Raw genomic sequence first — 72,089 nt, forward strand, 5'->3', positions numbered from 1 at the left:
CGGATTGTAATCTTTTTTGTAGCTGGACCACGGCAGGGGCAGGCAGTGGGGTCACTTGTTATAGCTGGTATCCCAGCATTCCCAGCAAACGCGTAGTTATTTGAATTAAACATAACATTTGAAAAGCTAAAAAGAAACGAAGTTTTTTTTTGATGGCGCATAAAACAAGGACTTGGATTCAGAATGCAAAAAGAAGCATGCTGATAAAAAACATCAAACAGAATACTTACCTTATGGCATCAAGTTCGTCTTAATGTGCCTACTCAAAACACAGAGCCCGATACTCGGCCATTTACTTCCGACCATGACTTATACTTCATCAATTTTATGGCTCATCAGAAAAAATCAATAAGCATATAGGAACAAACGAACACGGTCGCTGGGCCTGAAATACCTTGGAGTGGAGACCCGCAATGACACCTGCGGCAGATGAAGAACACCTAAAAGATGGACAGATGACATCCAGCAACAAGCTGGAATAAACTGGATGCGAGTGGCTGAACAGAAGTCGTTGGAAGGTTGAAGAAGAAGCCTATGTTCGAAGAGAATAGATAAAAGTTGTTGAAGCTAAAACAACTTGGATAAAGATAAGTTTGAATCTATATCTGAATTGTAATTGTGACTTCTTTATAAAGCTTCATTGTGGCTGAATAGGAACAGATGGAAGAGAAGCAAAAAATAGTCCCACAGAAAGAGACGATATAATTTCGTCTCACTAGCAACACTCGTGGGGCTTCCCGGGAAATTAGTTACATTTTATAAGATTCTGTTTGAAAATGCTATCGTGAGTATGAACACAACTGGTTTTGGAACTTTTAGTATTTATTTATTACTGTTTTAATTATTTTGTCTCCTATTGCAAAGTAGATTTCAATTCAAATCAAAACAAACCATAAACCTGGAATGTAGGTAAATAGGCATACAGAATTTAGGTAGGTAGTGTGAAGGGTTAGGGTTTCTTTGCTGACAAGCGTGGCTCCAAAGGTCCAAATAAGAATGCGTGTTGTTCCAGTAGGTAATTGATATTATAGTGTCCAAACTTGGAAACTGAAATTTGATTAATATGGATCATAACATAATTCGCGAAAGTAATTTAAAAAATCGCCGCATAATAATTTACTTCTATTGAATACAATAAAAATATTGAATAAAATAATAATTTTTCGACCTGTATTTACCATGTGGCCATGTGACAAGCAAATGAATTACCTAATTAAAAAATATATTTTCTTAGTATCCAATACGTAGTAGGTACGTAGCTACTCTAATAACGTGATTAAAATATACATTGATAATTTATTCCTTTTGTAGAATAAACGATTATGCCGGTAAATGTTACTCATTCGCGATTTAATACTTCATTTTCACTCACCGTTGCCACCATTCACACCGTACAAAGTGATTTTAATATATTATAGGCACAACTGATATTGATGCAGTAAAACCAACCCAAAACATGTATATTAGGAAAATATAAACTCTCTTTCTCTTCTATACTTATAATAAATCTGTAGAGAAGTCAATTCTGTACATGAAATATATTTTCAAAATAACTATCAGGGGGTGATTAGTGATCGATACTGATGCCAAAAATGCAATCAGTAAATCTATACTTATAATAAATCTGTAGAGAAGTCAATTCTGTACATGAAATATATTTTCAAAATAACTATCAGGGGGTGATTAGTGATCGATACTGATGCCAAAAATGCAATCAGTAAAAATTTTGTCTGTCTGTCTGTCTGTCTGTCTGTCTGTATGTTCCTTATAGAAACAAAAACTACTTGACGGATTTTAACGAAACTTGGTACAATTATTCTTCATACTCCTGGGCAGGTTATAGGATACTTAGGAATTCCAACGGGAACGGGCATTAGCGGGAAAATCCTTTTGTATGAAAAATCTAAACCGCTTAAGTTAGACGCTTGAAATTTGGCCAGCAGGTACCTTAGTAAACTTAAAGCTTAGTTATAACAGGATATTGCAAAATTCCTACGGGAACGGGAATTAGCGAGAAAAAACATTTGTATGAAAAAATCTAAGCCACGTAAGATAGACGCTTGAAATTTGGCATGCAGGTACCTTAGTAAATTTAAAGCTTAGTTACAACAGGATATTGCAAAATTCTCACGGGAACGGTGGTTAGCGGGAAAAAACATTTGTATGAGAAAATCTAAACCGCGTAAGTTAGACGCTTAAAATTTGGCATGCAGGTACCTTAGTAAACTTAAAGCTTAGTTACAACAGGATATTTCAAAATTCCCACGGGAACTGGAATTAGCGGGAAATTCCTTTTGTATGACTGACTCACTGACATACCCACGCACAGCCTAAACGGCTAAACGTAGGCACTTGAAATTTATAAGGGACGTATCTTAGGTACCGTAGAGGTGCACTAAGAAAGGAATTCCCGAAATTCCCACAGGAACAGGAATTACTGGGAAAATCCTTTTGTATGAAAAATCTAAACCGCTTAAGTTAGACGCTTGAAATTTGGCATGCAGGTCCCTTAGTAAACTTAAAGCTTAGTTACAACAGGATATTGCGAAATTCGAACGGGAACGGGAGTTAGCGGGAAAAAACATTTGTATGAAAAAATCTAAACCGCGTAAGATAGATGAAGGGGGTAAAACGGGATCCACGCGTACGAAGTCGCGGGCGGCCGCTAGTACACAATAAAGGATACTGGATCCTTGGACGAGTGTGAAAAATAGAGAAATTGATAGAAATAGACACATTTATTTGTGTTTTAATAGGGTGTACAGAAGATCGAAAATAACAAAATATAGGTAGCGATCAACAATAACACGCAAATATTATCAAAAGAAATCGTAATACTATACTTACAATAAGTTATAGAGTAATGTATATTTTAAGGTACCTAATGGGCAGGACACATAATCATCGATCGATCATCTGACGTTGTCAGAATAGATAGAGACAACAAGAACTGTGTAAAACCACAATTTTCATGGTGTACTGATATCCTGTTAGCCCTTTTAAGTATATGAAGTTATTGCAGCAATGTTTGTGCATGACGCTTCATCGTAAAAATTCAAAAGAAAACAATGTTTAATTAAGTACTATGAATCCTTCGCATACTTACGAACGAAGCGATCAAGCGGCCATCAAATATATTTTCGTATGGATTTAAACGACGAGTGAATATCTCAAGCACGTCAAGAGTACCTACTACATTTCGACTCTATTAAAACGAGTTCGTGCCCAAACAAAATTGCTGTAAATTCAAGCAATACAAAACATAATTAAATAACGGCATCAGACTACAAATTTACATAAGGCTTCTTAGAGATTTATTGGAAGGAGCCCAAGTAATGGAAATCATGTTAAGTACACCAGGCGGGTGGATCGATGAATTTGTGTTTCCCAAACTTTAAACATTTAAACTTTTCAGACATAAAGCACACAAATTCTGATATACCCGTCTTCGGAACCGCATCTTTCTTTCGCGGGAGCTTCCCGAGCTTTAGTTCCGAACTTAAATGAATTATCTTCGGGAGCTAACTTTGCGATTAATTTTCTTCACCCTTTATCATGACTTTATTAAGTAGATGGGAAAAGTAATTTGATTTATGTGTGAACACGTAAGATCAGCACTTTGAGAAAGGAATCTCACAAAGAGCAGTAAATGCAATGAGCATGAATATTTAATCATACCGACCCTAAATGATAAATTTTACTATTAGACTAGTAGCCATAGTGTGTTTGTGTAAACTAAACATGCCTTACATGTTTTAATGTTTGTGGTAGATTGGCTTGGAAAGTTTTGATCCATTTAACAAGCAGCATTCAATATTTTTGATAAGGGCCACAAAATAGTTTTAACAGTCTAGCGGTTTAAAACTAATAAAAAAATGACGACATGGATAGTTACTGAAGGTAAAATGCGAGTATGACTGTCAACGCTGGAAGTCCCATTGTTAATATTATGTCAGTTCATCTGTTTCTGTTTAAAATAAAATACATTTCGGATGATATTACACCAAATACTTCGGTCTGGATGCCAACTACTCTGTACATTGCTGTGCAGCTGTCTCTATATGTATTCCAGCTATTGTGTCGATTATTACTTCCCACTCGTTCCCAAACCAAAAACTAACATCCACGGAAAACATGTAAACAGCATGAGGTTCATTTTTGCTTGCCGTTCCAGTGTGAGGTCGGAAATTTCAATTCACGTTGAGCGTAGCAAAGACTCCGAGATATGCAAATGCGGGCGTAAAAACTTCGGCAGGCAAGTGCGGCAGTCGAAATTTGACAAAAACAAACTTATTGTGGTTCTGCTGATGTGACACCTTTGTTGCTGAGTTCAAACTTTTTACGATCTTTTGCTAGAAATGTGCAGAATACTAATAAAATTGTTATTGGGAATTATACGTAAATAACGTAAAAAGCCACAGTAAGTGTTTTTTTTTTTTCAATAATGGAGCTAGAACGGTTAAAGAACAGTATGATAGCTCTCTTATTAATTACCTCGAACTGACAAACATCTACAAGATAATTATTTCGTAAAAAATGTTCTCATTACTACAAATTTTTGTTTAAATTTGTTTAGAAGAGTTTACCGTACCAAACTCTTTACAAAGATTAATTGGCGTTCAGCAAATGTTATCTTAATGTCTGTACAGCCTAATAACTGAAAATAACTTTACATTTCGCGGGACAAACTGCGATAAAGCGTCATAAACCGCCGGGATAATTACTCCATTATTAATGGTATTCCAGAATCCAGATGATTCCCAAAGTATTTATTTTATTGCCTTCATAATTACTCCTTCCCTGCCTAATCTACAACCAGCAACATTTTGTTTTTTACTTATTATTATTTACAATCAGGTAAGACTGCATGATTAGAAAATAATATGTTATTCACGAGAGCACCGATAAAAATAAGATAAGCATTTTGTACAATCGCTGCTGCGTAGTTTTCATTGAGATTTTTATTTGTTAATAATATTCTTTGCTCTTGCAAGCAAATTGAATATTACGAGTAACTTTTATGCTGTGTATTTGTTGTAAATTGAAAAGTGTTTCGTATATCGATTAGATGTATCAGACCATTGATAAACTACTTACTATACTGTTGCAGATCTTGATGGTGTAAATGACGTGAGAAATGTACTACTGAAACCTGTTTTCAGAAAAAATACCTTTTCCAGTATACTGAGATGAAAACTATGGTCAATCTTATTCAAATAACACCAAACACTGCCAATATTTTTGCTGTTATGTAGTTCGTGAAAAAGAAAAGTAACGTAAAAAGTTTTCCTTTAAAAAAAATGTGACACTTCCTAAATACGATATCAAATATTCCATTAAGATTAGAAGGCCGCCCCTTTAGAGTTACGCGGTTATTTGCGCACGAAATATATCCCGACACGTGTTCCTATTCTGGCTCCGTTCCGTACGTCGCACGCCTTTTAGCGAGTGTATTATTGAATCGTGATCCGAATCTACAATTCACGCGTGTGATACTCGGATGTTTCTATTTACGCGTGATGTTGGAATTGAACCGAAAGTAAGTGAATTCTGCAAGTCAATTGTCGTATAACGTCGTCTTACTTACCTACTTACTTCTACATAGGGTCAATTGTTTGTAATTTTTGTCATTAATTGAAGTCTAGAACTACTATGCCTGCCTTTTTTCTAAGTCGGTACCTACCTATTAATTTAACTATTTGCACTAACCTATGAATAAACAATACATATTTATTTTGTCTATTCTCATATTAAACGGGTAAAGATTTAAAGCATTCCCAAAAGAGCAGCATCAGCTGTGTGCAAACAAAAAGGTCACTTCCGCGACCCTTCGCCGGACTGCGGACTGTCTCAGTATGCCTCCGTAATAACGAGGACTCCGTTAAAATCTAAACTTTGCGTACACTATTGGAGAAACGCTCGCAAATCTAAAGCTAGGTAGTTACTATTTTAGAGAACATTTATTCTAGAAAAGCTGTACTCTACATAATATAGAAAATAAACGAATTTCTACGAATTCATTTTATTAGTCCGCAAAGAAAGTCAAGGAAAAGTTAGAGGAAAAAATAAGGCGACCTAGAACACATATTTTATTGGTTGCCAGAGTTTGGGAGAGACAGCGACATGTCTTGATGGCGAGCGTGTTTGTGTCAAACATCTACATTTACCTCTATACAAGTAAATAGTGTCTTCTCGGTAAGGTTATAAATAGAAAATACACTGATAGGTACCTTAAAGAGGTTGGCAGATTATAGTAGTGATAGAGCGAGATGACGAATATGTAGTCTAGTAGGGCGTAGGAAAATTCGTAACTACAAGTATCATCAGATACTTCAGTTATCGTGACTATGATTGCGCTGCCAATGCTCTTGCTCCTTCGCAATATCAATTTGCAGTTATGAAATTCCAAATCGGCAAAAACAAAAGATCACGCTTCACAAGCGCTAAATAAAAGAATGATTTCGAACGATTCAATAATACTCCAACATTTTGGCGCTAGTCGATGTTCCATGCAAATGAGCTTAACATCGGGCATTTTAATAATATTTTTATTCAGCATCCAACTGAATGAGAATAAGTTAATTGAATTAATCAGGCCCCGGAAATTTGGAACCTCTAAACGCTTACAGAATGGAAGAAAATAATCAAAGTCACGAAGTTTCTTTTTCGATTCCATTTTGTTATGATATTCAACGCAATATTACTGATTGGTTCAGAATTCATAAAAGCGTATCGTTCAGATGTTTACTGAAATGAAGTTGATTACAATAAAAAAATATTTACCTGTTATTTATAAACAATCTTAATCTAATCCTTTCTTAGCCTCCTCTTGGTATACAAGAGGTTTTTTTCTCTAATTGGTGCTGTGTGTATTTTGTTTTGTTTATTTTACTTAACATATTTCATAAATACTTACAACCAAACAATAAATTTGTAGTTAATTAAAGTTCTGTACGTAACCTTAACTCGAATCTAGCACAATGACGACCTTTGTCTCAAACAACCGGCATAATTTAACATTTCTGTTACTTCCAACTGAAAATAAAATCATTGACCTGTAATAATAATTCGTATAACTGAAACAAAACGCTTTCATAAATGTAACTTGAAATCCTACACCGATAACAACACAAGCACCTAGAGCATTTCAATAAATTCCTATTGTCAAAATAAATAAACCTGTTGAGCTTATAATGTTTCCAATCAACAAAAAATATTCACGAATCACGGCTGAGCTTCTGAAAGCAGGCGGAACGCCGGTACTAAAGGCTCTTCAGAGGCTGTTCGATTCCGTCATACTTGAGGGAAAAACGCCTACGGCATGGCACAGAAGTGTGGTGATACTTTTTTTCAAAAAAGGCGACAAAACCTTGTTGAAAAATTATAGACCCATCTCACTTCTGAGCCATGTCTACAAGCTGTTTTCGAGAGTCATTACGAATCGTCTCGCTCGCAGGCTCGACGACTTCCAGCCTCCCGAACAAGCCGGTTTCCGAAAAGGCTTTAGTACCATAGACCACATACATACGCTACGGCAGATTATACAGAAGACCGAGGAGTATAATCAGCCACTTTGTCTGGCGTTTGTGGACTATGAAAAAGCCTTCGACTCGATCGAGACCTGGGCAGTGCTACAGTCTCTCCAACGGTGCCAAATTGACTATAGATACATCGAAGCGCTGAAGGGCTTGTACGAAAACGCCACAATGTCGGTCCGCCTCCAGGATCAGAACTCGAAACCTATCCAGTTGCAGCGAGGGGTGAGACAGGGAGATGTCATATCTCCGAAACTGTTCACCACCGCCCTGGAAGATGTTTTCAAGCTTCTGGACTGGAGCGGATTCGGCATAAATATCAACGGCGAGTATATCACCCACCTTCGTTTCGCGGACGATATCGTAGTCATGGCTGAGACCGTGGAGGACCTAAACACAATGCTCGATGGCCTCAGTAGAGCCTCTCAACAAGTGGGTCTTAAAATGAACATGGACAAGACAAAAATTATGTCAAATGCCCGTGTTGTACCCACTCCTCTGAAGGTTGGAGACACTACACTCAAAGTTGTTGACAATTATGTATACCTGGGACAAACAGTCCAGTTAGGTAGGTCCAACTTCGAGAAAGAGGTTAATCGTCGAATCCAACTCGGCTGGGCAGCGTTCGGGAAGCTTCGCGAAATTCTCACGTCCGAAATACCGCAGTGTCTCAAGTCAAAAGTATTTGACCAGTGTGTGTTGCCAGTGATGGTGTATGGCTCTGAGACGTGGTCGCTTACTATGGGCCTCATAAGAAGGCTCAAGGTCACCCAAAGAGCGATGGAGCGTGCTATGCTCGGAGTTTCCCTGCGTGATCGAATCAGAAATGAGGAGATCCGTAGGAGAACCAGAGTGACTGACATAGCCCGCAGAATCGCTAAAATCAAGTGGCAGTGGGCGGGGCACATAGCTCGAAGAGCTGATGGCCGCTGGGGCAGAAAAGTTCTTGAGTGGCGACCACGAGCTGGAAGACGTAGCGTGGGCAGGCCTCCCACTAGGTGGACCGACGATCTGGTGAAGGTCGCGGGAAGTACCTGGATGCAAGCGGCGCAGGACCGGTCTTTGTGGAAATCCTTGGGGGAGGCCTTTGTCCAGCAGTGGACGTCTTTCGGCTGAAACGACGAAAAAATATTCCACAATAGCGAATGAATCCAATCCGATTGGTCGAGTGATGTCCAATGTATAATTATTGCAACAATCGATGTTTTCAACTTTGTTCACAGGAATGACTTTAAAATATGAAAGTGAAATACAAAGAAAGGGAAAAAATTAAATAGGGATCAAGATTATTATAGTTAGGTGGATTGGGAAGGACTATGGATTCAGCAGTGAACAGAGGTTAAGTTTACTATTGTTTTTAGTGTTAGTGAATTTCTAGATAAATGTGTCAGTGACACAGTGTCACTTGTAACATTATTAAATTAGAATATTAATTATACTTATATTCGATTCAGCGTGACCATGATGTTCAGCAGTGGACGTCCTATGGCTGAGATGATGATGATGACAGACAAAAACTTAAAAACTTAGAACTTGCATCTCAGACAGGATCAAAAGAGTTTTAGCCATCCCTTCTGAAGACATTGTCAAATGTGTAGGTACAGTTATTTTATGGTGCCTTACTCATGAAATATTTATTTCTAAGCAAGAACGATTTTGATTTTTGTTACACCCTATATCGACACCACCCCATCACTATCACTTCACTTTATTCACAAGACTGATGGCAGTTGGTCGTGAAATTGCATTTTAATTATAAATACGTTTCAGCTACGAAGCAGTGTAAATATTAGATCTATCTGATACTGAGATATTTCGAACCTTATAACAATATTGAGTTTCAAATACGTATCAATCAATTTGGGTTGTGAAGTTACTTAATAAGTTTATCTTTTCATAAATTCTTGTGATTTTTGACAGATGAGATAATAATGAGAGATGAACTCTAGAAAATAATATGTTAAATGGAGTAAAATAAAATAAACGTCTCCTTTGTTTTTTGTCTTGATTTTATAAAACAACTATGTTAAGTCGTTTATGGATTCACGTGTTGCTGTTTAGTAAGTGTCTTTTGATTTACTTAAGAGTAGGCGCACACCGTTGATTTTTCGTCGGCCGATAGTTTAGTCGGGCAGTTGATCAGTATGGGCATGTATGGGAGTGCGCACACTACGCCGATTCGATTTGGCCGATTCTTCATACAATTTAAAATCGGGCACAACTATCGGCCAACTAAAAATCAACGGTGTGCGCCTACTCTTAAACGAATATTAGGGTCAAATTTATTTGCTTTTTTACGTCTACCTCAGCATACTTTATGTGCGTCATTTTCGGTTGCAGTGGAAGACGTAATATTCGCAAACGTGTCTCAGATCAAAGTCTCTGAGACGACGAAGGCAAGCCCAATCCACGACAACTGCGCGATGTACATCGGCAAGACGTGCCTGCATCTGAGGCGATACATCTATAATTACAACCGCAATTACAACTACAATTACAACCGCAATTACAACTACAATGACAAACACAATTACAATCGACAGTACATTAATAAGCAACATTGGCGACGACCCCATAGACCGATTGGCAGACAGGCGTAATGTTAACATATCTACATACATAATAATACTTACATAGTCTTTAAATAAGCGAGAAATGCTTACTTAGCAGAATTTAGTTCAAAATTATTAGCAAATTGAACTTACTCCTCCTAAGGCTGATTTGCACCACCTAGCTTTAACCGTGACTGTAACGATAACCGGTGTTTTTTGTATGGAGTTTGAAAGAATTTTAAAGTTTTATTAGTTTAAGTATGATGGTATAACCCAGCAGTTAAGTGTTGTAACACTACATTAAGAAGTAATTTACCCTCGAGACATTTAAACAGGATAATCTTTTTCTTTGTTTTACCAAACTATGATAAAGTAGAGGCATTCGTGATGAGGAAACTGCGCGAAAACCGTTACGTTCGATACCTAAGTAGTTGACAGTTGACTCCAACTATTCAGACTGATTAATTGCTCGACAACCGCTATTTGTCTTTTCTCAAAGTCTGCTATTCCTTTCATCCTGTAGACAACCCGCCACTAAGTGTCAGGCTGCAGTGCTAATTGTGATGTTTCTGCATCATCATCATCCATAGGACGTCCACTGCTGAACATATAATATAGGCCTCCCCCAATGATTTCCAAAATGGCCGGTTGGTGGCGGCCTACATCCAGCGCCTTCCCGCTATCTTTATGAGGTCGTCGGTCCACCTTGTGGGTGGACGTCTTACGCTGCACTTTCCGGTACGTGGCCTCCACTCCAGAACCTTGCTGCCCCATCGGCCGTCAGTTCAGCGTACTATGTGCCCTGCCCATTGCCACTTCAGCTTGCTAATCCGTTCCTATGTCAGCGACTTTAGTTTAGTGATGTTTCCAGGCCAATAAATCTGTCTGAGTACTTGACCACGCAGGCGACGTTCAACCAGGAGGGCCCGGCCCGGCACGAGTTCTACGACCCTAGCTACGGCTTCGAGCCCTACTGGGCTGACGGCGACTGGGTGTTCGTCTCGCCCACCAAGAACCCCAACGTCACCGAGACGGGCCTGATGTGTGGCGACTACTGCAACCCTGTGTACATACGGTGCGTTGGCTTATCTACTTTGTCCACTCATCCATACTAACTAGCTTTTGTAGCCCGTATATCTATAAAAACGAAAGGTCACTGACTGACTGACTCACTCATTCATCACAAAATCTCAGAAACTACAAGTGCTACGAGTCTCAAATTTTGCAAGGGGGTTCCTTTTAGAACGTAAGTGCTCTCTAAGGGGGAAAACGGGATCCACGCGTGCGAAGTCGCGAGCCGCCGCTATGTATTTCATACACCTAAGGCCGGAGTGAACAAGTAACTTCTGGGTAAGCTTGCTCCATCATAACAGATTCGGGCGACAATTGGAATTGAAACAGTTTAAAATATCGTTTTAATGTAATTTTGTTTGAACAATATCAATATTTGACGAAAAATTACAGAGATAGTCAAAACATGTATATTATTTTTTAGAATTCAATCATGTATGCATTGAGAATCGATTTATTTCTCCAAAAAAACTTAGAAAATTCATTTAAATGCTTGAGAAACAAAAACAAACTTTTCAGCCGCAATCGGAATCGATGTAAATTATCGGATTAATGTTTTTCTTTAGATACGGGAGGATATGCGGCAGGAACAGGAAAATGGAAGTGAAAGAATTCGCCAATTACTGCGTGATGAGGGACTCCGACTGTCATGACAGAGAGCGTAATAGTTCACTGTATTCTTTCATAAATAAAATTATAAACTTGGCAGATGAACTCAGATTTGCGTTTTTGGTGATATCGTGTCCGTGAGCACTGAGCATTGTCTATCTGTGCGTTGCCCGAGCACAATTTGTATGTAGTCATAGTCATAAATATTTACTGCATCATGTTGATACTATCGTCCACAGGGTTAACTATCCATTTCCGTTTTTGGTCTTGCTCTCATCAAGTGGTGATGCGATAGAACGAGACGACATAAGGCTGGTTTTAGTGTCACGCGGACTGTCAGTGCGGATCGCTCCGCACAGCCGATTTGTATGAACTGCTAGGGAGCGGAGCGGTTCCTCCGGACCGCATTACTCTAAAACGTTCCTTACAAGTTCATACAGATTGGCCGTGCGGATCGGGTCCGCACCGGACGGTCCGCGTGACACTAAAACCAGCCTAACGGGCAACGGGCAGTTAACACTGTTGCCGATAGTAAAATTGTACATGTAGATTGTCTTGTGCTCCTATGTTGCGACTTCAGTAAGCTTCATTGTTTCAGTTTGGCACATCGCGTACCGAGGCAAATGCCGCAAAGACTTACCGATCTACCGGACCCAACCCACATCCACGATTCAGCCGAACGTAATGGAAGCCTTGCAAATCATCGAAGAGTTCAAATTAAGACATACGAACATATATCCGCCGAATACAACAACGAGAACAACAAAAAAGGCTGGCTAAAATTAATAAATACCTACCTTATTACAGTGTTTATATTGTATTGGGTCACAAAATCAGAATTCGTTAAATTAAACCCTTTTAAGATACTTAATTGTCCCCCCTGGCTAAAGGAGACAACATGCCTGGATTTTTCATCACTGATTTAAGGACTGTTGTCCCCCCTGGCAAGCATTATTTAAAAGCCATATTTTATATTTTTATAAGTAACATATTATTAGAAATACTGGTAACTGATTGAATGCCAAATTGCCCAACTGAAAATAATAATTAGGATTTTAATACCGAAAAAAATGAAATATAAATATATTACAGTAAATAGTAATAGTATAGATAAAGTTCTATTTTGTTGCGCCATCGTCTAACTTGGAGTTAACCAAATGTATCAGCACAGGATACAGCCAGCTAGGTACGACAGTTATTGGTGAGTAGATTTCATAATGATGATTGAAACTAATGAATGATTACCCAAAAAGGAGGGTAATGTTTTGGTGCATCTAATAAACTACGGATAGTCCGCTGTATCGTATTGTCATATCAATGTCAACAAGTGGTATAATTCACGTATTTGACAGTCAAAATCTCGCTGACGTTCAGAAGTCGTCCCATTGAAAAACAGTTCTAAATCCGTATTCGCAAGGGTCAATTCGCTAGAACGATTACTCGATAGGATCGCAACTCAGCAATTTGTCATTTTGACGTTTAATCACTTGAACCAAACTTCAAAATAGGTTAATAGGTGAATACCGCGGAGGCAACGATTGAACACGCATAAAAACGAAATCGAAACAAAATCGGGCGATTAACACGTGAATACTGTAGCGATTAAATCGCTAGCATGTCGTTGAAGTTTTGTTACGTAAATACGATTACAGGGCGTTACGAAGTACGCCGGACGCAATAGTGTTAAATAATGATTAAACAGCATAATACTTTTAAACTAGATTTAAAACTTTTCATTCATATTATGGTCATTTATGTGATTGTAATCCTTACGAGTATAATCATTCACATGGAAAAATTCTATTAGTTTTAATGTCCAATAAACCTAATCAACTTTCTGGCTTGATGACGGAGGAAAAACAATTTATTTTACGTGTGTGGTAGGTATTTCTCTATTATTTGGACATTGCAGTATTGTAACACTTTTTTAGTACTTTGGTTTCACAGAAAATCATGACCGTTTTCATGTTTACTATATTATTTTGCAGTATGATAACGTTATTATGAGAACATTCATATTTTTGCTGTGTTCAATGTTGTACTATACGGGAACAATTGCTCCTCAAGCGGCTCTTGGACCTGAAGGAGCTGGAGGCCCAATGGAGACTCCTCCAAGGGGGCAAGTTACAATTTACCTACGTTCTATGATTATTGTTTCAAATGTTTTTAATTGTTAACACTTTAACGGACCAGTTGCAGAAGTATCTCTTGCAATTACTGTCACCACTCTTTATATTTTTGTAACACATTAGTAGCATAGTAGCTCTATGCCACACTGTTTCGTGTGGTAAACTGTGGAACAACTGCGCGGCCTCATGCTGGATGCAAGCCGCTACCAAGTGGCTAATATGGAAATCATTCAGGGAGACCTATGTTCTGTAGCATGGTTGTAATGATGATGAGATGACGGATGATGGAATTAGTTTCGTTCGTTCGTTCGTTCGTTTCAGCCAAATGACGTCCACTGATGGACAAAGGCCTCCTCCAAGTTTCGTACTTGTAGTTTTTTCCATAATAACGTCCAGCTTTGTTTCAGGCCTAGACATAGACTGACAAGTCTGATGCCCACATCTGATCCCCTGATACATCCCTACTTCTACTGGCCTAACTATGGCTACGAGAAATATTGGGCAGACGGTGACTGGATAATAAGGGACCATAAATATGACCTAGGGCCGAACGAGACCACGACCAAGATACCCTTGGTGTGCGGGGAAGAATGCAATTACATGAACCGCAAGTAACAATAATAAAATTGCAGTAATAATTGTAGGACGTCAGTGCACTCTGGCAATCACTTAACAGGAAAGCCCTCTCTAGATATGTACCTACACTCAAGAAGACAAGCCGGTGATTGGTAAACTTCAACCAATTACAGGTCGCAGATGATGCGAACTCCACATGATACAAAAATTTGTGAATTACCTAAAAAATAATGAATAGGTTTAAAAGTTTCTGGAATGGAACCCGCGTACCAGCAAACGCAACGCGGGATCCACAAGGTGGACATAATACTATAACCTTATAAATGTTGCGTTGCATGAAAAAATGGCGCCGGATGCAGGCCGCTTCCAACCGGCCCACTTGGAAATCATTGGGGGAGGCACATTTTCATCAGAGGACTTCCTGTGGCCAAAATAATGAAGTGCAAAATACTTAGTCGGGTCATAAGTTCTATCACATGTTTATTGTGAAATAATTGATATATACTTATTTTTACGGTAATCATTTATACACCATTAGAAAGGCACTAAAACCACAGAATAATAATAAGTACTCTAAAACATAGATATTACCTATGCTATTTAAATTATCCCCGCAATTATAGAATACAAGGGTACAAACTGCGCGGTTAGTGGTCTCTAGCAGCACGATCGAGTTTCGAATCAATATCGGCGGCTAGTTTATATCGTTTGATGAAACGAAAAAAGAAAATTTATATTAATTAATTTTTTTCACCACACCGAAAATATATTTGTTACGTAACCACAGCAATGCAGCGTTACAACTGCAATTCGGTCTTCCATCTGGCGCAGTCGGATAAAAACAAATAAAATTTAAAATACTTAGTGCACTTTTTACTTTAATTAAATATACTAAATTCAAATTCAATTAATATTTTTGAGACCTTCATTCAAAATTAAAAAGTTATGATCATGCGACAGAACTTATGCCCAGACTAGGTATATATCTCATCATCATTGTTGTTAATCACTTCAGGATCGGAGAAGTATGCGGCCAGAGAGCCTCCTGGTATAGATTTCCCAGCTGTTATGATGACTCGTGCTACGGGATGATTTTTAAGGAAATACTTATTTATAACTACAGAACCTTCGAAACGTACTGTAAATTTCTGGACCAGCAGTGCCGCGACACTGACTACTACAGTAAGACCAATTTTCAATAACTCACTAATAAAACACGTATGCTTTTTAAAATTATTGTAAACAACTACAATTTGTTCACGCCTTATAAGAAACATATTAACGTTTGTATTGAATTTGAAATGTGAGACAAAAATGCGATCCGTGCACTCGAACACGGCTTAATAGTCCAGTCAATGAATGCAATAAACACGGCATAGATGGAAATATTATACTTGTGTTACGAGTGGGTTTACCACGTAATCCAGCGGCGGTGACGGGTTTCGAAACCGCGGCCCTCGAGTCGGCCAGACCGACACCGCACCTTCACTGTTCGACAATTGTCACTTAATTGTTTTTGTTTTAGGATGGACTCTGATACACCGCGGTGCGTGCATCAAGCGGCAGGAAAGAATATTAAAGCCTCTCATGAAACAACCGGTACTCGTCTCGAGAGCCTGGGCCTACCTCTCCACCTGGAACAAAACCTACGAAGCGCTGTTTAGCGAGTCAACCGCCTCCACGCCAAGAGTTATTATAACTGGTCGTACTACAAAATCAACGACAACAATGACACCGGCTAAATGGCCTTGAATTCCGTCAGAGTTATTAAAATTTTATGTTCGAAAGAAATTCACAGTAGTTTGACTTTCTCCACTCCTTAGTTATGTAAAGCGCAATAGAATAAAAGGTTTTGCAAATGCAATCAACGTAAATTGAACTCTAATAAACTCAGAAACGAAGAGTCCATTTTTCAAAGCTGCATGTTAGGCTAAATCTTAAACTAAAATAAATGTATCCAAAAAATGTCAGACCTGATGAAAAATCTAAAAATCCACAAGGTTCCCTAAGGTTGACTGGAGAAGAAGCCGAATGGCAAGTACGTTCGCCTTATGTACCGTGGTTTATGTGCATAAAAGTTTTAAATAAATAAAGGGATTCGCAGGTAAATAAATGTGCGCATTACATCCGTGGTTGACTGGCGTGTGGCGACTCGTTATGCTTTGGCTCGAAGTTTTTTATTGTGTACCGTCACATTATTTTTATTTTTGGTTAATGTTGATAGTTACCTTGATTTTGTTTGTAATTAGTTGTACACTCATTATGTTTAAATAATTTAAATTGAAATGTTTCTCAGGAAGTGAATTATTATTGTTAATTCTTATGAGAAATAAAGTTCTTAAACCGTAATAAATACCGCCACTCAGCAAGTGTCGTGTGACCTTTCCTTGGACCAAATTACGTTCAACAATAATGGTGAAGCGATTAAAATCATCTAGTCTTACATCTACTTCTTTACCGAGTCAATGAACTCAAAGATTCTATGTCTATACTGTACCTTCAAAGAAAAGCGCTACATATTTTAATGATATAGATTTTTATGCTTCTCGCAGAGAGAACAATAAGTGCATATCTGGCACACCCTCTATCGACTAGGCCGTTCAATTTATTGGATTTAATCCATTTGCGCTACACATAAATACATTAGGAAATTAATTTGGCACCGACTCCAGGGCAGTTGCACTTTAAAAGATTTATTCACACTGAATATGTGGAACTGAAATGTAATAAAAACTTACAAGTGATAATAAGATTTTAATATAATTTCAGGAGATTTAAAAAGAGAGAGAATTATAGTAGCTGTCGTGCAGAAAATATCAGGCAGCTATGCAGTGCCTACCTAACAAACAGTGTTCTGATGATGCGTCAGTATTTTTTTAATTTTCAGTTTAATATACTATTGTCTATCTTTAAATAAAACTTATTCTCACCACGAGCCGCACTGTGGACATTGTGGTAGTTAGGCTCGTCTTTTAAAATATTCAAAAAATTCTCCTTTCAGGTTGTATCTTTTGTAAGTTGTTGATGTTCCCGGGGGAATGATATTAGCGCGCTTCCTCCTAGCTCATTAGACGCGCCTCTCATCATAACCGGGTTAGAAATATGCCATCAACGAGATAACTCAAAGGTCTCTTCAGGGTGGAAACACTGAACAAAGTGTAATTGAGTTGCACGATTCGTTATTCTGTAACATCCAAGACTGTGAGTAACGTACAGAGTACACTGTGTGCTATACACTATTTGCTCATAGCCATCGGCTGTATATAGGAGCTGCACATATCGTACACGATTTATGCTATTTAGCATATTAAACATACGAGTGTGGATCTAGCAGCAAAGGCTATCTCAAATCAACAAGATAGTGGATGTCAAAAAATGACTAATGTCATTATGCCTTTTTCTATTGACATCATCACCTACCTGGCTATTGTATAATAAAATTAGGTCGTGTACAAATAATACCTACCTACCACTGAAAAAAATCTAGTATAGGGGGGAATTTTACCCTCAACCTCAAGCTAATTATTTATTTATATTTATTATAATACCATTACTTTAACTAATTGCCTGAACTAGAACTTAAGCTATCTTTGCTATCATCATGAATCAAGAAGACGCCTTGTAACATTTGAAAGGAAAAGAAAATCCTCAGCAGTCTCTTTTTAAGTGCTGTGGCCTTAAAAGAAAATATTCTGTAAGATTTACATATATACTCGTTGGATTCAGCGAAAAGTGGGTTTTTCGGCTCGTTATATGGGCCGTGCTCCGAGTGATTCATTCTTCCATTAACTTACTGTTAACAATAACTTTATTGCCCGCCTCCATATCTCCGTAGATAATGCCGAGAATGTCTTCGGAATAATGCACTGACACAGAATTGAAATTTATTATGCATATACTTGCGTCCCCATTCTTTAAGATTAATATATCATTTTGGGACTTTATTTTATGTGGGGCTAGAGAAGACGTTGCGGAATATACTGGAGACAAACGATAGAGATATACGCAAATGATATAGACTGCGTACTAAAGAACGTCTGCGACTTCGTACGACTTTCCATTTGTATTCTTAAGTTGATTTCTAGAAAATGCTTTCTCAAAGCACTTTTAGGATTCCGTAGTTCACTTCACTGAGTCTGTCCGCCTGAACTATCTTTCTCGACTTAGCATAAGAAATAATACTAAAAAGTAGAGATTCAAGTAGCGGCACATTAATCAAGATACGTACGCAAATAAACATTTTAATTTCAATTTGAAAATGCCTGATAGTTTAAACTTTGCGTCGACTACTCGTACCTAGGCATTACAGCGCAGTATCCATTTTTGTTAGAGCCACATCATGTCTGATATCCTATTGTTCAAATAAAAATAAAATTCTACAAAAAAGGTCTGTTCACTGACCTTGCCCTGAAAACCTATTGCAGGAACATTTCGGGGACGGCACCTTGTGACTTTGAATGAGATATAGTTAGTGTACGCTGTACGTTGTATTTTGTCCGCTCTCTACTGAATATGTATGCGGAACCCTTCAACCCTCCGGCGCTGCACGATACTTCAGCTATTTTGCTTTTTGCCTGCTTCTTACGGACACTCTGCATATTTAACTATTTAACGGTTAGTAAAACGGTATGGACAAATAAAGTTTGAATTTAAATGCCAATAAACCAGCTTTTTAAGAGCACGACATCCGCATGTTAATCGATCTAGATGGAAGTAACTTATTACGAATTTCCTGTTTTGATTTTTGTGTAAACGCCTGAATTTATTTTGTATATTATTTAAGTTAATCTATGCTCATAATATATTATAAATGCGAAAGTAACTCTGTCTGTCTGTCTGTCTGTCTGTCTTGAGTCCCGGGAAAGGACATAGGATCGTTTTTATCCCGGTTTTTGAAACAGGGAAACGCGCGATAAAGTTTTTCTGTGACAGACAAAATTCCACGCGGGCGAAGTCGCGGGCGGAAAGCTAGTATACTAATAAATTAAATGCCTCTCTTCGTCGCATTGTTCGATATGCCTAACCCAGTGGGGCCAGTGGTTACCGAGCAAATGCTGATGGATGACAGAGATTATACAAAATATACACATTTTTGTCTCACTCTCAAATATTTTGTAAGTATACTGTTTACAAGAGCCCAACATTGAAGATGTGAGAACAGTATTTTACATAAATAGACCTGAGGTTCCTTTTATTATCCACATGTCATTGCAGTTGAAATAATTCCCGTAGGGGGCAGTAACAGTCCATCCATCGGGGCTATCTGCCCGCAGTCGGCTGTTGACCGCCTCCCAACTACCCGCCATTCAGAGCTCTTTATGTGAGTGCCAATACCCTGGGGACAAGCCATTGTGTTTCTGGAAGGTTCGAAACGGATTTTTTTTTTTATGTGATAGGAGGCAAACGAGCAGACGGATCACCTGATTTTCATATCACTCCACTTTTGTGCAGATTACGTCGTCTTTATTACCGTTACTAGTGCGACACAATCGCCACTCCAATAACTAATCTGTTAGAGCATGTTATTCGTAAGAAAGTGGTTACGTTTAACAACCTGAATATATTCAGAGTTGTCCGTGATATGACATAAAATAATGTCAGTATTTAATATTAAATAATAACTGGTTATTAATCTGACTTCTTCTTCTGTGTGTTTTGAACTATTACATGTAGCTGCGCCCTTTTAACTCAAGTACTTGTTATTATTGAGCACGGCTTTCACCAAACCATAATACCACAGTCAAATCAACGGTTTAAACTTTAAAATCATATTTATCTTTAGCCGCAATGTAATCATTTAAGTCCAAGCTACTTTGTTTGTGTTAAACTGTATCAAAGATTTCAAATATAAATTATACAATTTGGTTATCTAGAGGCGGTCAGCCCCGGACCCCTCTAAACTATCCGTCGTTTAGACCTCTATAACAGTATTATGAAACCAAACCCTTAAACAAACATACGCAATACGCAATTCACTCTAAATACTTTGTAAAATTTTTGCGAATATGTATTTTTCAAAAAAAAATCCAGATGAATGGCTTATGTTTGTATTTCCCGTGAATTTCAAAGGTCGCAAGTAGTTCGTGACACCCAAAGTAGACAAAGAGTTGACAACACAATCTTCAATCAATTGTGACAAAGACGTGTTACGAAGGTTTTGACTACTTTGGATGTAACGGACATTGACGCTGACTGTACCTACCTTAAAATGCTTAATTAAAAATGAAATATTCCCTGTAAATGAACCCAATTCGAGTTAACTTTAATCAACATTGCCTGCGGGAGCTTTGCATCTGAAATATCATGAATTTCCCCCTCAAACCGAATTCAAATAATATTGGTTATGGTTTAATTTACACTATAGAATCAATATTGAAATTCAATTAAACGAGTAGGTACATGAGTGAGTATGAATCGAGTTTTACATCATTTCATAATACGAACCTATGAGAGTTCTCTGGAAATCAGCCATTGTGGATTTAAATGATAGCTTATGAAAGTTAAGATGCCTATATAGTGCTCACAAAGTTCTTCCTTTCCATTTCCTTCTTGAAAGTAAATTGTATCCAATGTTGTATTGTATGTGTATGAGGTCATGCCTGCACTTTTAAAATCCTTTGTGCAATTTCCACGACAGATTTCGAGCGGTAATAACTTGTCAACGTTTTCCACCGCAATAAACTTTACAAACGATCGCTATTATCTGATTCCCTTTACGAATGACATGTAACATTACAATCACATTCTGAGAAACCCTCACAAGGTGGAATTCCGAGAAATATGACGTCAGCGCGAATGGACGCTTGGTGTGGTTGACAAGCCTGTTAGCAAGTGGTTTAGCAGAAAAATTGCGTTAGCAAAAATACAACAATTACTGACGACACGTATGCGAAAATTACTCTGTCTGTAGGTTACGTTTTCACAATGTTGATGATTTACAGAATAACTTTTGGAAACTACACTTGCAAACAAAAACCAATCGCTTTTGAATTTTTTGATGCATTTATTTCCTTTGCTGTTAAAAAGCCATGCAGGCAAAGTGCGTTCCATGGACTTTTCATTTATTTTCCATTCAGATTGTAGTCATCAATATACATTTTTCCATTTGTCTGTGATTGTCAGAAGCATTCCGAATATTTCACCGTGAGCACTTGCACCGCCCTGCTTTTATTTACGCGAATGGGAATATTTCCTCGAAAAATAAATAATATTATACGTATGTAGGTCTTAAGTCTAAAAGAGCTTAATTAAAATTTAAAATGTTCTCTGAAATACGACCCGAATTTGATTTAAGTTTAAACAATATCGCCTTAGGAAATTTGAGGAAATTCACAATGTTGTGAATTTCCTCAAATAAAGTTTAAAATATTATAATTAAATAATTGATAAGTTTTAAAAACTATTTCTTTCTTTTATTTCTAAAATTCTCAATATTTGGTCACCAGTCGTCTTCATCACTTGGTATTGACGATACCGGTCGTTTTCAGCCAAATGACGTCCACTGCTGGACAAAGGTAAAATACACAAAGCTTTTGAATGAAAACTTTTCATTTCTCTTTGTGAGTTCAAATAATTTTTAACTTCATTCCTCATGCAAGTTAATCCCCATCTGCAGACATATAGCGTAGTCCATATAAATCAGCCACCACATAAAAATTAAAAGATATTACCTAAGCTATAGCAAGGGCATCAAATAATGTAATTTAAACGTACCTTCTTTAATACAATGAATAGCGAAAAATAAATATTTTATTTATTTAATGATTTACTGAAGTTGGATGGAATGATGTATTTTGTAGCGATTCTTGGGGGAGCTCCCGTGTCTATTATAGCATGCATGGCAGTCCATGGCATAAGATGAATGATTTATTTATCATCAAATATCTTATCTATCTATATCTTTCTTAAAACTCTTCTTGCACCTACTTCTGATTGCTACTTACGAAAATATTTTTTAAGACTAGTAGATCAGTTGAGCCACGTACCAGACAATGAACCATTGTAAGTTCATTCACCCATTTTTTCAAGCTGGCCGTTCTGATACGAACTGTGCATAAAACCCGCAGAGGAGTTTCTTTGTTTAAAATATTTTTAGTGTCGTAAATTAAAACGGGCATGGCGGCGAGTGCAGTACTTATGCGTTATTTTTCACCGGCGACGAAATAATTGCTTTGTTATCTTTTAAAAATTATGAGCACACTCATAACTTCGCATAAAAGCATCCCGTGAATACATTACTTAATTAAAATTTAAAATATTGTTAGTGCTTGTTTAAGTAGGTAAGACCAGTATGAGACCGCATAAAGAAACTGGAGACGCTTACATTAAAACAGAGATGGTCAAAGAATTTCAAGAGAATTTTCTCCATGCGAAAACTAAAAACAATTATTTATTTTTTATTTATGTGGTTTAGTCAGACAGAATCACATCTTACATAACCTCTGCTCATGAGATATAACGCCATTTATTACAAAAATTTTCAAGGTTTGATTTAATCATTCTGAAATCTGTTTGATTTAACCAACATCACCGAAGTTCATGATATTTATTGTGTTCGAAATGAGGCATTGAATTCGCATCACGGATTCATTTATAAGTGAATATTAAAATGGATAAACGAGATCTCTTTATTGATACAAAGAATCATAAATTATTGAAAATCGTCAATTTTCCGGTAAAGATCCTATGAAATCCATTGAACACGATATTATTTTCAATATCATTATTCAGGGTGCTGTTGGGACTGCCCCGCTTCTGCAGTGCGTCAGGGATGTTTGCAGAGGCACGGGTCAACTGCTTTTTTACCACAATGCGCAAAAAATGTGCATCCCTGGTGCGCAGGGTCCGGAGCAGTGGCAACAGCATCCTGACCATGATTGCGAGCAGGTTGGATTGTGTGTACGTGAGGCATTGCTGTGACCTGTGGAGTGAAGCGGGGATGACTCATGTATGCATAACCTCACACTTAATTGTGGGTTTGGAATTGAAATGAGTATAATTTATTATAATACTTATTTCAATTCTAAATCTTAATCTAAATTCAATTTATTTAATTTCTTATTTTACATCTGTTTCAACTAACATAGTTTTTAAGTGCAATTGTTACTAACAAACTGAGTCCTGGTTACTTGAATAAAGAATCATTTATTATTATATTATTATTATTGTGAATTTCAATGTCCAACGGGCCGGAAGACGTAGTGTGGGCAGTCCCACTAGGTGGACCGACGATCTAGTGAAGGTCGCGATAAGTGCCTGGATGCGGGCATCGCAGGATCGGTCGTTTTAGAAATCCTTGGGGTGGACCTTTGTCCAGCAGTGGACGTTATTTTGTTAAAACAAACGAAGGAATTGTAAATTTTATCAACGTCACTTTCATGTATCACGAGTAGGTATTTACAACAGCGGTAGTTACAATGTTGCCCCTCTAGAAGTCCATTTAAGAGACGGAATCCTAATCAATCCGGTCGTCGGTCGGCGAGACGTTTGAAACGTTGCTGCATACGTGTCGGGAAATCTTACTCGTGAGTGCTGAAGTATACGGAGTGCCCTTCAAATATCTTTTACACTATACGATTCAGTAAGGTCTATGAGAAAACTCAGCTTTGTTTTGTTACCGAGTGTAAAATATCCAAGTCAAAGGTTTGCCAAACGATTTTACCTTTTAAAGTAGGACCTACACTCGTATCAGACCGTAGAGCGAGCTGCGTTTGCGCAAAATCCAAATATTAACGAGCCTATTGTAATCTTCTTACTTAGGGATGTAAACAAACAGCATACACATGAAATCCTGAACGTAGTGAGAACATGAAATTTTAATATTTTAACGAAACTTTTACAAACAAGAGGAGGTTTGTTACCGAACAATAACTCACCTCATCCATCCTTCTTAATTTTAGTGTTAGCTATACTGGAAATCAAACCCTCGACTCGAATTGAAACGTAGTCGAGGGTTTGATTTCCAGTCGAGTCGTACAGTCTAAAACTTTTCGTGTTAGTGCTAGAGGGGGCTGTGCGATTCAAGGGGGTGCATCTTCCATGAAATGCATCCTCGACACAAAGGCAAATCTACCGGCAACACAGTCACCGCCAAAAGAAAGCAGCCATAACAACGTGTTCACGCTCGGTACATGAACAAAATGGAAGATTTATTTATTTCTTTGATTTAAATTTAAATCATTTGCGAGTTACCCAGGGAAATCAATTCTGTCACAAATGTTACATTTTCCATCGGCCCAGGACAATGGAAAATATCAGCAGAGAGCGAGTTTCAAGGTTTTAGCTGAATGTTCGCAATAGAAAAAGTACATCATACAGTGTATGTATGTACATAATCTCAAGTGCCAGCGACCGAGACTGATACCGACTCTACAGGCAAAAACAGAAGCTGGCTGTCTTAGCCGAGCTGTGGCAGTGATCCACAGCTGGCCGCCGGCTGTGCTAGGTGTCTAGTTAAATTTTGTCTAGATACTGTTCATTTCGTATTGTTTCCGCGTTCAATAGCAATCAGCTGAGCATCTGCAATATGCTTCTGGGATAATTGGAGTTTGACCGCGTGTCATAATAATATTTTGGGAACTGTATTGGGTATTATGTTTAATTTATACAAAACATAGTAAATGAAATACAAATATCAATCAAAGTATGTTACAATTAACTATCACAGTAACTATGTTTCACTTGATATTTGACTTTGAATCACGATAAAGATTGTAAAAGCTATAAAACGTTTATTTTTAACATAAAATGTTATCTGAATCACAGCTTAGGAAATAATGTGTTACCTATTAGATAACGACTCTTTATAGATAGAAACTCTTTTCACACATTCCCTCCTACTCGTATGTACTTATGTATAACATTGCTAGATTTCATACACTTCCAATAACATTAACTATTGGAGTTTTGATTCTACCCCCAAACACAGCAACACAATTTTGTTAAATGTAATTAAGAAGGTAATTAATAGCATGGATTGCGGTGGGATTAATTTTCACTGTATTACTGGCTTATGTACCCGGCAATTATTAGTTTTACTGCGGAAATTGTTCACACAAAATTATTTTGATTAAAACCTATGAAAATGGTTTAATAATTCCCTTATATTGTTACTATGGAACGTTGGCTCGGTACCACCATACATATGATTGGCAATGGACTATTTAATAGCTACTAGGGCAAGAGCGCCCTAATGGGTTTTCTTTCATTTCTTCTAAAATCGGCCAATTTAAAAAAAAAGATCGGCAAAGTTTTCTTTAAATTGAGCCTTTCTTATCTGCTACACTTCAGGTTCTCCCTTATTAGTTTTAAAATGAGCTCGTGGCAAAACTGATCACGATTTTTGGGTAAGCTATTATAAAACACAAAGAAAGAAAATTTAAGTATTAAAAAGTTATTAACATAGTCAACACATTTTACTAGTTGTAATAAATGGGATATTTTTTCATTTAGGTGAGACTTCAGTTTTTGAATTTCATACAAACGACGTTGCGAGCGACCTACATAATTCTATGTTAAAAAAACATACCTATGCTTTTTTAAATAATTCTCTCTTTTAATAATAGTCTTATTAATCTTTAATCGTTACATATTTTAACATCTATGACTCTAGGATACTCTTATTCATCACATAAATATTTACCCATGCGAGACCCGAACCCGCAACTAGTGCTATAGTCCACAAACCAAGGTAAACCAGGCAGCCATCATTACCCACTAGCTATTCTTTCAAACGGAGTATTTTTCCATTCGGACCTACTCGTGACGCCCGGCGTGATTTATTATCGCCAACTTTGAATTCGCCGTGGATTTATGGCCGCAATGTAGTCCGGCGCGCGAGTACGTCTTGCGGGCAGCAGAATATGCGCGGCGATGCATTGTCTTACCAAGTGTTACTTTGTAAAGGGGAATGGTCATTTTTCATGAGGATATTATAGTTTTGTAGAGTTGGGTAAAGTTTGTTGCACACTTTTTGTACGTTTTACCTAACATAAAATAATAAGTAGTACGTCAACTCAAATAACGTAAATATTATGAAAAGTGTGAGGTTCATCGCGTTTTTAATTTGTTTATATTTTAATGATTACGCACATCTCGTAGATAATAATGATGAATATAAATTAAGTAAGTTGACAGTAAAATATGATTACATAATTTACCGTGATTACGCGACATGTTATGTTTTTAAAATCTCTTATCATTATCGATATTGAAATATAAACAAAGTCATATTAATAACAACATTAGAGCTAGTTTATTACTTGTTTCTGTCTTATTACAGTGTGTAGTTTAATAGAGTGATATTGTGAACATTGAAACAACCCAGATTTATTTTGTCGTTTTTCTCTCAACAGTAAAAAGTGATACTTTTTTTGTCATTCACAAACTATGGGTCGTTTGACATCGGAACAAAAACAGTTTTACAAAGACAACGGGTACATTGTGCTGAAGAATTTGATCAATGAGAAGGACCTGACTCTTATAAGTGAAGAATATGACAAGCTGTTCGAGAGGAAGAACCAGGAGAAGATGGAAGCCTCCTGGGTAGGCAGCGATGAGAACGATAGGAAGAATGACAGCGCCTTTACGGTTGGTATTATTTCATATTATTTTGTGTGGTGTGTGATATATCCCTATCTGAGAGTCACTTACAAGTTTTTATCATGCCCTTTACACTACCTACTGTTTTTCAGGTGAAAGGTATCCACAACCTGCAGTATCATTCAGCAGCATTCAATCTGTTCCTATTCAACAACGATCTCCTGGATGCATTAGAGGACATAATGGAGACTGAGAACATCGTGCTGCACCACACCAAAGCCCATCTGAAGCCCCCGGAGACGGGAGCCGCTTATCCCATGCACCAAGTAATAAAAATGTATTTTTTAAATCTGAATATTTTATCAAACAAACAGACAGGGGCTCTAAAGAAACTTTAAATTTTGCGTAGCTTGACAATAAAAGGAGCTCAGACTTTCACTGCTACGATAAACAAACACTGACTCAATATCAGTCTATCAAAATTATCATTGTACAACAGAACCTAACAACATTTAATTAAATAAAAACTAAATATTATGTTGATATGGGTATAATATTTTTGTGAAATAATTTCAGCTGAAATGTAAGAAAAAAAGAAATTTGCTCAATTATTCAAATGCTAAGAATTTACTTATAAGTTAGAAAGAAAAATCTTAAGAGTCTAAACATAAACATAAAAGAACGTTGTTTTCAGGACTATCCGTACTTCCCTCACGAGCACCATTCGTTGGTAGCAGCCTTCCTCCACCTAGAGGCAGCGGACCCGGACAACGGAGGCTTGTTCGTGTACCCCGGCTCACACAAGCTCGGGCCCCTGGAGGACCACGGGATCGGAGAAGGGAACTTTCATTATGTGGATCAGGTAATTAATTGACATGTAACAATTTGGTTTAACTAAGCATAGGAGTACTACGAACGCTAGAGATAAATCTCAGAAGCAAGCTTATCAAAGGCTTTTCTTTTAAGGAAGTAAGACGTGGAAAGATTCAGTCCATCAACACACCTATATTTATGACCAGCGAAACATAGCTCTAATTGACGTTGAACAAAACAAAGAGTAAGTGGAGTGATTAAGATCAAACTTGAACACGACCACACTGCCAAATACTTATCATCTTTTATCGCCAAAGTGCTACTCTGCCATCACAGAGCCATTAGAACTCACTTGATAAAAAAACAAAATCTTTCACAGAGCAAATTCCCTCTCTCCGGCGCGACCCCCGTCATCGCCGAGCGCGGTGACGTCCTCATCTTTTCGTACCTGCTCGTCCACGGCAGCTCCGTCAACCGCTCGACGCGGCGCCGGCGCATGCTGCTGGCACAGCTGGCGGGAGCGGACGACCGGCCCGTGGGCACCCAGCCGGCGCGGCCGGGACAAGGCTGGCTGCTCAGAGGCACCAATAAGGGAAGAGATGCGAGTATCTCTAAGAGATTCGACGCGTAATCACAAAAATTACCTATACCTCCTTAGACATAATTACTTAAGTGACAGTTTTGATTTCGAAGTTACTTAGTTCGCTCCGTGAAGCCGAAGAGTACCTGCTTGTCCACGGCAGCTCCGTCAACCGCTCCGCGCGGCGCCGGCGCATGCTGCTCGCACAGCTGCAGCTGGCGGGAGCGGACGACCGGCCCGTGGGCACCCAGCCGGCGCGGCCCGGACAAGGCTGGCTGCTCAGAGGCACCAATGAGGGAAGAGATGCGAGTATCTCTAAGAGATTCGATGCGTGATGACAACAACAATTACGTACTGCTTCCTAAGACAAGCAACATTCCGAAGTTATGTCGCTCCGTGAAGCTGAAGAAGAAATGTTTTCTGTCACTTATGTTAATTTGTCTATGGGGGGGGGGCTGTCCTCTGGGGCTCCCAGACGAAACTTCTGGATAATCCTTAGCTAGATGTTACACCTGTCATTAGCAACAAAAACCTGGGTCTGAATCAAGAGACTTGTGTCAATGCTAATAAATTAAGTTCAAGCTCAGCAGCGACTGAAGAATGTAGGGAAAGGTGCGTTAAACTCTATAACTGACAAAGATAAACAAAGGAAAATCATGAGCAAAAATAGGTAGATAAATTGAAAAAAAAGCTAAAAAATATATTTAAATTATGAACTGTATTATGTATGTGACTTTGTCGGTGTACCTAATAAATAAATTAATTAATTCTATTTATAACAATCTTAGTCAAGGCAAATAAGTACAACAATTTAATTTAGCGTTACCCTCTTCCGAATTTATTACATCTTTTCCTTATAGTATTTTTTTAAACAATTAAGTAATTAAAATCTAAAATTATCGCAGACGATGACTAAACATTATTTAATAAATAATTATTTTCAAAGCATACCCGAAAAAGAAATACCATGCGAACGAGACACCCATAGTGGAATGCTCTTTTTGCACAAAACAACCAGGCAGCGTGGCTCCAATGAAATTTAAAATCTGAGAAAATAGTACGCGCCTGAAATGTTTGTTCCGAAATAAAAACCAACCCTTTCAGAATTCTAGCATTTTTTAAACTAAATTCCAATACGCCAATTTTCGTTTAAAAGTTTCGTTTTTTAATATTCAAACAATGACTTCTTTTATGTCGTTAATACAAATTGAAATGTTTACGTAATCTATTGCATCTATAGGCTTTATATTTAATTAAGATTCCTATATACCCATGTTCCTGAAAACCCACGTGACACCCTGTGACTCGCACTTCTCTTTTAAACATATTACTCCATTAGATATCACTAAAACTTTTAATCTTTTAAATGTAAAGAGTACAACTGATATCTGGGGCATCTCTGTCAAGATAGTCAAACACATTATTGATATAATTTCCCCACAGTTAGCGATAATATTCAATAATTGCATAGAGAAGGGCATCTTCCCCGACCTCATGAAACATAGTAGACTAATGCCATTATTTAAGTCTGGTAGCAAAACCGACCCTGGCAATTATAGACCCATTTCTATCTTGCCCGCTCTAAGCAAGATTTTTGAAAAAATCATACAGGAGCAACTTATGATTCACTTTGGCTCTAATAAACTATTTCATAGTGAACAATTTGGTTTTACCAAGGGTCGTTCCACCACCGATGCCGGGGTTGCACTACTTAAACATATCTTCGAGGCTTGGGAGAATTCTCAAAATGCACTAGGGGTCTTCTGTGATCTCTCAAAAGCTTTTGACTGCGTAGAACATCAAACGCTAATTCGCAAACTGCACTATTATGGGGTGAAGGACTCTGCTTTGGATTTAATACAATCCTATTTAAACTTTAGAGTTCAAAAAGTTGACATAAATGGTGTTTTGTCTTCTGGGTCACCTGTGAAAATGGGAGTTCCGCAGGGGTCCATTCTGGGTCCATTCTTGTTTCTTATATACATTAATGATCTACCATATTTTGTTAAGGACTCTTGCGAAATCGTGTTATTTGCTGATGACACATCTTTGATTTTTAATATTGATAGAAGTAAAAATAACTTTGACGATGTAAATAATGCACTAACAAGAGTTTTAAGTTGGTTCACTACAAATAATTTACAACTCAATGCAAAGAAAACAAAATGTATAAAATTCAATATAATAATAAATCGCAATAAGTTGCTAACATCGTGTAACTTAGTAATCTCCTTTCATATGTTGAAAAAGATATCTGAAAATAAACAACACAAACCTCAAGGGTTTCTCTTCAAACTGAACCAGATGTATTCCGCTTTGCGGGCATGTCGCAAAGTTGTCCGCAAGCATACGCGGCGGGCGCGAACTTGCGCGATTGTGTGCGCGACTAACTACTACGTTTTACTTCAACTTCTAACGAGAGAAACTCGAAACGATTCAAGGAAGTCACGCTTGTGATGCTGCGGTTCGAAGGTGTGAATACAAATTCTATAACAAACCGATTGAATTGCCAATGAAAACTTGAATAACATAGAATCTAAGGGTGGATTAGACCAAACAAGAGTAAATATTAATCTCAGAATAAATCGTCAGTTATTCGACATTTTGACATACTTCCCATACTGAAACTGTCAATGTGCCAGTTATACCAATTATACCAGTTATACTAAGAGTTATTCTCGGATAAAAGTTTGGTCGAACCGGGGCTAAGAAGATAATATTATGTTTACCAAACAGCTCTTTATGATTTAACGCCTATCTAACCTTACATTACGAGTACTAATAACCTTGAGCGTATGCCTGATCATGTGGATAATTCAGCTTTAGGATTATTATTTTAACCCAGGCTTTTTGTATAGATTAAACTTCAAATTCAGACATTATTTTTCTATAAACAGGGCCTAGCAAAATCAAGCTAATATCGCGACGTTTAATCCCATGATTAATGCCTCCAGCCAGCCCACAGCGCCGCTGCAACGCCGAATATTATCGCTAATATATCCCAGCGAATACTTTACGGCAAGAACGCGCTGCGTTTCGCACATCATCGGCACATAAGGCCAGCCACTGACGTTAACACTAACTGCCTCAAAAAACGAATTAACTAACAATATAACTAATCAAATTAATAATCAATAGATAATCTGGATGCGGGCGGTGAGGACCGGTCGTTGCGGAAATCCTTGGGGAAGGCCTTTGTCCAGCTGTGGACGTTATTTGGCTGAAACGACGAATCTGCCAATGCCGAAATCTGCTAAAGTTGTTGATCAATACTTCTCTTTGTTGCCTTGAAAGTATCTTTTGTTATTGTGCAATGAAGTGTATTTGCCTCAGCACAGGAAAATCGTCCATAAAGAACCTTTAAAATAGAAAAGAAACTCGAACCGAATGGTTTCTTGATAAGATCCTTATTAAATTGATAAGAATGTGTCCTTTGTTTGACACCGGAGCAAAAAAGCGGCGCGTCTGGCTTGAACGATTCGGTTTTTTGAATTACCTACTATATTTTCTGTGAATCATGGTTAATCAATCGCGATTCTTTTCATAAAAATATCAAATAATATTCAGGCACAAAACTTCCAAAAACAATTTCATTTTTCTGACAAATTATTCAGCTTGTACTTTGTCATGTCATAAATTAATTATTGTATCGAAGAAATCTCTACAATTAACCACGAAATATAAATAAGTTTCAATGAGAAACGTAACTATTGGAACCGTAATACCTACTAAGCTTTAAATTCAATATCGGTTACCAACACTGTGTCCCAAAGTATCTAAATAAAAACAAAATTAGGCAATTACCAAGACAGCATAATGTTGCCATTGCTCTTGGAACTCAGGCAAACAGCAAATAACAGCTCGTATTTACTAAATTACTGCAAATATTACGTATCGCAGTAAAATACAGCTTGTCTTATCTGTTGCCCAGCTGTACGTGTTGGCAGCAAAGCACGTGACACCAATTTACCTTTCGCCGCGGGCTCGCTCAGCGCAGCGCGAACGCACCGAGCGCTAAACACGATATAACAGCTGGTATTTACAAGTTAGCTTCACATTATGACTCAACAACCAAGTACAATACAAAACGAAACGATTTTGTCTTTTCTTCTCTAGCCAGCTTTATGTGTTTGCAGCAAAGCATGCGGGGCTTGCTAATTAATATCGCTCTAGGCGCTCACTCACCTCAGCTCGAACGCACCGCACCGATCGCTAAGCGCAATAATAGCGCGAATTTAATAATAAAGTCCAAGTAATATGTTTGATACATTTTGATAAGGGATCAGGAAAAAAAGAATTTACATATTTTGTAACCATTATAATATCTGAAAACCGAGAAGGTTTATTATGACGTCACAGCATCGCGTTAGATCTTATTTTTCTTTTCATTCCAAAATTCCGACACTCGATTTATTAGTCGAATTGAGCATAATCTCAATAAATAGTGTCTGCATTTTGAAATTGCTAAACTGATTGTATAAACTATGTACGAATTTTGAAATAAAAAAAAAACGCTTCACGATTTTGTGATAATAAACAGCTTACCTGCTTATCACGGGCTTTAAAGATTATTAATCATATCGTTCCATTAATTTAACACAAATCAGAAATGAGTGAATAATAAATAGTTTCCGGCCCGCGACAAAGTGTTTTCACGCGCTTTTCACATTAATTCACAGCTTGTTAATGGAAAAAACGTTGTTTAATATAATAAAAGCGATGTGCTCATTATGTTTCGAGCTCAAAGCCTTTGTCTCGCGTGTAAGTACATATTGCACCTACTACGCGATGCTCTACAAGATGTTCCATAATTAGAAAGGACTGAAAAAGCCACACGTTGGTAAGCATCTTCTTTACGTAATAAAACAAAGTCGCTCCTGCTATCTGTGCGCTTAGAACTTGTATTAGGAGTACGCAACGGATTTTAATGCATTCTTCAGCAATAGACAGAGGAAGGTTTACTTATACATAATAATACGAGTACATAGCACTTATCGATTACTAGATCGAATCAGAAATGAGGAGAACCGTAATCGAACAAAAGTCGCTGACATATCCCAACAGATTAGCAAGCTGAAGTGGCAATGGACCAGGGCATATAGTACGCAGAACAGACGGCCGATGGGACAGCAAGGTTCTGGAGTGGAGACCACGTACCGGAAAACGCAGCGTAGGATGTGACATCCTGGATGTCCACCCACAAGGTGCAGGACTGACGAACTCATAAAGGTAGCAGAAAGGCGCTGGATGCAGGCTGCTACCAATCGGCCTTTGTGGAAATCATTGGGAGAGGCCTATGTTCACTGTTCAGCAGTGGACATCCTATGGCTGAAATGATGAATAGTAATGATACATACCACTTGTGCGAAGCCCAGGCGGGTCGCTAGTATCATAAAATGAGACCTTTGTAATCTTAATTATGTATAGGCGTTGAACTTTGAGTATAAAGCGAATCCAATAAAAAATAATTTAGCTTTGATGTTATTATGTAACTGTCTCCGCCCTCCAGCTCATTAGTTGACATGTCTGGAGGGCGAGCGTATGACAAGCGTGGAAAACAAGTCCAACGAATCTATAAATCAGATTTTTTTACACAAAATATACGATAGTAGAATAATGAAAACTTATTAAAAACTAAAATTCAGGATAATATAGCGGTTATTTATTTTCAACCATCATATGCGTTGGATTTTTGAAATTCATTCGAAACCGACATGTATTGTGACAGCTATTGCGCACAACATGTCGGTTTTGAATGAATTTCAAAAACATTATGCATAGTGTTATTTTTAAGTGACTTCAAAAAAGGAGGAAGTTTTCAATTAGTTTGTATTTGTTGCTAACAATGTGTGTGTAGGCTTAAACTTAAGAAACTTGGCAGACCGGCCAAATTCTGAAATTAATTTCAATCTGGTTTAGGTAGGAATTGTCCTAATTAAATAAATTCTTTTTCTACTTTTCAGTGTTATTATTTTGGAATACGCTTCATCTGTAGTGCTTATCCTGAGAAGTTCCACTTGAAACTATGAATACCGGAACATCAATAGCCAGAATAGATTCTTCATCGCTACCTACGGGGTGTGGGCGGAAAGTTTTGCCACCAAGGTGTTTTTACCGTGCCGCCCGCGCGCCCAGTCTAGGAGAGGCTTATGTGATTATATCGATTACTACTAAAACAGTAAATATATTTTAACATTGAGAACCGCATAGAGTAGGGTTGCCATACGTCCCCGTACGCCGGGACATGTCCCCGTTTGAAGCATGGTGTCCTGGCGTCCCGGCCGATAAGCAATTTGTCCCCGTTTAAAAATCATAGTTATTTAATAGAGGGCTGGACTTGGTAAACAGTAATATACCTACGTAGAAATAAACGCGACTAACTAGCTAGGCTAATGAGGCTAATCGTACGTTGATAGAACGACGTAAGCGCTGACACTTAGTCTTGTCCGTTCACGTTTCACGAATTTACATCAACAGTATCAACACATTTCGGGATCGCGAACTCTCGACGTTGACAGAGCAAGAGCGCATTAGTAGGCACATAGGGAACACTGTCGCACACGGTCACGCACACTATCGTACACTATCGGGCGCTCTCGCTCGTTCGGCTTGCGCTCGGCTCAGGTCGGCAATAGTGACTATGATGTTGATGTGTTTGATTGTTGATATGTTGATTAATTTATTATATTTTGTACTAATAAAAAAAAAATGCCATGCATAAACGAGGATATAATATTTGATGATTATATTTTGTGTTAATTTAAAAAATAACAATGCCATGCATAGTTGAGAATGTTATATTTATTTTGTTGTTGATTATATTTTGTGTTTATTAAAAAAATAACATTGTGATAATTTTATGTTTGTTGATTACATACCCCCTTACTAATAATGGTTGTATAGTGGCGGTATAGCTATACAATGTTTTGTCCTTATCTGTCAAATTCAAATGTCACAATGACAGATAAGGTCAAAAGATTGTATAGCTATACCACCGCTATACAACCATTTATTAGTAAGACTAAGGGGGAACGTGTGCTAATTAAAAAATGTTGACAGATACTTAATACTTTGGTTAATGTTGATTAATACCTATTGTTGTAATAAAAGCTCCTTTTTTCTACCTTTAATAGTTTTTCTTTAAATGTCCCCGTCTGAGTCCCCACACTTATGGCAACCCTAGCATAGAGATGTTTTTTGAAATTATGTGTTATTATATAAGACGGGTATCGTGTTACTTATGATATAAAAATATCATAATGCTTTGCAAATTTAATTTGAACCCTTTTAAACAAATTGTAAATGAGCGTATAACAGCCGTCCTATTATCTGTTGCAAAGCCGAAATATTGATTGAAAAATTAATAAAAATGTAGCTGATTTATTGTTATAATACTTTTATACAGGGTGGAATTTTGTAATGCCACCTGGAGGGGAAGTACTCTTAATACTGTAGATAGAAAATTTTACTGAAAGAAAACATTCCTTTATTTTTGAAAAGAAAGAGAACTGCATTCAAAGATTTTCGAAATTTTTTCGAAAATTCTCTACCATACCATACAATTTCCTGTACATATTTAAAATAATTTAAGATTTCATGGTTTTCCTTTCATTTGATTTATCAAGTTTGTTAGAGAGATTTCATCCTTATACTTAACCCTAACGATCGATGTAATAAAAATACAGGGTGTAATTTTTAGCAGATTTTAGTTGGTTCGATTCCCGGGTGTGGCAAGCAAATTATTGGAAATCTTTGATTGCAATTCTATTTCTTTTCAAAAATAAAGGAATGTTTTCTTTGAGAAAATTTTTCTATCTACAATATTAAGAGTACTTTCCTTCCAGGTGGCATTAAAAAAATCCACCCTGTATAGTGTTTTTGTTCAGATATAAGGTGTAGGTAGGTTCTGTACCTACTTACTAACTAATAAAATCTTTACTAGTTTATTCCCCGGCTCTACTTTTCCATCCACTACGTTGCATACAACTTTGCATATTAAGTATCGCTGCTGCACAGTTTTCAAGACGGTCCTACGAGTCGCTTGCCAAGATATTGTAGATATTTTACTATCTTGCATGAAAAGCGTTGATCAATATTGTTTATGGTGGAAATTCATTTCAAGCACCTCCGATATCGAAGTGAATTTAACAATCAAAAGGTGAAAGGTCAAGCTGCTTCAGCAAAACATTCTGAGGGGTACATTGTTTTGTTTGTTTTAACAAAGCCCTGATTCTCAATACGGAAACGTTAAAATTTAATTATCGCGACCCTTCAAAAGGCTTTATCCATCTTCATATTTATCACTCCAGAAGCCCAAAAGGGCAAGTACATATCTTTCGGCTGTATCTCATTATTCCAGGCGAAATCCCAGTGCCGGGATGATCCGGGATTAGCGTACTCTCGCAAATGAGCGAGCTTTTTCCTCCCTTATTTTTAAAGGTGCTTGTTAACGCCTATAGCTCATAATGTCCTGTTTATTCGGCGCCGTATTATCGAATTGGAGACGTTAAAAGGCCCTTTTGTGAGTGCTTGTTTTTATTGATTGTTTGAATCGGTTTTAAACTCGCCATGCTGTGCGAAGAGGAAAGATGTCCCTTTTACTTCAATCTATCTTCTTTCTCAATTATATAACTCAATGGTGACTGACTGACTGACTGACTGATAGTGATCTATCAATGTACAGCGGAAACCACTGGACGGATCGGGCTGAAATTTGACATGCAGGTAAATGTTATGACGTAGGCATCCGCTAAGAAAGGATTTTACGAAACTCCACCCCTAAGGGGATAAAACGGGATCCATGCGTACGAAGTCGCGGGCGGCCGCTAGTGATATATAAGTTAGATGGCTATTTAGACAGTACCTAGTATTAGTAGGTAGAGAGGCTAGGGGTGGTTTATGCTTTGTGACGAATCTGCAAAGTAAAAATATGGAAATACATTCTTAGGGGGAAATGAGCCAAAGATGAGTGAATGAAAATATTTTCGTCCTGGTTTGTCGCCAACGACAACTAAAGCTTCATAAAATTAGACGTCTTAATACGTCCCCGTTTTTTTCCTCTTGAAATTTCTTATGTTATAAATAACATTAATTTTAATTAGGGTAAACCAGAGAGTGATTGCCCACTGGTAGTGATTGCCCGCTTTAAGAATAATATTGTCAGGTGCTGACTTTGAAGCACTCTAGTTAGATTTGAATTTACTAAGTAGATGGCTCCGAGATCAATGTACAGTAGATTTAAAGTTTACAATAGGAAACACTAACAAAAAACAGTTATGGCGGATTTTGTCAAGACGGGTGAAAATGTTACTCAAACAGGTAAAGACTTTAACAATTTTACTAAGGAATTACTTGCTTAGAGGTTAAATTTTTTTTGCAAGTTATTTAATATTCAACTAATGGTGTATAGTCATAATGAAATTATAAGTGTTTTCTCCATTATCAATGAAAATAACTGATAAAATTTGATTTCTAACGGTCATTTTAACGGTGGGTAATCACTGCACGTAAATCTGTATATTTTTAGTTATTGCCCACCATCATTTCAGTTATTGCCATATGTTAATGTATAGTTATTGCCCAGGGCAATTATTATTAGAGTGTTGCCACCATGCAGTAGCAGTGTTTAAGTTGCTCATTGCTAGACTTGTTTTGCAATTTACAGGCATAAATATTGAAATGGCTTTTAATGTTTCATTTTCAGTATGCCAAAGACTCCAAAAGTTCAATATAGCATAGAAAATTTGTAAAAAGCAATCGAAGCTGTACAAGATGTATCCAACAATTTATCTACAAGATGAATTGCTGGAAAAATATGGTTTGGCTTAAAAAAATTGATAAAAATTCAAACGCAAATACAAAAAATTAAAATCCTACGTTAAATCTACTAGTGAAAATGTTAATTGTAAGGAAATAGATACAACTTTAGGGAAGAATAACCAACAGCTAATTGAACATTCTGAGTAACCACTTGAACTGATATCAAAGAACATAAAAAAATAAATACATATGAAATTTACATATAAAATTCAAATTTTTGCGTCATCTATGTTTTGAAGTAGATGATTCTGTCTCTACCGTTTTGAGTCATCAACATCAGCTCAAGAAATATTTGATAATATGTTAATAAGGCCAAACGCAATTTATTTTGAAATTTTGAAGACTGTACTACTAGAATTTAAGTTTAATGTTTTGTTTTGTTTATTTAAAGCCTATTTTGTCATTTTAAAATTGATTATTTTGTTTTAAGATACTGGGCAATTACTGTGCTTTGATGTGGGCAATTAGTGTAAGTAATGGGCAATGACTGTACTTTTTGGAGGATTTTAAATTTATTTCAATATTTTTTAAGTTACGTAAGTTTTAACTAAAAAGTGTTAATATTCTGTTTAACAGTTTATTGAGTTATAAGAAAAAAGTCATAAATGGTCGATAATTAAAATACTTTCTTTAATTTTTCATCTCAATGTGTTTGAAATCTTTAAGTGGGCAATAGCTATACGGTTTACCCTATGTAACTCCCAAGCATGTAGCGTCAGGTTTCTTATACGTATCTTATTAAAGCAAATTTCGCGCACGAGAGATTTGTAAGCATAAATTAATACGAGTAAGAATATTTAGCTTTATGTGCCATCCTATACCTCACTTAACATCAGGTGCGATTACGGTCAAACACCTGCCTTAGCCTACATAAAAAAATTAAAAATATATCATTAAAGTACATTTCCGATACGGATATACACAATATTTCCACACGCAATTTATTCGCGTTTTTCATACAGACTCGTATCATTGTATAAATTTTAATACTTACTCGTAAAACAAGGCCGAAGGTTTTATGGCGTCTATAAATAAATATTAAGCCAGCCATTATATCGCCGTAAAATATGAATGTGTATTAAAGTCGTATTGACTTGATCAAACAGTATCGGAAAACAGAATTGGGAATTTTTTTTAACCCTTGGATTTTTTTTATTTTCGAATCTCATATCATTTTTTTAAACTGAACATTGGTATTTCAGGTGGCACCTGCAAAAAGCTAAAATGACATTACAGAAGCTAAACCCAGTCACTCTGTTATTATTATTTTATCCAATTTGTTAAAAAAATCTATACTTAGCTCCACCGTTATTGTAATAAACAAAGCCCTTGAAGCGGTTGTGAAATCACACTCGAAACTAGGTTAGACATAAATTCAAGCCTGTCTCATGTCTGTCCATGACACAGTCTGAATAGGCACTAATCAAAGTCTTGAATCTGTTCTTTAGTTTAGGCACTTAAGTGTTATTTAATTATACGGGCTTCACACAGACTTGTTTGGATAGGTTTCAACAAATGTATCATAAGCCTAGCATTTTCTCTGCAACTCTCGATTAGGTATTGAAGAAACTTCAGAATTCAGAATGAGTGATGGATCATTGTTTAAATTACATACTGTTTTAGCTTCCCTTCAGTAATTTAAATGCTTATATTGTCACTTAAGTATAATGAAACGAGAAGGTATACCTATGTGTAAAAATTTTAAATGTTGGATAGTCATAATTGGCCTACAAAACATATTGTAACCTATTGATATTGTGCCTAAAAAATAAACACATTTCAAAGCCTTCATTTGCACAACGTTGGACTAAAAGTGTAGAGACGTAATGCGCAGCTGACAGCTGGTGTAACGGGAATTTATGCTAAGTGGCCGGCCGGCGCTACTCACGTGCCCTGTCAATGTATCCGGATGTAGTCGGCCATAGTGGAAACTAATAGTATCATTATGTTCTACAACCGATTGAAACTCACACAAGTGCATGTGTGCTCGCATAAAGCGCAAAATACACTGTCCTGCTGTACGAGCGTTCCGGAATATTCATAATGTTCGAATTGTGCTATGCACTATGCCACATATAAAACGATTGCGATGGCGTAGTGGCGTGTACATTATTTTGTACAATTACTTCCCGCACGTCTCCTACCAGTCCGTTTACCACTTCAATGCGATGTTACAGTTAGCAGTTTTTGACGTCTTCGTTGTCACTCACACGCAACTCATTAAATAAATATCTTTGGACAATTTCACACAGCGCAATCTAGTCTCGCCTATAATCTCTGCATAATCTAAAATCTAAGGTTTAAGTCTAGGGTGTGCAATTCTCTTAATTTTTAATAATGATAATTTCACATTTATCCCCGTAAATATGTTGAAATCCTTCTATGAAATAGCTCCCTAACCATTGGAATTTGATCCTATCTTTTTATGTCATCAAAATCGGTACACTTACTCGTATAATAACAAGAACTAAGTAAATTGTATCATTAAAGAAAAAGCTTATGACGACGATTTACTACTTCTCTCATTATACTGTGGCCGGGTATTCCGATATGACCGGTCCGGCATCGCTCAATAAATGCGGCTTAATATGCCCTGATGCACATTTCCAGCTGCGACTAATGAGATAGATGCCTATTGGAATACTAGTTAGTTTACCTCAATGCATGGCTGCTTCCTAGTTTGAATAATAGAGGTAAATCATTTCAAAACACCTGTAAAACAAGGAATAAACAAAAAATGCACAAAATTCTAAAAAACTCAAACCGAGTCGAGGTTCTGTATTAAAAATACCTACCATTGTTTGAAAGAAATAGATATCTGCGTCTTATTATTAAAATCGTTGCTGAAACAAATTGTTTTAAGTACATCAAACATTCAAAAACTTTACAAAACATCGATTCAAAATCTTTATTTAATTTAGCTCAGCAGACTCGTGACTGCGTATTTCAACAAAATACTGTCCGGTTTACTGTAGCTAAAGTTTGAGTAACATAATTTGCAAATGTTTCGCTATCCCTGAAACCCGGGGCGAGTCATTAGTACGTAGCGGAACAGATCGATACGAGTGAGCTCTCATTATTCTCGGATAGTTCTCATACCTAATTGACTCAACTAAAGAATCACCCCCCGGGGAATGACGGATGATTGATCCGCAACAAAGGTACAAAAGTACTCTCCAAGTTAGTGGTATAATAAATTCTTTCTATTTTCCTCTTTTTATTATTTCAGCAGGTTTGGGGGAGATGCGAAATTGAATTCTAAATTATGTTGTCTCCTTTCCAGGATATCCTTTTCTTTTCACGATCCTGTATGACATTGGTATGTCACCAGATATTACATACTGAGATTGAAAACAATAAAGAACAAAAAAATTTTAGGTACAATTTTTCAGACCAGAAATAGTGTGCTCTGTGCTTTAACGGTTCATGCCACATCAATCTATTAGTACGAGTATGTAACACAAATTTTAAATTATACAACTATAGTAGGTACACATTGAGCAATTCTTTTTTTGCTCGTAAGTGATATTAAACCAAACCATTCTACGTGTAAATTTTATTATTGCAAAGTTAATCGCACAAACAGTCAAATCCACCCAGAAATGAAAGGCTACAATCCCCGCGGGGCGACTTAATCGCATTAAAATGTGACCAAAATAATAAAATGTGTGTTAACTCAATTTTCCACATATTTTACGTGCGTAAAGAGACTTAATATTTAAGGCCGGCCTAATGTTTTTGCAGAGAAACCGTGATCTGCATGTAATGTTTTATAATGAGCTTATTCGTCAGAAGTTGTTGTACATTTAATTTGACAATGCCTAAGCTCATTCTATACATTTTCTCCAAAATTCGTTCCAAACAAAGTACGAGCAGTTGACCTAAAATCGCAAAATGAAATTCAAGATTAACGACCCCGTGCAGTAACGTTTAAAGATTTTGTAGTTTGAAGTAGGTACTAGGTTCCATTCTCATTCATCTCAAGTTAAGAGAATGTCACTTTCTGCAATGTTATAAGTTAGCCTGCCTTATAACATAAATCAGTAAAACTCTGTGTTGCTAACTTTACATAACTAGTGTGCCGCTCTACCCGCGTCTCGAGGCAAATATTTGGCAAGAGCTGAAACGAACCGCCGCAACAAACTCAATTTACGAAACAGTTTACATGTGTATCACCCAAAAACTTAACTGTGCAGGATCACGTGGTGTAATAAATGAAGACTAAGACAAAAGATCCGAAGCTTTCTCTTGAAGCCATAATAAGAGATCATGTCTGTAACTTTGCAGTATAATTGTAAATAATGATCTTGATGCTCGCATGTCGTGAAATAATTAGCCACCGTAATAACTTGGCTTCTTATATCGGAGGCCGTTTGTCGAGGAAAACCCGCGCAAGGCCGACATGTAAGAACATGAAAGTAATGGAAAACATCTCATCAAATACTAACGTAATGCCTTCCATGATGTTAGAGGTCTGACAAAAAACAATTTACGATTTCATGTTCAAACGAAGAATTAATGTTGCCAGGACAACTTTATGAAGTGGTATCATTTTTATAGTAGTTTCAGACATTATGAGCGGTCATGGGCGTTTTTCATTCGAAACTATGGAATCATTTGTATTTATTTTTATTTTTAAACTGTTTTGGTGGAGATAGAAATGAAACTATAAAGAAGATGAGTCCTTACTATCGACCAATAAATTGTTATAAGTCTGAAATCCTCTACGTTACCTGGAGATTAATTACAGTTTTTTTATCTACTAATTATACGACGATCTGGTGAAGGTCGCGGGAGGTGCCTGGATGCGAGCGGCGCAGGACCGGTCTTTGTGGAAATCCTTGGGGGAAGCCTTTGTCCAGCAGTGGACGTCTTTCGGCAAAAAACGAACGAACGAATGAACCTACTAATTATCTGGTCGAGAATGTACGAGTATTGTAGTAGTACGAGTATACTCGTATGATGATCACACACACGCGCGCTTACGAACGCCGCAAACAACGGCCAATTTGTCACCTTTGGAATGATGATGGTAACGATAATGATCTCCGGCGCGAATGCTCGCGCTTTGAGTAATTAGCTCGTCATTTTGAACCCGCGCCGCCATTTGTTACGCGTGACGTCACTGCGCGGAAGATGCGAATGTGGATTATAATTGACGTTTTATAACCTACCTAGGTATGTACGTTATGAAATCAATTATACTAATAAAAATAAATCCTAACGTCAGTTGAGACAACGATACATCAAGCCAAATACTCGTAAGTTCTATTACTACAAAATTATTATAGACTAGCTTTCCGCCCGCGGCTTCGCTCGCCCATGCGCGCCATCGGGGTCCATAACCCTGAACCCTATTTTTTTCCAAAATAAAATTTAGTCTATGTTACTCGTGGATAATGTAGCTTTCGAATGGCGGAAGAATTTTTAAAAACGGTCCAGTAGTTTTTGAGCCTATTCATTACAACCAAACAAACAAAGTTTTCCTCTTTATAATATTAGTGTATACAAATGTAAAGAAAGAAAAAAAATAACTTTATTTTGGCAACAACAAATTCAGGCAACATACACAAAAAAATTATAACTAAGTTGCTAACTAAAAATAAAAATAATAAATGTAATGTTTATTGGACATCAGTATTTTAATGGAACAATTAAAAATAACTGATATTGTAATGAAATTACTTTTCTTTAAGCAGTTGTGCTATTATTATACTTGACGTAATTACCCTAATTAATTCTAATGTATTTCATCTTATACAAAGGAATCTTATTTTTAAATTACCAAAAATAGTAGTACAGCGAAACATTTTTTCCTTTTCAACGAACTCAGCTACAAAGTCTGAATCTAAACGTTGCTTTACAAAAATAGATATCATTAATTTGAAAAGTATTTAGGTAGTACGAAAAGGGCATTCTATTGTTTCTAATCTAGACAAAGGATCGTCTATCTGAAACTGTAAAGGACACGCAAAGCCTAGACTTTTTATCCGCACATCCAGTACGAAGATTAGTCGGACAGAGCTCCCTCGGTGGCATCATTTGTCACCCGGGCCTACACTTACACCGTTACATACTTTGGAACCTATTTAACATTTAATTCAGGCATACACCACCCTACACAAAACGTAATATAACACAATGATAATACTTGTTAGGATGAAAAATCGACGAAAATAAAGAAAATTCGGTTAGAACAAAGAGGTGAATTTTGCTCAGATAAAAAAAGCAAATCGCAGTGATAAGAAACGCGAAAATTGAATCATATTTAAAATTAAAAATAAACGCAATGCAATGACCATTCCATGCTGCTGGTTGAAAATTTTATGAGGGATCTTAAGGACAGTGCCCAGAATATCAAGAAAAAGTACTGCATTAAGTATTTAAATGAATTGTGCTTTGAGATAGCAATCAGTTTTACTATTTGCTTGTTTATCCAAGTGCAGTTGTAAAATACTCGTATGTTCTCGCAACGTCGGTGTGACAGCAGGTCGCAATAGTCACTGGATGCTGCTTTTTACGCACGCGATCTCAATTGAATTACCTTACGAGCCACCCGTCGGAGACTCAGTCCGGGACTTTTGTTTATAAAATAATTAAATACTTAGAAAAATATTATAAAAAAATACAGAAGCATCAGCTTCTGCTGCTGTTCCAAGTCCTCATGGCTCACTGTTCACAAAAAAGAAAATGTATTTATAAAATTTATTTAATCCATGATTGATTCAACATGAGCACCAAATTAAAAACCACAGTTTGAATTACAAATATTCAAACAAAACTCAATGTATCAAATTACATGAAATATAATTAATTAAACGTGGTAATGTTACATTAAATTACGTTGATTATTTTATTTTAAACAGATTTAACAGCCCTTTGTTTCAATAAATCAAAAAGGATAAAATGGCGGTAATTTCAAAGAGAAACCAAATATAACCGATTTATACAAATTAATAGCCGCAGGTACTTACAGGCTTTTAAAATTCCACTTTATTAAATTTTACTGTAAAATTACACGGCAGCTAATGATTTATTAAAGACCATTGTACGCGGGGCTACAGATACTTCCCAGGTTCCCATTTATTGTGTTGTCTTGTTAATTAATTTACTGGTTTCAAACTTGTAAGTGCCTACTGCCTATGTCAAAATAACATGCCTCAGAATATCAAAAATGACCAAATCGACTATCGCTTATCAAAGACATAATCTCAAAACACAATTAGATATTGTAAAATTTATATTAGTTAAATTAAGACAAACTACGAGTAGTTACCAAAAAGTAAGTTCGTACAAAATTATTTGCAATATCTGTAGTAAAATACTACAAAGCTTATTTTTCTTTCGAAATGCTACTTTATATCGTTCTATTATTGTTGTTTCTGATTAGAAGCATGTTAAAGTAGAGCTCGCACCGTCTACGACAAGTTCAATAGAATTACGACATAAACTGCTACGAGCTACGAACTACGACCGTAGCAGTCTACGAGGTCTGCAAAGATAAACATTTTTAGCAATACTTTATCGATTACAATTCGCAGAACTCAAAGTTGGAATCTACCTATGAATAGAGAGATGGGAATTTATTTATGAGGTGTGATATTTGTAAGGTGCGTGCTGCCGTGAGATATCAAATCACTCGAGCTAAGTAAATATTTGATTGAAAATTTTACTTCAGCTCCGCTTTCACTGTTTCATAGATGGTTAATGTCTTTACGACTACATGCTATTTCTTTAAAATTGCACTAAAATCAGCAATTTCCGGTACGGCCTTCGTTAAAACCAACAAACTGACAACCATTTACACAAATTCCACAGAGCTTTAACGTCAAATAAATAGCAACAGTGAAATCCTAAATAGAACCAAAGGATAAAACAATAAAGGCAGAAAATAACAAGTTGTCAACAGGAGAGCACCTTCGGCAATATTTTATGAGGCGAGCGAGCCTCGGAGACAACTGTCAAAGTTCGCGACTTCGCAACTGTGTGCGGAGTTGGGCCTCTGCACTGCTAATCTTTGAAAGTTACGAGCTAAACAAACTTACTTTTATTTTCAACTACGTTTGTTTAGCAACAAACGGTATTCACTTAGATTGAAACTAAACTGCCAAAAGTATTTATTAAACGGTTTTGTTAGATTGCTGTTTAATTACTACGCTGAGTACAAAAAGAAGCTCAAAACTCGATTAATATTGTAAATACTATTTTGTTGGAACAATTTAGTACTTCAAATGCGTAGCTTCGAAATACCTTCAGTGACCTTTATGTCCCCACAGGCTTATAGTCCAGTAGAATTAGATTTTAAATCGGAAATAATTCCTACAAAAGATTTAAGTTTTAATGGCTTCATTGGTTGCCCATTAAGACTCTCCTAGGTTTTCGACTTCGACGGAGTTGTGCTTAAGTGGTGGAGGCCCCCGAAAAGGGTGCTTTTTCGGTTTTCCGGTTATACCGCGTAAAGGACTTACCCTATCGAATAGTGGTCTTCCTGACGGTTGAAGGGCATTTAATCCTGCATTAAATAAGACCAAATTCATATGTTTTGGACAAACCGTTCTCGTGCAAATGTTCGGCAAAGTAGAAAAATGTGTATAATTAATAACCCTCTCCACGTCCAATAGATCGTCACCCGTAGGCTCCCAAGCCTTGTAAAGGGTCGCCTTAACCAGCGCATCCCTGTCAAGGCTCACGAGTTGGATTCCCTTATCCTTGTTCGTCCCAGCCGTTCCTTAACTGCGGTTGCTGCACCTCTTCCTGGCACTCTCCTGAACGACTCTGTGTTACCTAATGTGGCTGCCCCTCTTCCTTGTACCCTCCTGTACGATTGCTTTGCTTAGCCATATGCCTGGTCCAAGGTTCGACGCCACAAAATCAACTTCGTACGCGTGAAAATAGTTTAAATACTATTTTCCGTGCTTGCAACATTTTTCTTTACTGCTTCGCCTTTATTAGTCGTAGAGTAATTGTATGTATTCTATAGCCTTCCTCAATTTATGAGCTACTAGCTGTGCCCGCGACTTCGTCCGCGTGGAATAATGACTTTGGGTAGGCACTTTTAATAATTTAGTCTAATTATTTTACAAATAGCTTTTGCCCGCGACTTCGTCCGTGGAGAAGTCGAAAACGTTCTCATACGATTATTTTTAAATGTTTTAACGTTATTATCTAAATGTTTGAATACTTTTAAAATATAAAAATCAGGTTGAATAAACATGAAAATATTTTTTTCTTATATTTTATGAATATGCAGCTCGGCCTTTGATCCAGTGAAAGTTACTCGGTGGTATTATTTTTTTACAACGAAATCGAAAACTACACCTACCGCAGTATTATTGGTAAACTTTTTTTTTATATTTTCCTACGGGTGCTAGAATTACCAAGCTTCCAGCATGCCACTGGCCGTGGGAGAAGGAGCTTTTCCTCAAGACTACTCCCACTACCTCAAGGGCCTCCGCCAAAACTCTCGCGCGAAAATGAGTTTATGTATACAGCGCAAGCAGGTGCCCGCGGCATGACTTTCATGCATTACTATGCATTGTTGGGCGAGCGCACGCAGCGGGCACCCACTCCGAGGTTAAGTGAGGCCCCTAGAGTATGGTAGTCGTTAACATGACGTCATGATTGTAAAAAAATGCACTAATGAGTAATTAATATCAACTTTGAAGCAAATCACCACTAAAATAACTTTCTACCCCTTTTTAACATAGTTAGGGGGTGCATTTCACTAAAATACGAAACACGTCTTCCATTAATTCTGTTATAGAATGCTTATGCAAAATTTTAAGTAGATTGGACGAAGGAATCTCGTTATTTCATACAAACTTTACCCCTCCTTTTTACCTCCTTAGGGGTAGAATTTTGGAAAATCCTTTCTTATCAGATGCTTACGTCATACAAAGAACACACCGTCCAAGTTTCAGGTCTTTACGATCAGCGGCTTAGGCTGTGCATTGATCCATCAGTAGCGCGCGTAGTACTTGATCATTATTTTGCTGCGATGTGATTTTAAAACTGCGATATCTCCTAAGATATTTATTGAAATCGAATGGTGTAAAGGGCAAGAATGTTTAAAATTAAATACTTGTGGTGAATAATTTATTTATTTGGATAAGGATTAATATCATGTTTATAAAAACACCTTCGCAAATAATGCATTATTTTAAAACAGATTTTTTTTGCATAAAAATGGTTACTATGAGCCAACCTTAAAAGATAGACATATGCTACCGCGGACTTTTTTAAAGAACTTTTAAAGAGGAACAATCCTGTCGTACATGATTTTTGCGAAACTTTAACCGTTTACGCAGCGTCAGCTCTCAAAAGGAAAAAATTCACTGATTTGAAATATTCTTGATTGGTGCTCCGCTCCTATTGGTCTTAGCGTGATGATAAATAGCCTAAAGCCTTCAGGAACTAACGGGCTATCCAACACAAAAAGAATTTTTCAAATCGGTCCAGTAGTTCCTGAGATTAGCGCGTTCAACCAAACAAACAAACAAACAAACAAACAAACAAACTCTTCAGCTTTATAATATTAGTATAGATTTAACACAAAAATAAGTATTTCAATCAAACAAGTAATTCTCGAGGTTAGCGCGTTCAAACAAACAAACAAAAAACTCTTCAGCGTTTTAATATGAACTTGTTGTTGTTGATTTTTGGCGTCGAACCTTAGACCAGGCATACGGCTAGGCAACGTAGTCGTGCAGGAGGATACAAGGAAGAGGGGCAGCCACAGTAGGTAACACAGAGTCGTTCAGGTGAGTGCCAGGAAGAGGTGCAGCAACCGCAGTTAAGGAACGGCTGGGACGAACAAGGATAGGCGCATCAAGCTCGTAAGCCTTGATAGGGTTACACTGGTTGAGGCGCTCCTTTTCAAGACTTGGAAGCCTGCGGGTAACGAGCCATTGGACGTGGAGAGGGTCATTAATTATACACATATTTTCTACTTTGCCGAACATTTGCACGAGAACGGTTTGTGATAAACATATGAATTTGGTCTTATTTAATGCAGGATTAAATGCCCTTCAACCGTCAGGAAGACCACTTTTCGATAGAGTAAGTCCTTTACGCGGTATAACCGGAAAACCGAAAAACGCCCCTTTCGGGGGCCCCCACCACTTAAGCACAACTCCGTCGAAGTCGAAAACCTAGGAGAGTCTTTATGGGCAACTAATGAAGCCATTAAAGCACTAAAATCTTTAGTAGGAATTATTTCCGATTTAATTCATTTTTGTGTTTAATTCTACTGGCCTATTAGGGTTTCATTAATTCAGGACAGATATGCTGCGCAAAAAAAAACTTTTAAACTTATCGAATTTAAAGAAAACAATTCTAAAGAATTGAATTCAGTTAATTACCAGTCTGGAATTTTATCTAAATCTCTTGCAGTCAGCTACGTTGATTGGTATCTTTTTTACCTTCAGTAGCTAGAAAAAGCAATATTGCAATCGAATCAAATGAAAACCTTCGGTACAAAGCAATTTTCCCAACCAGCTTTTAGATTTATTATTTTTGCGTTACAAAAATATCGGCGCCCAATCTAAATCGATAAATACATTTCATGTTAGCATATATTTCGCGAGACTTACGACGCGTGTTCGAGAATAACCGAAATCGTGTAGTATCGGATATAAATCAAAATCGAAAGTTGCGATTACCACCTTTTGTTCGAGGAGAAAAAACACTGCGAACGCGAAATTCATCCTTAAAACGATGTGATAAAGTACTTATTGTGGTAGATGGGTGATTTTCTTATGTTGGCGAGATATAAACAATTTCTCGAGAGAAAACAAATCGCTCGCGATTCAATTACTGTAATGGCGGTTACGATGCGATGCGGCGCGTGATAGATGCGTTATCGTCGCTAATGACACCGCCCGCCCGTGTGATAGGAATGTTACTTCTGTATTCTACTGACCGCATTGTAAGGGAAATAAGTAAAGTAATAAATAGTCGAAAGGGTAAAAATGGAAGCATTTGTTCCTCTATAATTCAAATGGGTATTTACAAGGCTTGAATTTTGCTCGAGCTCGAGTCCACAAATAGAGCACTGAAAAAGGTCTAAGCCAAACTGTACTCATTTATGCTTTTTCTACTCTTACCGCTGCCGCGCTGTCCTATATCTAAGCACTTACTTCCAGCACGCCCACTAAAGCGAAAGCATTGCCTGGCTCGCTTTAAGCTTATCTAAAGTGATATTAGCTTGCACTTACAATTTATAGGCGCGTTCAGCTTCACAATATTTCGCCACAGTCGGAGAAGTTCGTTATTACTAGGTACATACGACACACAACTTAATAAGTAATTTATTTATGTTTTTGGTGCGGCAAAAAATGAATCGATATTAAATAAAAGATAAAAAAAAAATTTTTAATTAAGAGTCCAGTCCGAGTCTGTACAAATTCATGATAAAATGTATATCCAAGCTGACAAACTTTACGTAAGTATTTTTCTCATCAGACTGTAGCAAAACAGACTTCAAAAACTTTCCGTGGAAAAATGCAATGCACTTTCGTGCCTACATAATCTGCGCAGTTCTAAAAATCCTTTTACAATTTAGTTGCGGCCGCGCCGGGTTTAAGGGCTTTCGCTGCCTCCATTGTTCTGGCCACTCTTCCAAGAGCTAGTTATTTCAGTAGCTGTGTCTAGTGTTGTTGACGTTCTACTGTCGACAGTGTAGTGATCAGACCAGGTTTGCATAAAATATCACCACTTGGAAGTCTTGATACTTGATAATAAATAAATATCCTTGGACATTTTACACTGTGCTTCTAGTCCCAAACTAAGCAAAGCTTGTACTATACAACGGATGTACGGGTCCTAGACAACGGATATTAACATACTTAAATACTTTTTTTTTGTAAATACATAATATTATACATATGTATAGTAATACCCAGACCTATCACAGAAATTAAAATTCATCAATTCAATTTCTGCCCGGCCGGGAATCGAAACTAAACACCAAACACTACACCAAACTGCCGACTTTATATAAAGGTTTAGCGCTCAACTCAATTAGTGCCTAAGGTATGGGAGCAGCACTAAAGGGTGCTGTTGTCAAGCGTCAGCGAGATTTCAGATCTCCTTCAAATTTATATGTTCTGTCACGATTCCGTGGAGGGTAGTTGAACGGGAAGCATGGTCGATCTGTTTTAATGGTTTCAATTTATTATTTAATGGACTTTATTGTACAAATTTGGTGTTATTTTGTGTTCTAAAGTGCAGTGAAGTGATAAATTATAAAAAACATTGAAATACTTCGAATTTGAGCGCGCATCGAGTGTCGAGTGGGTTGTCGTATGAACAACCCGCTTTGGACCCGGTGGCGTCTTGAAACCTGCTTTCGGGCATACTTAACTCCACGGAATCCATGAAAAATCAATAGAACTGAAACACCCACGTTCTATTGATAACTATGTCAATTTTCACTCGACATTGGCAGAAATAAGCCTCCCAGAAAGGTTTGGTTGCCATTAAACAAAAAAAAATGTTCTGTCACGTGATCACGTCATAATGTCAATGTCACCCCTCCCATGCTGCTCCCATACTTCAGGCACCTATAATACTAAACTACTCATTTAAGTCAATAAGCCGAGAAGTACACGCGTTACGTTTATTTAAATAAAACTGTATTACACAAATCAGTGTACAAAGAGTGAACGTGGATACAACAATTACAACAAAGTGAACCTGCATGATTGTCGTATGGCCTGATTAAATTACTAAATTACTGAAAAAACGTGATGAACGTTTTTTGTAACGATCATGTATTGTAGACTACGATGGTGTTGATATAAAAGCCCAGTCTATCGACAAACATAACTTCAAGAATAATGTCAACATATCGATAGTTTTGACGACTCCCCTTCATCCATTTTGCAGAACTACTCGTGTAGTGGAGGCGTTTAAGGCCGTTTTTCCTACATTTGTTTTAGCAGTTCTGCCTGCTGCGGTTGTTTTTTACACCGCTTGTTTGGTATCTCTACCGCTTTCAGGTCGGGGAGTTGTGTCGCAATGAATGTATTCTATTTTCACGTTGCTGAAGTGAAACTATGTCATTTTTACCGTTTGTGTAAGCTTCATAAAGCCTCGCCATTTTTGCGGAGCTTTAACATTCTGACATACGAGTATATTGCACGAGATTTCTAGGTTTCTAAACTATTTAGATGCTGCTATGCTAAGTAACCAATAACAGTGACTAGAGATATTAGTAAATTCATACACTAATCATCATCACTCCCAAACCGAAGTATTAATTTACTACACATGGCGAAATTGCTCATCCGAATTCAAGTCACTACTAGAGCTTACTGAAACTTAATCAATGAACTCTCAGCTGATTGTAACGTACTAAATAGCTTCATGTGTGTAATTATAAAACTTGTAAAAAGCACTACCCGAACCCAGTAAACAATCAAACTGCTACAATACATCGCATACGGTGCTTATTTACATCAGTCTTCATCAAGACGGATTGGCGCGTTGGAAACTTAAGCAGACTGGCCGAGTTGAACAAATCGGAGAGCACCAAGTTCCGATCCCACTGACATCAATAAAATTTGTTTTTCCTTTTTACTTTTTGTTTGTTTTATTTTTATTGTTTTTTATTTTTGTTTTTTTTTTGTTTGCTTTATTTTCTCATTTATTGAAAAATGGAGAATATAACAATTCGCAACAAAATGCCCAGATCGAGATCGGACTTCGATTTATCTCGAGTAACACAGGATCTTTTAAACTCGACGATTATGGACACGACAATGTTAAGCATACAGAACGAATCTCAACTTATTGACACTTCAAACACTTCAAACAGTGACGAATACATGAAAGAAATAGCTACATTGAGGTACACATTGGAGAGAGCGCATGATGAAATTGATAACCTAAACTTAGAAAATAGCGAATTAAAAAAGACTATTACAAAACAGGAACAACAAATAATATTACTCAAAACTATCAGCAGCGACTTTAAACGTAAAAATTTGACAATGACTCCAGTACGACATAAAATTATGCATATAAATAAAAACATATCAAGGACATCACCTATACATATGGACAAGTCTGTTATATATAATAGTACATCGACAAATATACCCGTTAGCCATAACATATCATCGCATACAGCTGAGAACTCCCACTTATCTTCCAATGATAAGAATAACTCATCGTTTAGAAACGCTAACAGTAATGCGGATGAAGACATTATTGCAAAATCTCAGATCTTCATTCTCGGCGACGAGCAAATCAAGGGCCTTTCAAGAAAACTTCATAGCAGTCGCAATCATGTAGTAAACGATCCTTACACAATCACTACCATGATGAAGACAGGAGCAACGTCGACCCAGGTTCTGAATTCATGTGACAGCATTCAAGAAACTCTTAGAAAAGACGATGTTGTGATCTTAGCAATAGGTTCAAACGATAAAAATCCCTACATCCTTCTCTCGGAATTAGGGGCAGCGTTGTATAAACTAAGAAACTTTAATGTGTTTATAGTAAATGTATTAAATAGTACACATCTTAACATAGGCTTATTGAACTATAATATTAAATTATTAGTAAGGAATTATGAAAAATGTAAATTTTTAGATACTAAAAATAATAAGATGTATTTACAGGAATTATGCTTCAAATTAAATATTGAAATAGACTATTTACATTATAAACATGAGTATCTCGCACCGCAGAAAGTAAAAAATCGACTATACCAAAATAACATTACACACACAAAATTAAATATTCCTAATGATATGACTATGAGAGATAATATTAATAAGACACAAACATTGATAACAAATTATTTTCCTAAAATAGTGAAAAAGAATAACCAAAATAATGACATTGAGTTTTTTCGTTCCGGTGACAAAACTAACACTATTTCACCAAAATATAGCCAGCATCCTTAGCAAACAAGACCTATTTATGGTAACATTGGATGAACTAAACAATGAACTGAATGGTGTTGATTTTATTTGCCTTTCAGAGACATTTATCAAAAAAGGCTCTGAGAAAAATCTCAACATTAGTAACTTTAAAATGGTCGCTTCTTTTTGCAGAGGGGAACGACGTGGTGGCACTTGTATTTTAGTAAAAAATAATTTAGAGTACAAGACCTTAGACATAACTCAGGCATTACCATACACATTTGAATGTTGTGCAGTAGAGATTATACAATATAATCTTATAATTGTCTGCATATACAGAACTCCAAATTCTAAATTAGATATATTTTTCCAACAGCTTCAGGCTCTTCTTAGCATGTTATCAAAAAAACGCAATAAGAAAATAATACTTTGCGGAGATTGGAATGTAGATATGTTGCAAAATAATAAACACAGCAAAGATTTAAAAAGTCTGTTGAGTAATTATAATATAAATAATCATATTAATTCTCCTACCCGTAAAAACGCTTGCTTAGACCTGATCACAAGTAATTTAAATGTTAACGTGACCTCAAAAATACATTGTTTATGTTTGTCGGATCATGAAACGGGGCAAAGTATAACCTTTGAACTTGACACAGACCCTAAATATAAAAAAAAGATAAAGTTTTGGTTTGAATATAGGCGTGATATGTGCAAGGAGAACGTAAAAAAATTTATCGACTGTATATCTGCACTATCATTTATGGAAGTTATTCAGGAAAGTGATATTAACAAAGCATTTAAGTACTTCCATGATATCATCATCCTATTTTTTAATCTATGCTTTCCAATCATAAAAGTAAAGGTAAAAAATAAACCTTTGAAAAATAATTGGCTTACTAAAGGTTTGAAGCGTTGCTGTATTCATAAAAGACAGCTATACCTCAAATATCGATTATCCAAAGGAAATAAAAATATAACAAAAAAAAGATACTTAAACTACACTAGAATACTAAAAAAATGTATACATCAAGCACAAAAAAATACAAATACAAATTATATTGCTAATTCAAAAAACGTTTGCAAAACATCATGGGATGTCCTAAAAAAATACACACAAAATACAGACTTTAGAAAAGACATTCAAAATATAAAACTTGACAATAATAAATTAATTGACAATCCTAAAGATATATGTGACGAATTTAATAAATATTATATAGAATTGACGAAAAATAATAAAAATGACAGGGAAACGCAACTCAAACAAGCATTAAACAATATACCATTTCACCCTAATACCATATTTTTAACTCCTGTTAATGAAAATGATATATTTAAGATAATAAAAGGTCTAAGAAACACTAATTCTGCAGGTTACGACGACATCAACACAGAAATCATAAAAAAATGTGCTGAATTTGTATCGATCCCCTTAGCCTATTTAGTAAATCTTTCTCTCGAACAGGGTCGGTTTCCGGTAGAACTAAAACGATCCATTGTGAAACCCCTTTACAAGAATGGTGCTGATGATGAGCTAGGTAATTACCGACCCATTACCTTGATACCTATATTGTCTAAAATATTTGAAAAGGTTATGCATAATAAGATAACAACATTCATTTCATCTGAAAAGCTATTAAAGGATGAACAGTTTGGGTTCCGTAAGAATAGCTCAACGACGCTTGCTTGTTTTCATTTGATAAGGGAAGTAACACAAAATCTAAATGACGCAATGCACACATTAGCCATATTTTTAGACATGAGCAAAGCTTTTGATTTTGTCTCTCATAAGCTGCTACTTAACAAACTGGATAGATATGGTATAAGGGGAAACGCTCTATCCTGGATAGAAAGCTATCTAACGGACCGTCAACAGTGCGTAGAAATCACAAGAATATCTGAGAATGTTAAGAAAACATACTCATCTTCATACTGCTATAATAGATGCGGTGTTCCCCAGGGTAGCGTATTAGGACCGTTGTTATTTCTTTTGTACATTAATGACTTGCCAAATGTCACTAACCAACGATGTTTACTTTTTGCCGACGATACCACTCTTACCGTTAAATGTAAAAATAAAGAAGAGTTAGATCGTATTGCAAGTACTGAATTATGTAAAATAATAAAATGGCTTGAATGTAATAATTTGAATCTTAATGTTAATAAAACCAAATATATTAAATTTGAAGCAAAATTCAACAATGACATAAAACTACTTGACATATATTGTGACAATCGTAAAATAGAACATATAAATTCGACAAAGTTTTTAGGATTAAAAATAGATCAATTTTGTAATTGGAAAGACCATATTGACTATATAGTTAGCAAAATTGACAGATTTGTTTACGCCCTCCGCAGAGTTAGACAAGTAGCATCTAAAGATGCAGCAGTCATGGCTTATCATGGATATGTGGGATCTGTGCTACGATATGGTCTCATATTATGGGGAAACTCTGTGGATATGCCAAGAGCTTTTAAAGTGCAAAAGAAATGTATTCGATCAATCTGTGGGGTACATTATTTGGATAGTTGTAAACCTCTATTCAAGGCTCTAAACATTTTGCCACTTCCCTGCCTATATATATTGGAAATTTCGATTTTTGTTAAAAGATACATTCATCTCTTCGATAAAAACAAAGACTTTGATAGGTACAGAGGCAGGAAAACTGAAAATTTGAGAATTCCTCCACAAAGATTGACCCTCTACTCAAGGAATGTGTATTGTATGGCAATAAAAATATTTAATAAATTACCCGAAGATATTAAAACATTGACATTTACTAAATTTAGAAATAATTTATTAGAATTCTTAAAACAAAAGATGTATTACACAGTCAATGAATTCCTGACAGAAAAATCTTTTTGACATTTTGTACTTGACATCTAAAAATTTCTTAAAATATGACATTGTGTATCATTGACATTGTATGAATCTAATGTAATAATATGTTTGTGCTATTTCAATAATTCATAATCATTTTCTGACATTTGCATGACATTCAATTAATAATGATACTACTTTTTAATATTAAAAACATAACCGTATTTTTTGTAATATTTGCACATCGTATGTACGATAGAATATGTTGGAAACTTCTCTTTTTAAAACCATTTGTAACCGTATTCTGGCAAATAAATGATTTATTATTATTATTATTCATCCAGAGGGCATCTTTTGTTCGCGTCCCGAAGGAGCGGCGGGTACAAGCGCCGAAATTGTTTTCATTGCAGGAGAAATGAAAGCCGCTTGAGTCTAATCTAGACTGATAAACACAATCGAAGTGACTTCGGAAGCGCCAGCTGATCGAAATTGCTTTCGATAAGAAGAAATAATCGTTAGAAATCGAAACTTTTCAAAAGTGTTGGTTCTGACTGGGACAACTATATGGATATGATAGGCTGGCGCCGACGTAATAAAGGTTGAAAAGATTAACGTTAATGGGCAAGCACTGAAGCCGGCCATTAAGGTTAATCTTTTAAACCTGGCTGTTTAAATGTTGAGTCTGCTTGATTACAGTGTGAATGATACTTGTTTTTAACAAGGCAATTATTTGCGAACGCTTAAGCATTTAACTTCGTAATGAGTCAATAACCTTCCAAAGCTGTTTAGTTACATTCTAGCTAATAGATATTTTTTGCCTATGTGACGTTAGAGATGACCGTCATTTACTATTTCTGCTGATTTTGTATTTAACTTCAGAAGGCACAGTAAAGTGTCACTGATCCGATTGTACCATTTTAGTCCCCGATGGCGTCTCATAAAGTCTAGTAATAAGGCTGCCATCAGCTTTTACAACTGACATGAGTGTGTGTATGTGTCTACCAAAAGTCTTCAGCCTTAAAGAACAAAGGAACTCCTGACAATTTAATCTGAGCACGTGTATTTTATAATATTTAATGCGCAGGTAAACAAGTAATTTATTGAGATGTACGAGCATCAAATAAAAGATACTTCGGTACACGATCGGCGCTTATTCATAAACTTCGCTTTATAAATCCAAACTCAAAATCGCAAATATATTCCCGAGGAGTTCGCAAAATTATTAATTCGCTAACTTGGTCCGGCTTCGGGAATCGACTAAAGTTAAGGGGAATTAATCAACTCGATGATCACAATCAACGTTACGAGAACTCGAGTGGTCGCGACGCAAAAAGTTAATTCGTGTGAATAATGTAATTAAAGGTATCATGATATCGGATTTTTTCTCATTAGTAAACTACCTACTATATTTAACTTTAATTACAGTTAATATTTGCATGACCTACATAAGATACAAGAAGTCGTGTGATTTTCCGAACATTGATCAGCCGAGTTGCATTCAACGATTGATTGACCTCTTTCTCAAAATTGAACCTACCCAACTGGCTCACTTCTACAGACTGACATATTTGTCAACAACCTCGAGAATGGACGGACGCTCGTGTTTCATATTGTCCAATGAAAGGCCTACCTGTTGGGAAACTCGATTAAGTTCTTCGAGCATTGTGCCGAAGTCTTATATCGATTCTGGCATGACCACAATATTGCCTTATTCTGAAAGCAATCCGTATCGTTCCAGCCAAACAATAATTTTCCAACTAAATTCGCCATATCCTCACGTATACAGAAACTATGTACAGTCGCAGAATGAAAAGGTTCGTCACCTTAGTGTCGGTTTTCGCTTGCACTAGGTATTGTAAGAGTCAAACCTGCCAACATAACAGTGCAAGAAACAGTGCTGCTAACATTTAAATAAATATGACGTTTGCTAACAAATAAGGTTTTGCTTGTTTATTTTTCTATCCCATCAGTGCAATGCAATGATGACATTGACCAATTGACAATAGTTTTTTTTATTTAATAGAAATAATAATGGCAGGTTGAACCAACAAGAAGGTTTTAGTTTATCAATCATAATAATCTTCTTGACAAGATAAATCGTCAAACAACTTTGATCTGAATAATTTTGAACTTTACTGACGAACAGTTAAAGATTATTTTCTCTAACTCGAGATTATTCTGTAACATAGTTTCAAAAGGTAATATGTGCTCGCGATTCGTTGAAGGAATCAATTTGAAAACTGACGAACCTTTTCATTCCGTGACTGTACATTAGAAAGAATAGTGTAAGTCGTCACGAACGATGCCGCAGTTTTAGCTTATTCGCCGATTGGATCAAAGATCGTATCATCTCCTTGGCGGGACGCGGGTGCCTAGTACGGCATGTGAACACGCCTGTCAAGTATTTCTGTTCAACTTAGGGGTGGCTCTCATAAAGTTTATTTAGTGGAAAATTAGTTCACACTCAGGATTGGAATGTAGAGAGAACTCACAATGGCACAATCGTAATGAAAATTAGTATTAGGAATTAATTGTGGACTTTGAACCTAGATTCGAATTTAAGGAAAGAGGAGAGGCGTATTGCTTATAATATTCTTATTAATCTTTAATACCAATTTTTTTTTTTAATAAATCATGGACAAGTTTAAAATTATATTTATCTTTATTATCGTCCTACCACAAGTACCATAAAGCGTGCTACTCGTACAAAGCTCAATCCTACTTCCAACCGCTACCACTACCTGTCATCTTGCTGAAGATCCCACATTTGACCAAAAGCGATCTTTACTCCAAAATTTCAAAAAACGGCCATCATTCTACATCAGATAAGAACAGTCAATTGCTGATTCATGTAAAACGCCGAATCGCAACCCCTGTGAGCGGCCGTAACCGACTGATTTGTGTCACGTTACCCGCTCAATTGTCCCGCAGACGTTACGTGGACACGCCGGGAATAGTTTGAGTTATATTCCGCCCGCACGACATGTTCGCGCGACATGTGTGCTCGCGATCAAAAAACTTTCCGTAGCTTGTGATACGTCACGGCACATCAAAGTGAACACCGTGACAGCTTATGTAGAGGCAAATAGGAGCTATTTTGAAACAAGAATGTAATAGTTTGATGTGCTCTCGTACAATTGCGGGGAATTGGAGTATAAATGAGGCAAAATTGCCGACCCACACATAGCTGACACCAAGATAGTCTGATGTCCTTAGTACGCTAGCAGAAGTGAAAAGCCTAACAACAAAATGATTGCACTGATACTGCATACTTAGACTAGCCATAATTCTTAATCAATGCGCGCGTATAAAAGTTGTAAAAAACTATCTTGAAACCAAAGACTACCTTTCGGCAATTATCATTCTACGATGTTTATACAAGCCACGTACCTGTTTTATGGCTCAAGGTTGAAATTTACACGTGTTTAGGTAGAACTATAATTTTGTTTAGTTACAGGAATTGTCAAGAATAGAAACTCGTATTTATGGTAATTTAAGGTTGTCTATAATAATCAGAATAACTGATAATTGTAACAACAGAGGACACCCGGACACACCACAGTAATTACTAACTTTGAAACTACTGGCCTAATGCTGTTTATGTAATTACATGACCATGAATTCATGGTAATGAAATTACATTGAACCTTTTTTCATGTTTTTTACTTTTCTTTTCCAGGAGAAAACACAGTCCCTGAGATTTCGCACCATTTAATGAACCCCTCGGGGTAGACATAAATCAATTCTAGCAATGATAACGTCTCGAAAAAGTCTAGGAAAATAACACCAGAAAAAATGTTAATAAATTACCTATACAAATATACGCGACTTTCATGGTTATTAATATACAGTGTGAGTCACGTTAAAGTGTACATATCAAAATAGATGAAACTAGACCTATTTTTATCGACAAAAAAGAGGTCAAAAATTTTTTGAGATTTTTTTTTTATTTTTTATAGAATTTTTTTTCTTCCAATTACTTATTGTAAAGAAAACATAATAACTTTTAAACTAAGCGGTATATCTTGATACAATAAAAACAGTAACAATGCTAAATAACAGGCAATACTAAAAAAATACATAAAATACACAAAAAAGGCCAACAAATAATAAAAAATTATACTTTTTGAAAAAAATCCGCTTAAAAATTCGTGTTTTTTTGGTTATTTGATAAATTTCTCCAAAAATGCCCCTATAACCGGTAGTTTTTATTACTTTGTATTATTCTCTATCATATTACCTTCGTAAAACGAAAAATCGCATGTCTCTATCTCTATCACAACGTTTGCAATGATCGTTTGAACTAAGCCTCTCCGGGCGCGCCATTCAACGCTTCGTTAACAACAAAACTGAAAATGGCTCTAGATTTGTAATTTTGATAAAGACAAGTTAGATTTCAAATAAAAACAAAAGATTTCGAAGTAAAATAAGCATTTTAGTTAAAATTAAAATTGTCTCTACCTGTAGCGGAGAATAATGTTGTGGCAGGCCTTTGTTCAAACGATCATAGCAAATGTTGTGATAGGGATAGAGACATGCGATTTTTGGTTTTATAAAGATAATACGATAGAAAATAATGCAAAGTAATAAAAACCACCGGTTATAGGGGCATTTTTTGGAGAAATTTATAAAATAACCAAAAAAACACGAATTTTTAAGCAGATTTTTTTCAAAAAGTATCATTTTTTATTATTTGTTGGCATTTTTTGTGTATTTTATGTATTTTTTTAGTATTGCCTGTTATTTAGCATTATTACTGTTTTTATTTTATCAGGATATACCGCTTAGTTTTAAAGTTATTACGTTTTCTTTACAATAAGTTATTTGAAGAAAAAAAATTCTATAAAAAATTAAAAAAAAATCTCAAAAAATTTTTGACCTCTTTTTTGTCGATAAAAATAGGTCTAGTTTCATCTATTTTCATATGTACACTTTAACGTGACTCACACTGTATACACCTAATATCTAAGGAAATATACATTATATGTATGTCAATATTTATAATAGTTTAACTTGTTCTTTTTCATCATTTTCTTTGACTATCTTGAGTAATATAACTGTTTCGACGTTTAATTGAATGAATAACGCTGATTGAAGAAATAATTCGTATATTTCGATTACTTTTGAGATGAATTTACAACCGTTGTTCGTTCGTGTTTTCTTGCTGGTAATCGAGTGAAGTTGACGCGGGCCGCCCCCGCGCTCCCCTCCAGGCTCCTTGCTCGTATACAACTTCAGACGTATTATGTGCGCTGATGCGCCGATAGATGGCGTTAACAATAACATTTATTTCTCCAAAATAAACCATGCAGGACATTGCTGTGAAATGGTCCTGCATAATGTACATTTTAGTGGCCGTACCCTCGTTATTGCGATGTGCTTTAATTTGACGAGGATTTAAGTTCATGGACTAAGAGCCAGTGAACGCATGCTCCTAACATAGGCAATAAGGTTGGACCATCATGAAGTTTATGTCATCGTGGCTTTAGTAGCTACTCTAAAATGCTTGTCTAGGAAGGAGTTGGAACGCTCAAAACCATCTGGCTGATGAGGAAATAAATAACATCTAATTATTACCAGCTTTTATGGTATAACTAGCGGCCGCCCGCGACTTCGTATGCGTGGATCCCATTTTACCCCCTTAGGGGTGGAGCTTCGCAAAATCCTTACTTAGCGAATGCCTACGTCATAACATCTACCTACATGCCAAATTTCAGCCCGATCCGTCCAATAGTTTGGGTTGTGCGTTGATAGATCACTATGTCAGTCAGTCAGTCAGTCAGTCAGTCAGTCACCTTTGAGTTATATATATTTAGACGTATGTTGTAATTACTAAGTTCATCATCACCATCATCCTATTTCTATTTCTTTCATTCATCATCATTTATTTCCCCTCACAAACTTAGGTTAAATTACATTTGGTAAAAAATACATCATGCTATAGGTAGGTACCTACTTAATACTAAGTTTGTGTGGGACTGGTGCCTGAAATAGGTTTTGTTTAAAACCTATTCTACAGGTCACCAGGTATAGGTATAGTATAATACTAAAGCATTGTGTACGTCAGTATAGATCATGTTGCGATCGTGGGGTCGTTAGGCGCACGTCATTTGGCCACTGCTTGACACCGTCGTTACGGCGGCGGCTTATCACGCCGGATGACTGGCGACGTCACTCAACAATGGCGATAGGGACAGCAGATTCTAAAAGTACCTACCTAAACTGAGTACGGGACTTTATGCTATCTTATAATATCACCATCAAAAATAAAAAAATCAAAAAATATTTATTACCCTTCACAATTTAGGTACACAATACAATAGAAACTAAGCCAAGGATTTCTAACCTAAAGTGCGAGGGACTGGTGCCTGAAATAGGTTTCAAAAGAGAAACCTGTGCTACGGATCACCAGGCCTCACCCCCGGAACGAATGGCGTTATATAAGGTAAGAACATAGACGTGCATGCATTAAACTTACATATTAATAGCTTAACAGAGAAGACTGAAGTGTGAATGTGTGTGTCGTGTGTATGATGAGTGTGAGCGTATAGGTTGTGTGTGTACAGAAGAAGGTGAGTGAAACGAACGATCGAACGAACGATGAAAACTAGCTGAGTGAATTATGAAGGTATTAAGCCAGATTAGTTTTTTATAAGTTAAAGCACAGATTACTTAATACTTAATGATTCGGTGATATTGAATTAGAATTAATACTATTTCCTAAAGCTCTCTAACATTATCTAAAACCTCTGAAAGAATTTTAACTGCCTAGCTCGCATATCAATGCATGACTATGTATTTTTAAAGACTGTAAACCCTTGAAAAGGACGCTGACTATGGTGACTGAGTTTCTTGCGCTGCTTCTTCTCAGCACTGGCCCATTTATTGTCCGAAGCAGTGGTAGGGTTAATACTGGGACGTGTAAACTGCTTTTTAAAAGCCTATTTGCAAAAACAAATAAGTTTTATAATTTTTATGGGTTTGATTGGTTTACCTATCCGATGATTGTAGAAAAGAAACCGAGTGGTCGTACATTGTGACAGAGAATGTGTTGCAGCTCCATTATAAACAGAATAATTGGTTCCACTCTGCGGCTCGCGTCGCTAAACTGTGTCATTACGCTGCTTATCATCTACTAAAGTGTACCTACTGTACATGATATACAATAGTTCCCGTTAATATTTTTTCTTTTCTATAGTCTGCTAAACCATATTAATTACTAAATCGTGTTTAGCTAGTATTTGCTAATGAAGTACATAAGTAAATTTTATCAATCACTTATGATAGTTTTGTATGACTACATAGACGTCAGTCGGTATTATTGTTTAATCATATAGGTTACTACGAATATTCGTATCTGCTACGGAAAACGCTACGACGCGACGTGTATTATAAAACTGCTACGAATATTCGTAGCAGCTACATAATGGCTACGAATTTTCGTAACTGCTACGACGCAACGTGTACTACGAAACGCAACAATCTACGTGTATGCTACTCGTACTCGTAGTAGCAGTAGTGTAATTAATTTTTAGTCATAAAATGTTACGTATATAATATTTTTGTTTTTGCAGACAAAGGATTCCATTTTATGCTTCTACCGTGAGCAAAAATTATATTACTCGTGTACCCTTTGGAAATACCGAATAAAACAAGCCTTGTATAACGTCGTTAATGTGGAATAATAACAGAGTACATTTATTAAGAAAAAGAAGCAACTAACGACATAGCTTTTCTTCATCCCTTATTGCAGCCTGCAGTTATAATTAGTGAACATACTCATTTTGTGGTTCTCAAACATTAGTACAACCCAAACAAAATTTAAAATTATATGCAACTTAACTAACTATTAATGTAACTGATAACTCACGGGATAAGTAGGTACTTGTTTAGTACTCGTATTCTAAGCAGTTTAGCCGTTAAAACCGGCTGGCTTTCATTCGTTCATTTGATTCATATTTTAAATGTAAACGAGACAAATCACATCCCAAGCTGAAGATGTGATAGCTATTAGAAGAAAACACTATAATAAAGAAGACTGGAACCTTCAGGATATCATACGAATCGTAGGTATATGAGTGAAATAAAGGAAAAAGCTTCTACTACTAAACTTGATAACTTCTCTGGCGCAAGATTCAAATGGCTGGAGCAAATTGTTATCATCAACCAATGTAGCATTTGCTGCTCTATCACGTAGAATGAAAACCAAGCAGTTTGACAACCAAAGCTCATCATTATCCAACTACAGTACGCATCGTTATAAAGCCCCACTCTATCTCCTTGCCGTACAGCTCATTATGGCTGTTCCCTGTATATTCCAGCGCATCATCCTCCCGTAGGTGACACTCTAATTTGGCTTCAAGATGTTCATTAGGGTTTTTCAAAGTTGACCCAATTACCTCACGTTTGTTTAGAAAGAAATGTACCCTTCGCCGTGATTTCGTGTCAACTGCATCTCTGAATACAAGACGAAATAAAATTTGTCTCGCGAATTCTGAGAGGCTTTATTCACTCAATCATAATATATTTACTCCGCGGAAGTTCGCGACTGCTCTCGGCTCTGCCTTTTTTGACGTTGTAAGATGAGGAAATAAATTTGGCTGGTCAAAGTAAAATAAGAAATGATGGACAGCAGCCCTAATGGGCCTCGACAAAATTTGTAACGAGCAATCCGAGGCCTGTTTGAAGTCTCGGAGACACTTATTGTTGGCTACGTGAAAGAGCGTTAAAGAGAAGTGGAGTAGTCAAGTCGTAACTTTGTAAGTACTTTCAGAATCAGAATCTAGACGAAAATAATAAAATCAATATAACGACATCTGTTTTCGTCGAAATTTAAAAAAGGCAATAGAGGATAGTTTTTGACGTGAATACTTATACTACTGTACAAGTATACTTGTACTCTATACGACCGTCTGATAGTGGGCGGCACTCAACTTACAAAATTAACAATTAAAAGTTGAAATCTCACTATGGATGGACAGACTTTTTTGAATTCCAGATCATAAATATTTTATGTGTAATAAAATATATTATATGCATATTCACAAATACAATAGTTGCATGTATACGCAATAATAATATTGTAGAAACAACGACTTCCCATTTAGACACTGTTGGGAATAAACAAGTCTTAAGGATCAGAGGTGAGAGTGCTTTTTAAAAGTAATGTACGGCATCAGCAGATATCGATTTATTACATAACCGAAATCAATAATTCCACAAATCAAATTAACGTAATAAAGAAATATGCCTATGGCAGAAATAATGATCTAGGTCACAAATATCACAGTCCCTGAACCGAGAGAACGTCCGTCACAGCCAAGCGCTCGAGCAAAGTGTGGCGGCGCGCGGGGCGGCCGGTTTCTCGTGCCTTCCCTCTTTAAGACAGAGACAACAGGATCGAACGATATGACGTCACGCTGACGTAGTGGGTGTTATTTCTAAGACGGCCGTTCCTGATCGTGCGGCGTCCTCGACCGCTGCTTGCTCCCCATCAGCCACGGCTTCTTCCACGCACAGCATAACCTCGCCGACGTTTGAAAACTGGTCTGCGCAGCTCGAACCCGCCAAAGGCTGGTCATCGCAGCCCTGGTCTGCAGGAAGCTGATGCTCGGAGTCCTGAGGTGCAGCTTGAGGCTGACCCTCACCAGGTTGGTTCACCCATGTTCGTGTTAGGTTTCATTAAAATTATCTATTTCCGAACGAATATTTATATTTTTATTACTGGCAACACCGTGCTAAATTTTAAAAACTACGGTCGATGGAATAAAGCCTTGTTTTCACTAGTGCGCACAAAGTGCCCCCTAGTGGAAACAAGGCTAAAACTTAAATATTTTTATTGGCAACACCGGCTGCTAAATTGAGGAGGGATAAAAACATGGCGAATCGAATCACTTTTGCTGGAGCCGTTGTCGTGGACAGACGTGCCTGGAACCTGTAACGAGTATCTGAAGAAAATAGAAGTCTACTTGGAAAATAATGTGAGTTTTATTACATTTCAGAAGTGGCATGTACCCACTTACAGTATTTTTATTTATTTCTTATTTTTGCACTTTAATTACTTACGTAGGTAGCTGAAAACATTTCTTTTTGCATTTTATAACACTTTAAAAGTAAATATTGGTATTTATTACAGTTTTAATTTTTAGAAAACTTGAAAGGTCATTCGAAGGTCATTTTTGTTAACTTGTATAATGAGACCTGTGCTCAGTATGGGGTCTACGGGGGCCAAAATTTTGTTATTTTTGCGCTAGGACGCACCGTTTTCGAGATAACAGGATATCAAGTATTTAATAAAGGACAAATACATAGCTTACGTTTTCGAGTTTCAGAATAATGCCGCACGATGATGAATTACCACCGCTGCGCCGTTTGAAGACGCCTGAAAAACAAACAGCTGGTGGTAGCCGAGAATCGATGCGACGCAGTCGCAGCCATACTCGCCGAGGAAGCCGGGGCTACCGTAGCCGAAGCCACCGCAGCCGAAGCCGACTGAGAAGTACGGAACGTGACAGAAGTTTACTTAAGAAGGATGTAGACCTAGAACGTGAACGTCAACGCATACGGGACCTGGAGGACCAATTACGGAGAGAACGGAGCCAGCTGCACCGGATGGCATCGGAAAGGGAGAGCCGCGGCCGCAACTATCATCGTGAGCAGCAACGTCGGGGAGAGCGAGAAAGTGAGGAGCGACGCGCACGCAGGGGTACCCGCCGGTCGCGCAGCTCGGAGTTTCGCCGGGCACGCATCGGAGAATTCATCGAGGATGGCGCCCCAGCTCAGAAGTCTAAAAGGTCAGAAAGCCCAACTTTTTCTGCTAGGGACGTGATTAATATGATAAATTCACTTAGTAACGTTAAGAATCAATCTCAGCCGTCCACCCTACCCACTCAGATGCATAGTAACAATATACACTCTAAAAATATTCTGCCAGACTTTGACCCTTCTTCAAAGAGTCAACGCATAGATATTTGGCTTAAGAAGGTGAATGAGTGTGCTACGGTGTACGGCTGGGATGAAAAAACAGTAATTCATTTCGCGATGCAAAAACTCCAAGGATTGGCTAAAACGTGGTACGAAAGTTTAAATTCCATATTATTTAGTTGGACTGAGTGGCAACAAAAACTTTTGAATGCTTTTCCTTTCGAACAGAATTATGGCCAATCCTTGGAGGATATGCTGAAAAGAAAGAGTAGGTACAATGAACCCCTAGAAGTATATTTTTATGAAAAGTTGGCCCTGTTAAACCAGTGTGACATTGAAGGCAAGCGAGCGGTAGACTGTATTATACATGGGTTAACCGATAAAACTATGCGATCTAGTGCTAATGCATTACGTTGTACGCAACCCGAACAGTTACTTCAATTCTTAATGAGTAATAAAGAAAGCCAGCAACCGTTTGACCGCAATAACTTTAAAAGTAGATCTAACGATTCGAGGAATAGCTCCCTTCTCCGCCCAATCAAGCCTAGTGGCAATAATACACAGTTATACTGCTTTAACTGCAAGGAAAATGGACACCCATACTTAAAATGTCCAAAACCACTAATTCAATGTACGAAGTGTCGTAGAATAGGTCACAAGTCAGATAATTGTACAATTAGATCTGAACACGTTGGTACTAATGATAGTGTAGTTCCCGCACGCAAGACAATGAGCATTTCAATGTCAGGGACCAACTCAAAATTTATTAAGGAATGTAGGGTAAATGACATCCCATTTAAATCTTTTATTGACTTCGGCAGTGAAGTTACGTTACTTTCACAATCTATTGCAACAACTTTAGGGTTGTCGTGTGACAATACTTGTTCTACCCCGCTTAAGGGTTTTGGCAATAACATAATTCAGTCGTTAGGTAGTGTTGAAGTGAATGTCAACATTGATGGTGTGGATGCGCGTGTGAAATGTCACCTAGTTGATGATAAATTACTTGATTATCCGTTGCTGGTGGGACAATCTTATACTGAACAGCCGCATATTGTTGTATATAAGGACGCACAACAATTAAAGTTCACAAACGTAGTCACCGAGCTTCCATTCTCAAATACCGATATCATGGAAAATACCTCTATTACAGTTTACAGCATGACTAGTAGCAATATTTATGGTCCAGCTGCCGTTAGGGCATGTACAAACTCGATCACAAATGGAACCATCTTGTTAAATACTAGGATAGTGGGGAAACCCACCCAACAATTTAAGATCAATGGGGGTGTGTACGAAGTAAGAGGAGGAAAGCTCTATGTGTACATAACTCCTGTATCAAAGAGTTGTCAGTTTCGCGAAGGGGTTATATTCGGGAGGGGTATTAAAGTCAATGTGGTAAAACGCCTTACGCGTGTGACTAATGATGTCGCTCAAACACAAAACAATGTCATAGACATCGAGCAGGTTCATATAGGCAGTACAATTAGCGACGAACACAAACAAAAATTACTACAACTATTGAGGGAATATGAACATTGTTTTGCGTCATCTTTGAAAGAATTAGGGTGCACTAATATCACCGAAATGCACATAGAATTGAATAGTAAGCGGCCCGTAGTATATCGACCGTATAGATTGTCTCACAAGGAACGTGAACAGGTTAGGGAAATGATTGGAGAAATGTTAGAGGCAGGGATTGTACGAGAGTCAGTTTCGGAATATGCCAGTCCTATTATTCTGGTGCGAAAGAAAGATGGACGACAAAGGTTGTGTGTTGACTATAGGCAGCTAAACTCTATTACTGTGAAAGAACGGTACCCAATGCCAGTGATAGAAGACGAGATTGCGAGGCTGTCAGGACAGGCATATTTCGTATCTTTAGACATGTCTTCTGGCTATTATCAGGTGCCTTTATCAGATGACTCTAAACAGCTGACGTCGTTTGTCACCCCGGATGGACAATACGAATTTAACCGTATGCCCTTCGGGCTGGCAAACGCGCCGGCGGTTTTTCAACGAATGATGAATAAAGTTTTAGGGTCAGCTAGATTTTCTGAAGCAACTGCTTATATTGACGACATTTTAATATACGGAAAAAGTGTGGATGAATGCTTGGAAAGACTGGAGAGAGTCCTACGATTAATAGAGGAAGCAGATCTGAAATTAAATTTGTTGAAGTGCGATTTCCTTAAAACCAAAATCAATTATTTAGGATATGAGATCAGTTCAGAGGGTATACGACCTGGTGATAAGAAAATTCAATCCGTAGTTGATTTTCCATGTCCCACTAATGTGCACGCGGTCCGCCAATTTTTAGGGCTAGTAAGCTACTTTAGGAAGTTTATTCGCAATTTTGCCGCACTAGCGCATCCCCTAAACAAATTGCTTAAAAAGGACGCAGAATGGGTATGGACTGAGGACCAACAGGCAGCGTTTCAGACTCTCAAGGATAGGTTAGTCCATAGGCCCATACTAGCTATCTTTGACCCAACTGCTGTGACAGAATTACACACTGACGCCAGCAGGGTTGGTATAGGTGGAATTCTGTTACAGAAGTCTAGTGATGGTGACAGTTTTCAGCCCGTGGCGTATTACAGCCGCCAAACGTCACCAGAGGAAAAGAACTTCCATGCTTTTGAGTTGGAAACGCTGGCTGTGGTGTGCTCCCTAAAGAAATTCAGAGTGTATCTGTTAGGGCAAAACTTCAAAATAGTTACGGACTGTAGCGCTTTGCGCTCAACATTTTCCAAGCGTGATCTGATTCCACGCATAGCCCGTTGGTGGCTCTTATTACAAGAATTTCAATGTAACATTGAATATAGGGCAGGCACCAAAATGGCTCATGTGGACGCGTTGTCTCGTAACCCCACTGAACACTCTTATGTGACAACAGAGACAGATCCATATCCAAGCGTCATGCAAATCACGGGTCAGGACTGGCTTCAAACTTTGCAACTAGGAGACTCTGAACTTAATCGAATTCGTAATATCATCGATTCTAACATGGATATAGATGGTCTAAAATATATAAAAGACAACTATCTGATTAGGGACAATAAACTATATAAGTGTGTAAATGGGGACAAAACAGATTTGCGCTGGGTGGTGCCCAAAGGGGCAAGGTGGCAAGTTTGTCGTATGAATCACGACGAAATTGGACATTTTGGTGTCGAGAAGACTCTAGAACGAATTAAGAAAACATACTGGTTTCCCAAAATGTCCAAATTCGTCAAAAAGTACGTTCAGGCTTGTATAGAATGTGCGTATTCTAAAAAGGTTAGTACGAATGAGGGACAGTTGCATACTATACCTAAAGTAGAAGTTCCTTTCCATACTGTACATATAGACCACCTTGGGCCCTTTGTGCGATCCAATAGAGGGAATTCATATCTCCTTGTTGTGGTCGACTCTTTTACAAAATTCATATTTATCAGGCCTGTCCGTAATACTAAGACTCAAACCGCAATCAGAGTACTCGAAGATATATTTTATACGTTTCGTAATCCAGACAGAATAATAAGTGATCGTGGAACGTGTTTTACTTCGCACGCCTTTAAGAAATTTTGTCTGGATAAGGGGATTCGACATGTTCTGAATGCGGTTGCGAGTCCGAGGTCTAACGGGCAAGTGGAACGGTGCAATCGCACTATTATTAGCTCTTTGACTGCCCAGAATCTTAACTTTGATGAGAAAGTCTGGGATGACAAAATAGGTAGAGTGCAATGGGGAATGAATAACACTCGTCAGAAAACTACAGGTAGGACGCCGGCAGAGATTATGTTTGGGCCAAGTATGAACTCTGAATTAGATCCTAGAATGAATGAGATTGTGCATGAGACTCGTGAAAATACGGATTTGACAACTATACGGGAATCGGTTAAAGATAGGATTGATGAGGAACAGGAAAAACAAAAAAAAGCTTATGATAAAAATCGACGTCCAGCTAGGATATATAAGGAGGGAGAACTTGTTAAAATTACTCGAACATGCTTCTCGAATGACGGAAAGAGTAAAAAACTGATGTCTCCTTATATTGGACCTTACCGAGTAGTAACTGTGTTAGGCAACGATCGATATCGGTTAGCTTCTATACCTGGTCTAAGCAGTACTAGGAACAAACGCCAGACTACCGTCGCTGCTGATAGAATGTTACCCTGGGTTCACGTAGCCGCTTTAGATGTAAATGAGGGCAATGAGGATAAGGATGCTGAAGATAATAGTTCTATAGCGAGTGACACTG

The 72,089-nt window shown here is 37.1% G+C and overlaps 3 protein-coding genes across 3 annotated transcripts; all 3 read left to right on the forward strand.

The window, feature by feature from the left end:
- The first annotated feature begins 10,048 nt into the window (after positions 1-10,048).
- On the forward strand, positions 10,049-12,547 carry LOC135080791 (uncharacterized). The gene is made up of 4 exons (XM_063975513.1): positions 10,049-10,131; positions 10,959-11,162; positions 11,725-11,819; positions 12,366-12,547. The coding sequence occupies exons 2-4, from the start codon at positions 11,128-11,130 to the stop codon at positions 12,545-12,547; spliced, it is 312 nt and encodes a 103-aa protein (XP_063831583.1). The 5' UTR covers positions 10,049-10,131; positions 10,959-11,127.
- Positions 12,548-14,308: 1,761 nt separating this feature from the next.
- LOC135080440 (uncharacterized) lies at positions 14,309-16,258 on the forward strand. The gene is made up of 3 exons (XM_063975078.1): positions 14,309-14,507; positions 15,488-15,654; positions 15,998-16,258. Exons 1-3 carry the CDS (start codon positions 14,329-14,331, stop codon positions 16,222-16,224), a joined length of 573 nt encoding a protein of 190 aa, XP_063831148.1. The 5' UTR covers positions 14,309-14,328; the 3' UTR covers positions 16,225-16,258.
- Positions 16,259-26,746: 10,488 nt separating this feature from the next.
- LOC135080441 (phytanoyl-CoA dioxygenase, peroxisomal-like) lies at positions 26,747-28,597 on the forward strand. Its single transcript, XM_063975079.1, has 4 exons — positions 26,747-27,060; positions 27,165-27,338; positions 27,707-27,874; positions 28,205-28,597. The coding sequence occupies exons 1-4, from the start codon at positions 26,860-26,862 to the stop codon at positions 28,454-28,456; spliced, it is 795 nt and encodes a 264-aa protein (XP_063831149.1). The 5' UTR covers positions 26,747-26,859; the 3' UTR covers positions 28,457-28,597.
- The last annotated feature ends 43,492 nt before the right edge of the window (positions 28,598-72,089 follow it).

Source organism: Ostrinia nubilalis, chromosome 18 (genome assembly GCF_963855985.1).
Source record: "Ostrinia nubilalis chromosome 18, ilOstNubi1.1, whole genome shotgun sequence".
Taxonomy (NCBI): Eukaryota; Metazoa; Arthropoda; class Insecta; order Lepidoptera; family Crambidae; genus Ostrinia; species Ostrinia nubilalis.

Excerpts from the sequence above, each read along its gene's own strand:
- LOC135080441 (XM_063975079.1), top strand. The coding sequence starts at position 26,860 with ATGGGTCGTTTGACATCGGAACAAAAACAGTTTTACAAAGACAACGGG. Across the intron at positions 27,061-27,164 it reads AGAATGACAGCGCCTTTACG|GTGAAAGGTATCCACAACCT; the intron begins GTTGGTATTATT and ends ACTGTTTTTCAG. Across the intron at positions 27,875-28,204 it reads ACTTTCATTATGTGGATCAG|AGCAAATTCCCTCTCTCCGG; the intron begins GTAATTAATTGA and ends AATCTTTCACAG.
- LOC135080440 (XM_063975078.1), top strand. The coding sequence starts at position 14,329 with ATGCCCACATCTGATCCCCTGATACATCCCTACTTCTACTGGCCTAAC. Across the intron at positions 14,508-15,487 it reads TGCAATTACATGAACCGCAA|GATCGGAGAAGTATGCGGCC; the intron begins GTAACAATAATA and ends TAATCACTTCAG. Across the intron at positions 15,655-15,997 it reads CCGCGACACTGACTACTACA|GATGGACTCTGATACACCGC; the intron begins GTAAGACCAATT and ends TTTTTGTTTTAG.
- LOC135080791 (XM_063975513.1), top strand. The coding sequence starts at position 11,128 with ATGTGTGGCGACTACTGCAACCCTGTGTACATACG. Across the intron at positions 11,163-11,724 it reads TGCAACCCTGTGTACATACG|ATACGGGAGGATATGCGGCA; the intron begins GTGCGTTGGCTT and ends GTTTTTCTTTAG. Across the intron at positions 11,820-12,365 it reads CGACTGTCATGACAGAGAGC|TTTGGCACATCGCGTACCGA; the intron begins GTAATAGTTCAC and ends TCATTGTTTCAG.